Genomic DNA, 72,089 nt, shown 5'->3' with positions numbered 1-72,089 from the left:
AGCTTTCAGATTGTAATTTATGAACGGCGAAATCAGCGTCCTTGTTTCTCATTCTCTTGATTTACAAAGCTATGATTTCTAATTAGAGAACTAAGGGAACCTTTTAAACGTTAAAGTAATTCCCGTAAAATGAAATAAAAAAGAATAAAATATTAACGAAACATATTCAGAACTATAGGTTCTTGATCACAACCAAAATATTACTGCAGGCGTACACAAATTTGGAAGCTTCATTGCAAAAAAAAAAAAAAAAACCCTTTTCAGTCTGAGGTTATTTACTTCTGAACTGCATATATAGGCGAATTTCAATTCCGTGTGCACCTTTACGTCTAGATTTTGACTTTCGATTACAACATTAAGGACCTTATCATCACTAACGAGTCATAATAGAACAGCTGTATGATGCAGTTTGATTTATTTTGTTTGGCTCTTGTGTATCTAAATTTGTATTAAAAGTTGCTGTTCACTTGTGTGACTTTTATTCAATCTTTGATATGCAGGTAGAAGACCGTGCAGGTGGACTGTAAGTCCTCGAGGTTTGCCGTTAGCTGCATGCCACCTGTTAACTCATTCGAATAGTGGCATGATTCAAAATATATATATGTACTTCACGTTGATCTGAAATTATTTGATATATGAAAATTACAAAATTTATTGAATTATGTGATAAGTGCACCTCCTGTTTTGATTTAGACTTTTCTTTCAATCATTTTGAATTTTCCTCTGTCTCCTCCTATGCTTCAAAATTTAGGCCTTTAGCATCACTGACGTCATAAAAGAACGAAACAGTTGTACGATAAAGTTTACTTCATTGTTTGGCTCTAATATATCAAACTAAATTTGCATTAAAAGATACTTTTCACTTTACAAATGAATTGATAGATATACATTTAAAGTGTAAATATACATTAAAAGTATTAATTCAAAGTCGTTGTAGCTTCCGGTGGGCACTTTACTGCATCACTTACGAGGCAAAGGTTTTCCAGAATGGCGTCGTCTCAATATGAAACGAGAACTGCAAGAGAAGTTTCGTTGGACGATTAACGTTAAAGTCAAAAGCCATGTTTTGAAAAGAGGTGCAGGATGTGTAGATAGAACGTAGAAAGCATCTGGATTCCAAACTGTCCTGTCATAGTGCTAAATGTGAATTTTGAATAATTACCATAATTCAAAAACAGTTATCCGAATAAACAACAAAAAACGAAAACAAATGCAAATGTTTGTCTAACATGGATGGTTTTGTGGTCTGTGTTTGTTTTTTATATCACTACTCCTACCAAGAATGATGTTGTTCTTTATCTTTGACTCAACCGTATTATGTTCAAATCTCAAAAATGTTGGGATAAAGAGTCTAAGGATGGAAAAGAATTAATTTAAGTTTTGTTTTCACATCCCTGAAGTATTAGATATTTGTGTTTAATTGTTTGATATTGAATGAAAAATATTACTGATGGGAAAGCGTTACGGTTGTCATAGTAACCCTCGTTGAGAAATATTCTATTCCTTTATGTGATATGAAGTTCGAAGTGTTGGATGCTTGTTAGAATGCTCAATCCGTTGTTGTTTACTGTGTTCTCATGCGGGAACGTGGTATTAATTACTTGGACTGGCCAAGATTTAGAAGTCGTGTATCGTTGATGAAGCAGAAGATACTTACTCTTCCGGAACACTTGTTTTTTTTTTTTTTTTTTCATAATTTGTTACAGTATTAATGATATTGAATTGGGATTTTGTTTCTGTTGACATGTGGGTATTTGTTTTGTTGTTATCTGATACCAGGTGAACCAAAACGCCCTCTATAGTTACTCAATACCTAATGTATATACACTACTGACAATCGTATATTGGCCGCCATTTACTGAAGTATCGGAGTTTGTTTTGAAACTAAAACACGGCTGATCTCCGTGTGAAGGTACGTAAATGCCTATCATCGCATGTGTTGCTAAGAAAAGGATAAATTATCCTATAATAAGCGACTTTACGTCACATATCGTTCTGACTTGAGGAGGACCCGTGTGTACCGTTAACACGTCTACTTTAAAGTGACCTTAAAATACCTGGCCAGGTAATGTCGCGCTTCCGTACGCCACAACAACGCTCGTTCGCGGCTGGCTTTCACGTCCAAACATTTCAATCGGTGTAATATTCCGGCGCCTTTTCTACAAACACTCTGACATACAGGATCAGACATTGGGGCGACCAAAGCTAGTGAAGGAATTGCTATTTGGTGTAGAAAACTTTCACTTGAGGTTCAATGTATCGGTTGTAGCTGTTATCTACAGCAGTCAAGCGTTTTATTATTACGAGATAGAGAGTTTTAGACACCTGTACAAGCCAGTGGACCCGCGTGTCCGGTCCTTACACCTAAGGACCGTCTCGGACACAGCACGCCCCAAGTATGGTCAAGTACCCTTCAGACAGTCCTTGGCATACCATAGACGGCACTTTGTAATAAAGTGTCTCCAGCCCTCTACCGTAGTACTATCGTAACAAAACATCGCCAAAACTGGCGCAGACAAAACACGCGAGAATCGAAATATTCACCATCAAATTATTAGACATTCTGATTATCTTATGAAAAACTACATTGAAATTTGATTTTTCATGTAAAAACAAAAGGCAATAAGAATATATCAACATGGCAACATAATCAATATCCAAACTCAAATTCAATAAAACTAGGGCAAAATATAAACAAACAAAAAAATTTACATGGAGAATCCTGAAAAATACGGGCAATGAATCAAGTCCGAAGAATAACCGGCACAACAGCCAAAAACAAATTTAAGAGTAAATTTGACCACAAATACTTGTCCTAGGTGACGATCTATGGACCATACCATCCCTTACAGTTCCTATACTTGCCTGTTTCTTTCTCTAAGTTATTTGTTCTGTGTATTCTCTTTCTGGCATTCCTCCACAGTGTTTGTCCTGGAGGAGCTTGATTTTTGTCACTCCTCCACAGTGTTTGTCCTGGAGGAGCTTGATTTTTGTCACTCCACCAAAGTGTTTGTCCTGGAGGAACTTGATTTTTGTCACTCCACCAAAGTGTTTGTCCTGGAGGAGCTTGATTTTTGTCACTCCACCACAGTGTTTGTCATTGAGGAGCTTGATTTCAGAAACTCTACCACAGTGCTTGTCCTTGAGGAGCTTGATTTCAGTCACTCCATCGCAGTGTTTGTCCCGGAAGAACTTGATTTCTGTCACTCCACCACAGTGCTTGTCCTGGAGGAACTTGTTTCCTGAAACTCTACCACAGTTTTTGTCCTGGAGGAACTTGATTTCTGTCACTCCATCGCAGTGTTTGTCCTGGAGAAACTTGATTTCTGAAACTCTACCACAGTGCTTGTCCCGGAAGAACTTGATTTCTGTCACTCCATCACAATGTTTGTCCTGGAGGAACTTGATTTTTGAAACTTTACCAGGGATCTACCACAAGTCTCTTTATTTTTTTGTCCGTTAATTATCATTAATTACGGATCTAATATAAGAATGTGTTCTAAATATCAAACCGTTTATATAGTATTTTCAATATTACTGAGAAAAGTCTTTTTCGAAATTGAAACCCTGTGAGTGAAAAGGAAAAAAAAACTTTTTTTAAAAATATGGCTTCGTAATAAGATGTCAATTAAGTATAGAAACAATAGGCTGCGACATCAGGTGTTGATTCACACTAGTGTAATTAATGGCTGGTATTTGTATCATATTCATCATTTATAGCATTCCTATAATTTAGAATTTATTCTGATATTTTGATTCAGATATAAAAAAAAGAATAAGATTAAAGGCAAGAGACCATTATTGTTTTTTTTTACATGCATGTAAAAGGTATTTTGGTGAACGTAACTACAGCGCTTTTTATCAAGGACAAAAATAAAGGAAGTTAATATGAAGAAATCAAGAAAGCTGTCTCTTCAAAACAGCCATCACATCAGGAAAGTGTGATTATCAGTTGACATATAACGATTTTATACCAGTCTGAAATAAGACACTAGAAAGTGATACGTAGCAACACAAAATGTTAATTACATATGTTGATCGGTATATTAAAAGTGTCATCACAATATTAAATGTAATATACGCGTATATGATTTGCTTATATGTAATGTACTTACGCAGTTAATACCATGCTAGACTTTCCTTTTCATTGAAAGCGTGTTATTTGTATATTGGGCGATTTATTTAATATCAATCAAACTGGAACCGTAAATTATTGATTTATTAGTGATGAGGCTGTGAAGTTGTACTTACAATTCAGGGTTTATAAATAGTATCTAGTGATATTTCAATATTTGCAATAACAAACCTTTGAATTAAACTTCAATGGCGAGTAGACAAAAAAAATCAGATGGTAGTTTATTGTCGTACATTTGAAAAAATACAGAGATGGCGTTTATTTTTCTCTCTTTAGTATTGATTAGAATAGAATATTTTGTACTCAGTGCAGATGAATTCTTTTCGATATTGATGAATATTCTGATAGCAATTTGAAATAAACAATGATCAAAGCTGTCTTTCATCACTGATCGCGAATTTAAGATCTACGAACTGTTTTCAGTCATCGCTACCTACAAAAGTGCAGCATTGAGAGCTTCATTCACTGTGTCCGACGGGTGTGATGAAGTAATTTTAACGTTGGGTAAGTGACCTATACTGTTTTCTTGTCGTGTTGTTTCAAAGTTAACGTTATTTCTGATTGCTCGTAGAAGTTCGAAACATGTTCTCTGAATAGTCGGAAAAGAAATTCTAATTAATTGCCGAAGTTCTAAACAATTTTCTGATAATCATAGGAGTTTGTGTGCATAATACACTATTTTTAACATTTTCTGATAGTAAAGGGAGCTTTAAGCATTTGTTCTGATATTCATAGATTTTTAAAAGTGTTTGTTATTTTTTTACGCAGAAGTTTTAGTAATTTGATTTTAATATGTGTGATACTCAGAGAAGTTTTAATCCATCATACTCCTTTTTCTTATACTCTTTGAAGTTTTAGATATTCGCTTTATACTTAAAGAAGTTTTCATCATTATTCTAATACTTAAAGAAGTTTTCATCATTATTCTAATACTTAAAGAAGTTTTCATCATTATTCTAATACTTAAAGTTTTAAACATGTTACGTACACCCGAATAAGTTTTAAACATGTTACGTACACCCGAATAAGTTTTAAACATGTTACGTACACCCGAATAAGTTTTAAACATGTTACGTACACCCGAATAAGTTTTAAACATGTTACGTACACCCGAATAAGTTTTAAACATGTTACGTACACCCGAATAAGTTTTAAACATGTTACGTACACCCGAATAAGTTTTAAACATGTTACGTACACCCGAATAAGTTTTAAACATGTTACGTACACCCGAATAAGTTTTAAACATGTTACGTACACCCGAATAAGTTTTAAACATGTTACGTACACCCGAATAAGTTTTAAACATGTTACGTACACCCGAATAAGTTTTAAAATGTTCTCTGATACTCATAGTAGTTTTAAACCTTTGTCTAATATTCAATGAAGATTTGATAATTTTTTGTGATACAAATACTTGATGAAGTTTGAAATATTTTTATAATACTAATAAATTTAGACATTTTGTTTTGATACTTACAAGTCTTTCATATATTTCTGACACTGGAGAAAGACGTCAACATTTTTCTGATATTCAAAAAAAGTTTTAACCATTTTTTCTTAAACCAATAAAAAGTTTTAAACAATTTTCTGATACCGATATGAAGTTTGAGATATTTTTCTGATACCCAAAGAAATTTAGATATTTTTTCTGGTGTCCATAGACCTTTTGATAATTTCTTCTGGTCCTCAGATCTTTGAACTATTTTCTTTATTACTGAAAGAAGTTTTAAATATATCTTTGCTACATGTACTCATAGATTTTTTTCTCTTATACTCCGAGGAGACCTGATACCCAAAATGATTTTAAACATTTTTTTCTGATTCTCAAAAAAGCTTTTAATGTTGATAATTATTTCCAAAGTTATAGAAAACAAAGACATTCCCCCGGAGTGAACAGCAATCTACACCTAGCTCACTTCCTTACATAAATTGGAGACTGTCTGCTTTACAAAATGGCACATGTGTTTATAACGTTTGTTACATGCCTCTGACCACTACGAGCTACGAGAAATTTAGAGAAAAAGAAAACATGTATTATCAACAGACTACCAGAAATACCTACAACTACAGATTGGACCTATAACAATCAAACCGTTGACAACAATAACGTCATGTTGAATTTTGAAATTCCAGATGTTGTTAAATCACAAGCTGTAAGGATTTTGTTAATGAGGTGATTTTATTAGAATCGTTTTGGGTAAAGCGGAAGATGAAACAGCATTAAAGCAATGATTATTTCTCAACAGTCTGCAATTAGATAACATGTAACACAAAAATTATTTCTAAATCTAACAATAAAATACAAACTTGTGTTGACTATATATCTGTTAAAATCTATCAGCATTTCTATCAGTAATAGATCTCGTGTTATTTTCTGAACACGATTGTACTTTACCGGGCATTTTCCAACATGTTATATTTCTATTCACAGGTATAGTTCCTTCGTTAAAGAATTCCAAGTGTGCGTGCAATGTCTACCACAACAGAATCCATGTTGTCCTTGTAAACCCACCAAAAATTGAAATCTCACGAGAGTTGAAATACCTAGTTTATAACAGTTATTTGCTTTGACACATACACAAGTTTGTAGAAATGTTTTATCTTCCAAGCAATGTATAATTTGTAACTTTCGCTCTGTGATAATTTTTGTGAAACATTGCTTGAATGTCTACCTTTATACGTATATAGGGAGGAATTATGCGACAATAAAAATAGATAGTTAAAACTCTTGAGAGTAGCTGAGGCCGAGCTTTAGTGACGACTGGAAACCACAACTACAAAATGAGTGCCGCATTGCTCTATAACTACTGACTATGCCTTTATTTGTTATAAATGACAATTTAAACATCAGTATAACAAGTCTGTAAAGTTTTACAGATGCACAGTCAGTGATTCTACATCATACAGCTGTTTCCTTCTTCTAGGACTCGTCAGTGATGCTACATCATACAGCTGTTTCGTCCTTCTTGAAGTCGTCAGTGATGCTACATCATACAGCTGTTTCGTCCTTCTTGATCACGTCAGTGATGCTACATCATACAGGTGTTTCGTCCTTCTTGATCACGTCAGTGATGCTACATCATACAGGTGTTTCGTCCTTCTAGGACTCGTCAGTGATGCTACATCATACAGGTGTTTCGTCCTTCTAGGACTCGTCAGTGATACTACATCATACAGGTGTTTCGTCCTTCTTGAACTCGTCAGTGATGCTACATCATACAGCTGTTCCGTCCTTCTTAAACTGGTCAGTGATGCTAAGGGCCTGTTTTTAAAACTTGGTTGTGACTTAAGGAAACCAAAACGAAACCAAAAAAAGAATGTCCAATTCCAAATTGGGAGTTGCACAAGCCCTATAATTTGATAAATGTCGTAATATTCATATATCTGACATATCCAGAACATCATGTACATACATGTGTACAATCTGAACCGTGCCAATATTCCAACTGTTCAACATTTAACATGAATTATTACTATAATCACAGATTAAAAGAACGTAAATGCTGATTTAGTGGATCATTTTAGGACACAAAAACAGATATTTCTGGGTTTTGTGTTGATTTTTGTAGAAACTGATATTGAGGTAAATGTTGCAAAAGATTAAGCAGAGCGACCACTTATTTGTTATTATGAAAACAATACCCAAGCATTATTATATCAAAGCATGAATTCTTGAAAAAAAAAATTTCAAAATATTGTTAAATATTCATGTAGGATTTATTCATTTTTTTTTTGCTATGGAGATTTGTGGATGTCAGATCAAATTGTAAATTAGCTTTTTGAATTTTTTCTTTCTATCCCAGTATCATTCTATTGCAGTTTACTAATTTTACTGGGAAAAGAAAGTTGCTGGGAGCAAAGAACCAAGACTATTTATCATTAACGAAAAGAAAAAGAAAATGAAATAAAAAGCATATTTTCCTTGTCATGTAGATGTATTCTGATGCAAAGTCGGTAAAGGAGTGCGGTATTATTTCCCCCTGTTCTTATAATACTTTCCATCACTAAACATTTCCAAAAAAATTGCCAGAAAAAATATATTTTAGAAATTTTGAATGTCTGAGTTTAGTCTTTTTGTGCAGGAACCATGAACTCTTATTAATTTGATTGAACTCGTATGAAATCAGTCCTTAAACAATCTCAATGCTCTGTTATTGTCGGGTGTTAACTTTACACTTTAGTCTCCCAGATTTGCTGTAACCCATATCGTGCCTCGTTTATGTTGATAACTGGCATAAATAACAATGTACTCATTTACTTTTTTAATCATTCCTTTTGTAGAAATCACAAAATTTCAACACTTTAATCTCCTAACATAACTGGTCAATTCGTTCTAGAAGAACGAAACTGCAGTATTATGAAGTTTAAACAGTTACGTCTTCTTGTAAATTATATTCTCCAATATCCTCCAATATCCTCCGTTCTGTCCCGAATTAATCCTATTTTCCCTTCGACGACATCATTATTATGACACCAAATTTGCACAGCAATATACAGACGGCTTCATAGACAGAATCTGTTCCATTCACCTATCCGCTTAACTACATTTAAGACTAAGCATACAATTAATTAATCTTTTAAAACAGTTGTACTTCTTATTTTCTTTCAAGCACTAGAACTTATTAGTGCTGTAATACAGATTGTCAGTACAGCTGTACAGTTGTTCCGAGTATATGTGGTACATTCCGTTCATCTAGCGCACAGGTTGCCAGTGCTGCAATGAATTTGTAAGTTCAGACTTATGATCTAAAATACCAAGAAAGACAACTCTTGTAATTTGCCAAAGCAGTACTTATCCTACTATATTGAATTTCACAATCAAGTTAAATTCATTTTTACATATCCAATTGCAAACGATACGTAGACTATTTGTGTGAACTAATTTATCATATACGAAACTTGCTGTTAAAGCAGAAGTTTGATTTCACTACATATTAGCGTTTTTCGAAGAAATCTATTTCATTACATATACAATTTGTATTTATCTTTATATTGTGTAGATAACAAATATTCTGTTTCTAACGCCAAAAATAATATCATATAAATATCTAGTTTTATTATATGGTAAATATAAATACATATACATATATTTTACATATATGTGACACCAGTAAAAATCAACATAAAATCGCTAAATATCATCAGCTTTATTTGAAAAACCTATTTTTATATGATAATTGACAAATACAAAAGATGATTATCATTCATGTAAATAAAAAATGATTTGGTCCAGTTGATAGTCTGAACGATAGAATCCTACCTAGATCTATATGATAGAGCATTTAACAAAAAATTGGTACCCATTTTTCATCCATACCTGTAGTTTGAGCTCTCTAAATGTGGATGATACTTACGCATAATCATGTTGATATTGTGGATAGGTAATTTGATCAACACAAGGTCAATGATACTAACTGTGATGATGCTGTCAGAGGTTTATAAAGCTGACTTAGGTTGACAGAAATGCTCATAGCGTTATTGTAATTTCAACTCGAAAATTATTTCAAAGGTTAGTACTTGTGTACCAAGAAAGATAACTCGTATCTCCAATCGCGATAGCAGTATCAAGAAAGATAACTCGTTTTTCGATAGGCATCAAATCGATATATAAAGAAAGATAACTCGTATTCCCGATATGGAATACATCTCGATAGAAGTTTCAAGAAAGATAACTCGCTTTTCATTCTGCTTTACACCGATATATCAAAAAAGATAACTCGTCTAAATGTAATTTACAAATTACATTCTACAAACTTAATTGGATCTTTAAAAATCCCAAAGTCTGCACCATGTTCATTTTTATTTAATACTTATGTAGTAAGCGCTTGTGCAACTGTTGAATTTCAGCATTTTATTTCCATGAACAATTTGAATGTGACGACAAATCAACCTTGGGGGTTGGCCATGAAAGGCCAAAACCTTCAAGAGACGCTTACAAATCTTAAGATATCAATACATAACAAACTACGGTAATTCACTTCCTCTTTGTTTTAAATGTATTTGATTTTTTGCAAACTGTTATAACTTTACAACCATACTCCCTAGGTGTGGTTACATCGGTGGGGTGAGAAAAATGGACACCGTGAATAGTGATTTCTTCATTTCAACAATTTTATTGCACAGATTCTTTTTCTATGGATCCAGTGTTATATATGATTCAACATGAAGAAATATGACAATACATTCATTGAAAACATTAAACAACACACGATCAACCTCATATAGGATACAAACAGAAACACACCATATCATCATTCAATCATAGGATACGATACATACCGCTCACACTCATACAGCTCAGCACTCACTGTAAGTCAGTCTAGCTAGTATCCACGTATACACAGCAGAAATAATGACCCAGCAAAGAATCGTGTGGCTTTACAAACGATGGCAGTCTTTATATGATGTCATCAAAACAGCTGATGTTCCATCGGTCCAGTTCATTCTAGGCATACCATGGGGTTTGGATCAAGACAGTTTTATGAATACCAACATCTACGTTTCCATACGATTCGTTGAGGAGGCGGCGATATCTTGATCAAATAGTTTTATAGTAGAGTTTTGACAAAGGAGGTCCAGACACATTGGCCGTAAAAGGGTGTGGAAAACAAAGTCTTGCTGCTTCTGCTGCTGCGATCCAGAAATGTTTGTCGTAAAGGGTCACGCGAAAAGCGGAACCCCTGCTGCTGCTTTTGTTGTTGCTGTCGCTGTGATCCAGAAATGTTTGCCGTAAAGGGGTGTTGAAAAAAGAATCCCTGCTGCTGCTGCTGCTGCCTGCTGCTGCTGCTGCTGTAAAACACCTTTTCCTAAGTAAGATGGCTGTCCTTTTGGATGTTTTTTTTTTATATGAAGTTTCAAATCTTAGACCTGTACATATTTTCACGAGACAATTCATACACGTCATTAAAAAATGGAACAATGTGTTAAGGAGAAGTGAACCGATAGAAATGGCGATAAAATGTCCCCTTCATTTAAACCGATCTTGCAAATGAGGAAATCTGACTAGCCATTATTGCCGTTCATCACGCACGATTTGGTGTTGTGATATAATTATAAATGACCGTGATTTTTTTTTTCTATTTTGTAATTTTCTCCACAGTCCGGCAGTCCACACAATATCGAAAGCTTTTTTAAAGTTAATGAAAGAGCAAAATAGTATCTTCAACTTTTGAAACATATAAAGACATGAAAGAGTGTAGTATGAAGACGTTTTTAATAGTAGTAAAAAATCATGTACAAAGTTCCGCCTGAGCAGATGATACAAGATTTATAATATCGGATAACCTAGTTAATGTATTATTGATTACAGAGGTAAATACTTCGCAAACATGACACAAGTGTTATAGTCCTGTAATTATCTGGGTCCATAGCTTCTCCTTCATTTTTATATATCGGTTTTATTATGCAAACTGTCCACTCCGTGGGCTTTTTTCTATATTTAGAATTTATATCATCCAGGGGCTACAATCACTTTCACACTTTCGCTCTCTGCACTCATAGAACATGTCATGGCAAAATTGGATATTCCATGTGCGAGACACAGGACAAAAAGACTGGTTTGATCCTTTGATATACATCAAACGAATCTCGAGGTCGCTTAATAATATAATGTAATGACTTTGGAATTTGGTGTCGCTCCTTTGTAATCTTCAGAAGAAACGTATTAGTCTGTGATTAGTCTTTTTTTCTCTCAGTGGAACCAATCAAATTACTTCGCTGTGCCTTCAATTTTTCCATGAAATATTTCAGGGGTGCAGAGAGCGCAAGTGACCGTATTCCCTGGGGTTATATAAACCTATATATATATATGGACGAGAAATTATGGATCATACTTTTTATGTCAGAACTTAAGTTTCGACTGCTTTAATTATTTCAGTCGCAGAAATTGAGATAACCTGAGAAATCCTTCTCATTATCAGTATCTAGTAAAATCATGACATCTTTGTCTTCATCGTGGTTACCAAGGTTTTAAAACAGTCGTAAAATTCATCTATTGTATTTTACTTCGATGCGATTTTGATTTACCTGGTAATTTATACAGCATATCCCATAGAAATTTCGGGCTGTCTTTCACAGAATTTCTGTTTTCTTTTCCATGTTAAATTTGCTATGACCGGCCTGACCAGGGCAATTTCGTCGGCCTGTGAAACGTGAAGATAATTTTCGTAACAAAAATATTACTAATAAACAAAAGCAACATATCACAAAAGTTAAATGAGTCAATCTACTCAGCTTTTTAATGTCATCCATTTGATTTGTTCCATATTTCGGGTAGAAAATGGTATACAGTAGAGGGTGGTATTTTTTGTTGACAATAGCACAAACATGCACTGTGTTTTACAAATATAAAAAGTAACAAACATTATTTGTCACAAAAGTTAGCACAATCACGGACTTGTATATCTATATTTAAGTCCGTGGCACAACCAATTTGAAAATTATTACGATTTTTAATACTGTTTATTTGAAACTGATTAGTTGTGTATATTTTTGTTTAGAAAAACAGCAAGGGGAGTTAACTTGAATTTCTTCTCTATCGCGTTACAAAAGGATATCGGCAGTTCCTTAAAATTCCTCTGTATTACACGTTACTGGTTGTTCCACCTCTCAGACCAGTTATGATTTTCATTGCCACTAATTGTATAGACTCTGGTAAAGTCCCTTCTGCAGTTTTACAAGTATCTCTAACGGATCCATAGTCTGATATCGGCCTAATATGCTCTAACGTTTGTAAAATTAGCTGAATTTCCTTCGTGTACACGTGTTTATTCTAAGTTTAAGCTGCATCACCTTAATGAGTCTTTTATTTTACGTTTATAAAAGATAAATTTAAAATCTCTCCTAACCAGTGTACGCAAATATCTCAAAACCTCCAAATAAAAGTTAAGAAAAGATTTTTGAAAAGATTTTTTCGGAAGATATCGTCGACAATGATGACGTATGTACATTGGCTGTCAGTCAATTGTGAATAATATAGTCAACTAGTAGACATATAAGTTTGCAATATATTCTGCTGTAGTGCCCCGGAAAACAGTTTAATCATTATCCCTAAAATCTGTGCCCTCTCTGATCAAATTTAGTCACAAATTGACTTTGACCTAATGAAACAGACTGTTACGCTCTGTTTGTTGTATAGTCTATTACGAAACGGCCCTTAATTTTACGACTGGTGAATAACCTGATTCTCGGATATTTGATACAGGCTTTCTGTAATATTAAGTGTATACATTGTCTCCTTTTCATAAGGCGCGCGCTCGAACAATGCTGAAGACTTTTTTTTTTTTAGGAAACAATGAAAAGTCTTTCTGAATTATTTCTTTAATAACTAATTTCTGTAATTACATCAGTGTGACGGGGTTACCCAAGGGTTACTGACAGCGGTGTGAATGTTATTTTAGAATCCGAATTCCGTGTTTTGTAATCTATTCCTCATGGTCAAGGTCAACCGTGATCACATGACTACGCTTTCCGTGCTGAAATCTTCGTCATTTTCAGCTTCGCGTGGGCTCAGACAGACGTATTTTAGTGCTTTTGAAAGGTGTCAGGCAGGTTTTGAAATATGGCTACCATGAGAGGATCGGCTAGACTCTTCCAAACCCTCCGCCCAGCCTGCTCACAAGGTACGTAGGCCTACCTAGGCGACGCTGCTTCCAGTCCGTGTCCTACATGTTGTATACACGACAGCCATTTCGTACACATGTGTACGGAATGAAACCGGCTGTCGAGTTTATGTGTCAACTTATTTATTTGGGTGATTACATTCGTTCTTACAACCAAGACATTCAGTATATTTATATTTCAAACGTTTCAGTTGGCGATGTGGCTAAACACGGCATACTTTATTGGAACTTCGGATGAACTCTGACCCCGCGAGCAAGTGTCTGTACTGGGACTATCACTTTCCACCTAGTTGTATAACTGTCTTGTTTATTTATTAAAGTTAGATATGTTGCGAGCGTAAGATATTTTGTGTGGTAATATTTATCTTACACAACTTAAATTTGTATCCTTTATGGCATATTATCTGACGGGCACATGCATGTCTCGAAGATATTTTTAATTAAATATAGGATCATTGGCCTGTTACGTATCCGTAGTCTTAAATGGATATGTAAGAAGGTCTGTTCAAACACTGGGAATTGTCTGGCGCGTACTTATATAAATATTTTATCATACCGGATCCAGGATAGACACGTGTGTATGAGCTACATCTACACATTTATAGGCGAGGCTATCAACCCGACGAGACCAGAAAACGTACCTTATCTGTCTATGTTTGCAAGCCACGGTTAACCGTCATAATATGAACTTTAAGATGAAAAAAAGCAGGAAATAAAAAGAACACATTATTTAAACCCTTAGCTCCTAACTATAGGGTCTAATGACATTGGGGGCTTGTGCGCCAATTGTCTACATGTACAATGTAGGTATTGTATTTGATGTTTGTAAAGCAAATATTTTAAAAAGGATTTAAAATGAATTACAGGAAAAAACCCTAGAACAAACATACAAAATTCATAATGATCACAATTTATTACATAACTGGCCTGTTGTGTCATGTCATATATACTCGAGAACATATGTGTAATAACACTAATTTGACCTCAAAAGACAAATCACGTTTTCATGAAATCATACGATTGTCTTCGTGAAAAAAATACTGTCTGTGTCAAATAAACCCAGTTTTGAATAAAGGGTAATTAGTTTTGATTTTTTATTTATTTTCAGAAATATATGTCATATGATGAATAGAATATTAAACTCTTATTGCCAACGTAATATGAAATTAATAAACTTGTTTAATAGTTTGATATGTCCATCACCTTAAGGCATGTGACACAAGAATTATTGAATTTATTTCATAAATTCCATATCACAAAGACATTAATGCAACTTTATGTATGTACAGACGAAATGACAAAATACAGGCGAGATAACAGGTACAGGTGAGATGACAGGTACAGGTTAGACTGATACAGTTTGGAAAAACTGATACAGATGAGCTGATAGATACAGGTTAGACTGATAGATACAGGTGAAACTGACTGATACAGATGAGACTGACTGATACAGGTGAGGTGACAGATACAGGTGAGTTGACAGGTACAGGTGGGATGACAAGTACAGGTCTGGTACAGGGGAGACTGACTGATACAAGGGAGATGACAGATACAGGTGAGACTGGCAGATACAAGTGAGAGTGACAGATCCAGGTGGGGCAACAGGTAAAAGTGAGACTGATAGAAGCAGATGAGACTGACAGATACAGGTGAGAAAGACTGATATATGTGAGATGAGTGAGATGAGATACAGGTGAGACAGCAAGCAGGGATGAGATGGTGGGTACAGATGAAGTAATGGATACCTGTATGATGATTGATCATGATGAGATTGCAAGCATTAGTGAGATGAGATACAAGTGATATTGGGAGAGGTTGGTGAGGAGAAGGAAGGTGTAGGAGGAACAGTTTGGTGAGAAGAACATGGTTGGTGTGAGAGGGAGAGGTTGGTGAGAAGGACATGGTTGGTTTGGGAGGGAGAGGTTGATGAGAAGGGAAGGTAGGTGTGGGAGGGAGAGGTTGATGAGAAGGAAGGCAGGTGTGGGAGGCAGAGGTTGGTGAGAAGGGAAGGTAGGTGTGGGAGGCAGAGGTTGGTGAGAATGGAAGGTGAGTGTGTGAGGGAGAGGTTGATGAGAATTAGGTGTAGAGAGGGAGAGTGTGAGAAGGTAGGTGTGGGAGAGGTTGGTGAGAATGGAAGGTGAGTGTGTGAGGGAGAGGTTGATGAGAAGGTAGGTGTAGAGAGGAAGAGGTTGGTGAGAATGGAAGGTGAGTGTGTGAGGGAGAGGTTGATGAGAATTAGGTGTAGAGAGGGAGAGGTTGATGAGAAGGTAGGTGTGGGAGGGAGGGGTTAGTGAGAAGGAGAAGGGAGGGGGAGAGGTTGATGAGAAGGTAGGTGTAGAGAGGGAGAGGTTGGTGAGAAGGTAGGTGTAGAGAGGCAGAGGTTGGTGAGAAGGTAGGTGTAGAGAGGGAGAGGTTGATGAGAATTAGGTGTAGAGAGGGAGAGGTTGATGAGAATTAGGTGTAGAGAGGGAGAGGTTGATGAGAAGGTAGGTGTAGAGAGGTAGAGGTTAATGAGAATTAGGTGTAGAGAGGGAGAGGTTGGTGAGAAGGGAAGGAAGGTGTGGAAGAGAAGTTTCCGATAAGGAGAAGATAGGTGGGGGAATGAGAGATTTATGAGATTGGAAGGAAGGTGTTGGGGAAGAGGTTGATGAGAAGGAGAAGATAGGTGTAGGAGGGACAGGTTGGTGAGAATGGAAGGTACATGTGGAAGGGAGGGGTTGCCGTGAAGGAGTGGGTACGCATGGGAAGGAGAGGTTGGTGTGATGGAAAGGTTGGAAGCATACGGATGGGAGTAGTTGATATGAAGGAGGTGGTAAGGTATAGCAGTAATTTATTTCTAGTTCCTGATATTTCAAAGTTTTTTAGCCCACCATCATCAGATGGTGGTGTATTCAACTCGCCGTCTGTCCGTCTGTAAACAATTCTTGTTACTGCTATTTCTGGGAAAGTACTGGATGGATCTGTCTCAAATTTCATACGCAGGTTCCCCTTGGTCTCTAGTTGTGCATTGTACTTTTTTTGGACTGATTCAAATTCAAGATGGCTCACGGTCTGAGTTAGAAAGTAAAAGTTTGTTACATTTCTGGCAGCCAAATCTGACAGGCAGCCATCTGTGAGTTAGAAAGTAAAAGTTTGTTACTGCTATTTCTGGGAAAGTACTGGATGGATCTTTCTCAAATTTCATATGCAGGTTCCCCTTGGTCCCTAGTTGTGCATTGTACCTTTTTTTGGACTGATTCAAATTCAAGATGGCCGACAGGCAGCCATCTTGGAGTTTAAAAATAAAATTTTGTTACCGCTATATCTGGGAAAGTACTACATGGATCTGTCTCAAATTTCATACGTAGGTTCCCCTTGGTCTCTAGTTGTGCATTGTACCTTTTTTGGACTGATTTGAATTCAAGACGGTTGACAGGCAGCCATCTTGGAGTTTGAAAGTAAAATTTTGTTACCGCTATATCTGGGAAAGTACTGGATGGATCTGTCTCAAATTTCATACGCAGGTTCCCCTTGGTCTCTAGTTGTGCATTGTACCTTTTTTGGACTGATTTGAATTCAAGACGGTTGACAGACGGCCATCTTCGATTTTGGAAGTAAAAGTTTGTTATCGCTATTTCTTGGAAAGTACTGGATGGATCTTTCTCAAATTTCATATGCAGGTTCCCCTTGGTCCCTAGTTGTGCATTGTACCTTTTTTTGGACTGATTCAAATTCAAGATGGCCGACAGGCAGCCATCTTGGAGTTTGAAAGTAAGTTAGTTTTCTGAAAGTAAAATATGTTTGTTACATTGTACCTTTTATGCTATTTCTGGGAAAGTAAAAGTTTGTTACTATTTCTGGATGGATCTTTCACAAATTTCATATGCAGTTTTCCCTTTGTCCCTAGTTGTGCATTGTACCTTTTATGGACTGATTTGAATTCAAGATGGCCGACAGGCAGCCATCTTAGATTTTGGAAGTAAAAGTTTGTTACCGCTATTTCTTGGAAAGTACTGGATGGATCTTTCTGAAATTTCATATGCAGTTTTCCCTTGGTCCCTAGTTGTGCATTGTACCTTTTATGGACTGATTCAAATTCAAGATGGCCGACAGGCAGCCATCTTGGAGTTAGAAAGTAAAAGTTTGTTACCGCTATTTCTTGGAAAGTACTGGATGGATCTTTCTGAAATTTCATATGCAGGTTCCTCTTGGTCCCTGGTTGTGCATTGCACCTCTTTGGACTGATCTGAAATCAAGATGACTGACAGGCAGCCATCTTGGATTTTGAGAGTAAAATCTTGTTACTGCTATTTCTGAGGAAGTACTGGATGGATACTTCTGATATTTCATAGGGATTGGTTCCCCTTGGTCCCTAGTTGTGCATTGTACTTTTTTTTGACGGATTCCAAATCAAGTTGGCCCACAGGCAGCCATCTTGGATGTCGACAGTAATACAGCACAAGCATATTGTCCATTATCCACCTGTAACTGACTGCTATCTAATAATACTTTGGGATTTTTTTCAAATGATATTTGCTAATAGGTGCTTAATAAAAATATCTTGTGCCATCATTGAGTACATTCAATGAACAGTTACAAAACCTGTAACAAAAAATAATAATAAACAAATCTTCAAAAAAAAGAACTGAAAACAGATCCTCAAATGGTGGGTGCCAAGATCCCTCTGGGATCTCTTGTTAATACTGTTTTTGTGGAAATGGTAGTATTTTTTTTTCAACAATTCCAGTAAGTATCATTGAATATTTGCACCATACTTTGGTGTTATGTCATGAATTTTCCTTTAATATAGATTAAAGAAGACCTTAACGAGGAATGTTCACTTACATCTACAAATTGCTCGATTTGTTTTTACTTTGATAGATTGCTATAGTAATCTCAGGAGTGAGTAAATGTGCACAGGAGCGAGTAAATGTGCACATGAGTGAGTAAATGTGCACAGGAGTGAGTAAAGGTGCACATGAGTGAGTAAAGATGCACAGGAGAGAGTAAAGGTGCACAGGAACAGTAAATGTGCACAGGAGTGAGTAAAGGTGCACAGGAGCGAGTAAATGTGCACAGGAGCGAGTAAAGGTGCACATGAGGGAGTAAAAATGCACAGGAGCGAGTAAAGGTGCACAGGAACGAGTAAATGTGCACAGGAGTGAGTTTAGATGCACAGGAGTGAGTAAAGATGCACATGAGTGAGAAAGATGCACGTGAGTGAGTGAAGGTGCACAGGAGCGAGTAAAGGTGCACAGGAGTGAGTAAATGTGCACAGGAGCGAGTAAAGGTGCACAGGAGTGAGTAAATGTGCACAGGAGCGAGTAAAGGTGCACATGAGTGAGTAAAGATGCACAGGAGCGAGTAAAGGTGCACAGGAACGAGTAAATGTGCACAGGAGTGAGTTTAGATGCACAGGAGTGAGTAAAGATGCACATGAGTGAGAAAAATGCACAGGAGTGAGTAAAGGTGCACAGGAGCAGTAAATGTGCACAGGAGTGAGTAAAGGTGCACAGGAGCGAATAAATGTGCACAGGAGCGAGTAAAGGTGCACAGGAGTGAGTAAAGATGCACAGGAGCGAATAAAGATGCACAGGAGCAAGTAAAGGTGCACAGGAGCAAGTAAATGTGCACAGGAGCGAGTAAAGATGCCCAGGAGTGAGTAAAGGTGCACATGAGCGAGTAAAGGTGCACATCATTGTGTAAATTAATGAATTTTCTATTGCGATCAATCTTACAATTTTGAGAAACATCCATAAGTCCTCTGTGCCTTACCTATGTATACATATGTGTGTAGCAGGCAGGGGTCAAATTATAGAACAATCACGTTTTTTTTATTCTAAAATTGGTGTTAAGATAGTTATTCCATATTATGATAAGGTCTTGTTTTCTCAGAATGTAGGTGAAGGAAATCTTCCCATGAATGAAATTTTTATTTAGGTATCACCAACATTGCCATCGAATGACTGGACAACCTGTTAATGTCTGTGATGCTTGATGGATTTCCATGTTTACATGTATTGTGGTCACTGACCGTAAAGTTCAAACAAGTAATACACATTCTTAATATGTATAAACCCTTTTGTTGTTGATCACTGATTTGTAGTGTTTCATGTTTTAAAGGGATATTCAGCACAAGGAAGGATTTCATGGGATGTTTTTGATCAAAAACTGTGTAAAATGATCCAGTGACTGATTTCCTGTTGTTCTATATTTAGATGGTTTTGCTGGAAGTATTGCCAACAATTTCGCCTGTCCAGTCTGACCACAGGAGAGATATCTTTTTGCTAACAGTCATTAGAATCAGTTCATTAACAACACCGAACAGCCAGTTTGCAACTTGGGCCAGAATACCCCTTTACAATCAATATTATTATAAGTGGGATTGTAGTGAATTTCTGTATTGGAGCATCACTGATAGCTTGCAGTAGTAAAACACAAGTATCATATTTCCAGATTATTGTTTTATCAGCGTGGTAGATTGAAAGTGAATCATTAAATTATTGAAATAGTTTCATTGAAGTGTATCAGGTCCACATTCAAAAAATCAAAATAACATGATACAAGCAAAAAATTAGATAACACTTCTGTGTATTGTTTTTATTGAAGTTTGACTGTCCTGAGTTTGTTTGAAGTTTGACTGTCCTGTTTTTATTGAAGTTTGACTGTCCTTGTTTTATCAAAGTTTGACTGTCCTGTTTTTATTGAAGTTTAGCTGTGCTGTTCTTATTAAAGTTTGACTGTCCTGTTTTTATTGAAGTTTGGCTGTCCTTGTTTTATTGAAGTTTGACTGTCCTGTTTTTATTGAAGTTTGACTGTCAAGTTTTTTATTGAAGTTTGACTGTCCTGTTTTTATCAAAGTTTGACTGTCCTGCGTCGTGCGCCGTTTGACTGCCGTGCGCCGTCCGTAAACTTTTCATTCAAACGACTTCCTGTTTCAAATTTAGAAGGTCTAGGGGGCTAATACTTGGCACAGAGGATTTTATTAAAGTTCTACCAAGTTTGTTATTAAATGAATGACCTTGTCCACTTTAAAGTTTGACTGTCAGGGGTCAAATATGTTAAAATCTTAAACAACTTCTTCTTTATTAACCAAAAGGCTCAGAGTTTGAGATATTGGGCCTGTGACATGCTGGGTTTTTATTAAAGTTTGACTGTCCTGTTTTTATTAAATTTGACTGTCCTGTTTTTATTGACTTTAAAGGTCACAGGGGTCCTGTATGTTTGAAATCTTTAAAGTTTGACTGTCTTCTCAAATTTTTATTAGAAGGCCTAGGTTTGGGTCTATTACTTGAATAGTTTGACTGTCCTGGAGCCCTATTAAAGTTTGACTGTCCTGTTTTTATTAAAGTTTGACTGTCCTGTTTTTATTCAAGTTTGACTGTCCTGTTTTTAAAATATAAGTTTGGACTGTCCTGTTTTTATTAAAGTCTATGAGTGCTGTATTGGGTTTTTAGCATGCTTGGATTAAAGTTTGACTGTCCTGTTTTTATTGAAGTTTGACTGTCCTGTTTTTATCAAAGTTTGACTGTCCTGTTTTTATTGAAGTTTGGCTGTCCTTGTTTTATTGAAGTTTGACTGTCCTGTTTTTATTAAAGTTTGGCTGTCCTGTTTTTATTAAAGTTTGGCTGTCCTGTTTTTATTAAAGTTTGGCTGTCCTGTTTTTATTAAAGTTTGACTGTCCTGTTTTTATTAAAGTTTGACTGTCCTGTTTTTATTAAAGTTTGGCTGTCCTGTTTTTATTAAAGTTTGACTGTCCTGTTTTTATTGAAGTTTGACTGTCCTGTTTTTATTAAAGTTTGACTGTCCTGTTTTTATTGAAGTTTGACTGTCCTGTTTTTATTGAAGTTTGACTGTCCTGTTTTTATTGAAGTTTGACTGTCCTGTTTTTATTAAAGTTTGACTGTCCTGTTTTTATTAAAGTTTGACTGTCCTGTTTTTATTAAAGTTTGGCTGTCCTGTTTTTATTAAAGTTTGACTGTCCTGTTTTTATTAAAGTTTGACTGTCCTGTTTTTATTAAAGTTTGACTGTCCTGTTTTTATTAAAGTTTGACTGTCCTGTTTTTATTAAAGTTTGACTGTCCTGTTTTTATTAAAGTTTGACTGTCCTGTTTTTATTAAAGTTTGACTGTCCTGTTTTTATTAAAGTTTGACTGTCCTGTTTTTATTGAAGTTTGACTGTCCTGTTTTTATTAAAGTTTGACTGTCCTGTTTTTATTGAAGTTTGACTGTCCTGTTTTTATTGAAGTTTGACTGTCCTGTTTTTATTAAAGTTTGACTGTCCTGTTTTTATTAAAGTTTGACTGTCCTGTTTTTATTAAAGTTTGACTGTCCTGTTTTTATTAAAGTTTGACTGTCCTGTTTTTATTAAAGTTTGACTGTCCTGTTTTTATTAAAGTTTGGCTGTCCTGTTTTTATTAAAGTTTGGCTGTCCTGTTTTTATTAAAGTTTGGCTGTCCTGTTTTTATTAAAGTTTGGCTGTCCTGTTTTTATTAAAGTTTGGCTGTCCTGTTTTTATTGAAGTTTGACTGTCCTGTTTTTATTAAAGTTTGACTGTCCTGTTTTTATTAAAGTTTGACTGTCCTGTTTTTATTAAAGTTTGACTGTCCTGTTTTTATTAAAGTTTGGCTGTCCTGTTTTTATTAAAGTTTGACTGTCCTGTTTTTATTAAAGTTTGACTGTCCTGTTTTTATTAAAGTTTGGCTGTCCTGTTTTTATTAAAGTTTGGCTGTCCTGTTTTTATTAAAGTTTGGCTGTCTGGTTCAGATCGTATTGAGATTGTTGGTTGGTTAATGCTTCCAACAGATGCTGATCTTGTAAGGGCCTGGCCACATGAACGACCAATAATTATTACATTTGCAGTACATTCTTTTGTTTACATTTGCAATATAGTATGAATTGTAATGTCCATTTGCTTCCAGGTCAACGACGTTTATTGAGTACTGGAACTGGAGCAGGCGCGAAGTCATGGCGGCCACTGGTGCTCGGTGCAATGACGGCTGGCGCAGGCGCTTTCGGAGTATATAAGTACACTTGGGAGAGTAAAAGGAACGTAATTGAGGACCTGCAATCTCTAGCACCAAAACCAGTCCATGCTGTAAACCTCCCTGAGGCTCAGCCCTCGGTAAGGACACTTCCATTATTTGATTTTGGGAAATTGTCTGTTCTGTCTGTCTGAGATTTTATATGAGTGAATTAAGTTCTGTTGATTTGTAGACAATTGTCATATTGCCAGTGAAATTTAAGGATGAAATGAATCTATCCCATTGTACATAACTATGTTGGTATCATTTGTCTTCTTTGTGATGTTATTTGAATTTAAGACTTATTTTGCTGAAGCAATGTGTGCATATTTGAAAGTATCTAATCATGTTGGTGTGAAACAGGTATGGTCAGGTGGTAAGAACAATGCCCTCTACCTGTGGATTCACTTGAAGCCTAATGCCAATGTGAAGGATGTAGCAAAGGTAGCATGCAAGTTGCAGAAGTTTGTAGACCAAGTGGTTGATCCCAAGACCAAGGACGAAGATGACGAGGTTCTGGCTGGTGTTGGGTTCGGACCAAACTTTTACAAACAAGTAATTATCACTGCCACTTATTGGGAATGTTGTGCATTTAAGCATTAGCATTTCTATTGATAAAAAAATTACTCCAATCAAAATTTTAAAAAAATGACATCAGTGTCTGAAATGATAATGATGACAAAATTTAATGTACAACACTAGAACATTACCTCTCCTGTTACCAAACCAAATAGTCAGCAGTATGGTTGAATAAATGATTCATACTGGTAGGAAAGCAGTGTGATTTAATAAACGATCCATACGGGTAGAACAGCAGTATGGTTTAATAAAGAAAATCATACTGGTAGGAAAGCAGTATGGTTTAATAAATGATTCATACTGGTAGGAAATTAATGATATTAGTGATTGAGTAATTTAGCATCTTACTGTGCTTTCTGCCATATTTGGGCACTGTGCAGCAAAACACAAGTTGCAGAGAATGAATATTGATTTTGTAGACAGTTATTTGTGATTAATGAGGGCAATTTGAGCTGGGAGATAGGTGAGTTAATGGTGTGGTTTTTGAGTGTGATAATCATATTACTGATTGAACTCCCTTGTAACTAATATCACAGCCCTGATATCAAGCCAACGTGCTCCTCTCCCACATGCCCTCCGTCTGAGTCCCATGAAATGATTTTCTTTGAGAATTTCTATTTACACCAAATCAAACTAATATTGGATGTTACATATTTACAATCAACCCATATCTGTGAGAGAAATTAATATTGTTGCCTTCAGAATATATAGGATAGGATGAAAGCAAGTAGATGGGGTATAGGTATATACTCTTCTTGAAAAAAAAGTTCTGGTGTTGTCGATAACACTAGAAAGTGTTTATTTTATAATGATTTCAATTGTACAAACTTTTGGTTGATTCACCACAGGCTCTGAGAGAACAGTTTATAGACTCAGAATAATTCAATATAAAATTTTGCAAATGGTTGTTTTTTCTATGGAAACATACTTGTGACTTTAGATGTAATGTTAGACGCAAATATCTGTGTTGTACTGTAATATGAAAGCTGACGCCTGACTAAGACTCTGTGTCGTTTGAAGGTCTTGTAACAGGCCATTAAATAATCTAGATCCATTTGATGCTTGTGTCTCAATCTTAGGGTTACACTCTACATGTACCTCTGTATTGTTGTAAAAGACAGCATACATGTAAAAACAACAGACGGTGGTATTTTCACATTAACGTAACGCATCGTACCATAAATACTCCATGATATTATTGTAAAGGAACTGATTTAACTACTTCAAGCCAAAGTGATAAACACAAGATCTCAATTTTTGTTCTGTACAGGTAAGCTTTGTTATCTTAAGTAAGTTGTATATTTGTACATGTGAAATGTATATTTGGTTTTAATCAAAGCTTACCTGTGCTGTTTTAGATTGGAGGAAACGTAAAGCAAGACTACAACTTTGCCCACAGGAAAGGAGCATTAGGAGATATGCCTAGCTCAGGTATGGTAATATAGGAAAACAATTCACAGTCACCTTAGTGATAGGTCAGTGAATCATTATGGATCATAGATTAGTATGTTAATTTCATTGATAAATGATTATGATGAAATTAGATCATTTCAGTCTAGTTGTACATATATTTTGTAGACTTTGACTGTGAACCCACACGTTCGGGACATCTGAAAAAATACATTGATGTTAAATATATTACACCTGATACATTGTGAAAAAAATGTTGTAAATAGTTTTTCTGTTGTTGATTACTTAACACTTGAAAAATCTCATTTATGTACACTTGTAGTTGATTTTGTATAATATATGTTTTGTCCTGATCTATTATTCTGGGTATGACTGTCTAGATACAATTTGATAGGTTTATTTAGGCAGAAGGATGAAAGTATGTAAACATTTTAAGCTCATTTCTAAATGAAATCATACACAACCCACCAAACCAAGAAAAAGGTATATATGATACAACAAAGTAATATACATGTACCCCAAATTTTTGATGAGCAAATATAAGATATGTGTGTAATATGACATTATAGTCGTTCATTGTCCTGGTACCAGTCCCAAATTTACTCATTGTAAACCAATGACAGAATACCAGTGTGTGAATGAAATTGTCATTCTGTCTCAGAATTCATAAACAGATCTTAAATTATTAAAGGACAAATTTACACAAAGACCCCAAACAGTTCAAAAAACAATAAAACCGTGTGTCGCAGAAGTGTAAGCATTTACCTCTTCAACAACGGCCCTCAACATTGATTCAGTCTGATCGAGTCTGTTGTTATTTTATTCTAACTTTTCATTAAGGTGGTGACGTGTTTTTCCATGCAAAGTGTAACACACAAAGCAAGCTGTTTGAGCTCGCTCAGCTTCTGATGAAGAATATGCCAGCTGGAAGTGTTGACAAGGCAGAGGACATCTACAGCTTTGTATTTAAGAATGGCCGTGATTTGTCTGGTTTTATTGACGGTAAGACAATGGCGTGAATGGTTTGGTAATCGCGTTGTTGTGTCCAAGGATAGAATAGGCTGTTGTAGAGGTTAAACTGGCTTTTAGATGAATTAATATGAATTAACCTGAGACAACAATGTTATGATTTTGGAAAAAAGACACACTGGCTATTAAAGAAATCCCATGTGTTTTACAGGAACAGAAAATCCGGCTGATGATGAATCTCGCCAGAACGTGGCGGTGGAACCAGGCACAGGAGGAAGTTATGTGGTGAGTTTATCATACATACATACTATATAAACAAGAGGAGTTTATATCCTAGGGACTAAAAAACAAATACTCTTGGCATTCTGAACATCATTTCTTTAAACGTTTTCTTGTCCATCAAACTGGATGTTTATTGGTTATTACTTGTTGTCAGTTTTCAATAGTCCAATATCTCCTGGGTCTACACAGTGTGTAAGCTCTCTTGCATCATGAACCAACTGAATTTCAGGACAAATATTGTTTTTATTTTTGGCATTTTGAACCATTTCATTTCCATGCAAGTTTGAGGATATTATGTGGGTAGGTTTATCTTGTATGTTCTTGACAGGCGCTAGTCTTGTAACAAATTTATCTCATCATTTGGGAGAATTACATGACTTTTTTGTACACGTGTACTGTCTGTCTAAAAACAATTTTGATATCAGAACTAACACTTAGATTTGATTTGATACAGTAAGTTCTTTTTATCTAAAACACTAAGGTTGACAGAACTATTACACATGGTAATGTGCTCTATGGGAACTTTGTGTTTATAGATAACCCAGAAATGGATCCATGATTTCAGTGTTATCAACAATGAAAAAGGTAAGTACATTGTCTTCAGAAGTTGGCTGATTCAAATATTTGAATTAACAATATATTACATAAACTTCCTGAATATCTTGACCAACAGACTGTAATATTATATAATGCTGTGTGGTCTGCTGCTGTGATCGTTATTCACATATATCTTACCGTCTCGCATTTAAGTGAGATTTTACATTGTTAACCAGTTATTCAGCAATTAATATATTGTTTATAAAAAAAGTGGATATACAGCTGTTCAAACAAAAGTTTTACATTGTTTATCAGGAAACGAAAACCCTCGTTCTGTATCAATAGGTTGCATGACTGTTACATGAAATTCAGTCACTGAAGTTAAATAAGTAGTGAATACACATACAGACGTATGTAACATGGTGACAAAATTTTAGAAATCAGAATATAGATATTGAGCAGGTTTTAGTTTATGTATTCATTTCAAATTTACTGCATGTTGATGACAAATAAAACATGACATTCTAACAGACCTACAAGGACACCGTACATCTTTTGTTTAATAAATGACAGAGATTGTGTTTATATTGACAGTAAATATAAACACACTTTTAGATGGATGGAGAGATATTTGCCGTGTCAACTGTTACAATAATTACATACATGATTTTCCTCAATAAATAAAAAGTGCTGTGTTCATTTCTACAACAATTAAAGATGTAATTGTATAATAGACAATATAGGGTGCTTGTTATACATGTCTAATGTGATAAAGTAAAGATTTCTGGATGTAAAGCTAGAAAACATGATATATTTACTTCTAATGTTATGAAATAGATACCAAATTTAACATTTGAACTTTGTTATTACAAAAGTGGTACCCAATTTTACATTTGAACTTTGTTATTACAAAAGTGGTATACACTATTTCTATGTGTAACTCTGTCAATAAGGTGTACACATTGTAGTATTACCAGTATGTAACAGTTCTCATTGATATATGATTATGGTGTAATTAAACATTGTACAAAATGTAAAATTGTTACTTCTACCATCATTAAAGATAATAGGCGATGCTAAGGTTTCCACTTAAAAGTCATTAACACCATGTAACATTTCTTTAAACATTTAAATGTGTACATAATGCTCTTATTCTCCTTTAACCACGATCTAAAACTATATCGCCATTAAAAAAAAGTCCACGTAATGTAAGATTTCGTCTTCCATCATTTAAAAAAAAAAGGGGGTTTAAGGTAATGCTTTTTGTTTTTTAATGGACAGACAAGACTATGGAGGGATGGGTTGGCAGGACCAGACCAGACAGTATGGAGCTTAGTAGGAAGTCAATCACCTCACACGTGGCCAGAATGACTGGAGGTAGGTCAACACAATGTCTACTAATTAACTGACCGTTATCATGTTAATTGATTGGCCATGAACTGTCCTTTCTTGTATGTACTAAGGTATACATGTTAGTTAAATATACTGTTCTTTATTCTGAGAATCAACTTGAGTTTTTACTTTAAAGGTATATATGTAATGATCTAGGAAAATAAGTAGCATGAATGTAGGGGGAAAAAGCAAACAAACAAACTGAGGTAAACAAATATTGTATACACCATATTACTAATTCTAACTTCACTCTGTCCGTGAATTCTGAATTGAAATTGTAACATCATAAAACAATTTGTTTGCGAATTACACCAGTGTAAACTTTAACATTTTTATATTAACCTGAAAATATTGATTGATTTAAGGAGACTTTGTTTATTGTTGGAGTACCAAACAATGTTTATGATATTTTGATAGAATTATTATTCCTACTATTTAGGAAATGCTAATAATCTAAAGAAGGTTATGCTTATAATCAAAAGAAGGTTTGAAATGGTTTGACAACTTTATTGTTTATTTAAAGAAATATTTGTAAAAGTGCCGGAAAAATGATATTAAAAAAATATTCCTACTTCAGGAAATGCATACCAGCAAAAGAAAAAGTTTGAGATGGTCCGACAGTCAATGCCATTTGGAACAGTAACAGGCGAGGCGGGTCTCTTTTTCATTGGCTATTGTGCATCTCCTGACAATTTGAACTTCATGATCGATCGTATGGTTGGAGCTGGAGGTGATGGTCAGTCTGATGACATCATGAAACTAACAAGGAATGTCAAAGGAACCTACTGGTACTTCCCAGGAACATCAGAACTCACCAAACTTGCATAAACTGGTGCTGTAACGCACTCAGCTGATTGTAATGTGATTAAGGACAAGGAAAAGTAGGAAAGATGTTGTAAAATTTCATTTTGTAAATAAGTTTGTCATGCAGTTAGTTAATGTATGACATTTATGACTCAAAAGTTCCTGAATTTCATTGATGCAAACATTTTCAATTTTCCTTGGAACAAGCTGATAAAGATGTCTTTAGTGTTACTGCTTCAAGTCCCCATAGTGTTGAACAAAAGGTCATTGTGTTGTTAGATATAGGGCAGTGTCTTTATTCTACATAATCAGTGATATATTAGCTCTAGTACTTTCATGTCAGATGATAATACATTGTACAAGTTGGTACAGATTTCTATCTCAAAAAGATTTATATATTAATATATATTTTGTATAGACATTAATAAGGGTCGGGATTTTTTTTTGTCTGAAATATTCATGACAAATATATTCTAGAATACAATAAAGTATTTTAGGTTGTAATTATGAAAGTTTTTTTTATCTTTTACAATCTTTACACGTTCACTTACTTGTACTTACATTCTTGTCGCAGAACCCGAATTCCTGTTCATGTTACTACAGATTTTATATATTAGTGACATTTACCACCAGTACGTATAGGACCATCCGAAATGAACTGAGTTGTCTTTCTTTAACTGCACGAGTTAACAAGCTTAGCAGCAGCATTTGAAGTAAAGCAAATTCTATGCAAACAAACAAGACTGTAGAGGAAAAAGCATCTTCTGTCTATGAACTGAAGAATTACACTGCTGTTGATGAATGTGTTGGCTAGACAACTGCAACAGAGAACTCAAGACAATACTGTTATCATCGTCTCAAGATGGCTTCCAACCATCTTTACACATTTTGACCCTTTCCTGGTTGGTGGGTGACTACACATTTTGACCCTTCCCTGGTTGGTGGGTGATTACACATTTTAACCCTTCCCTGGTTGGTGGGTGACTACACATTTTGACCTCTGGTTGGTGGGTGACAACACATTTTAACCCTTCCCTTGTTGGTGGGTGACTACACATTTTGACCCTTCCCTGGTTGGCGGGTGACTACACATTTTGACCCTTCCCTGGTTGGTGGGTGACTACACATTTTGACCTCAGGTTGGTGGTTGACAACACATTTTAACCCTTCCCTGGTTGGTGGGTGACTGCACATTTTGATCCTTCCCTGGTTGATGGGTGACTACACATTTTAACCCTTCCCTGGTTGGTGGGTGATTACACATTTTGACCCTTCCCTGGTTGGTGGGTGACTACACATTTTGACCCTTCCATGGTTGGTGGGTGACTACACATTTTGACCCTTCCCTGGTTGGTGGGTGACTACACATTTTGACCCTTCCCTGGTTGGCGGGTGACTACACATTTTGACCCTTCCCTGGTTGGCGGGTGTCTACACATTTTGACCCTTCCCTGGTTGGCGGGTGACTACACATTTTGACCCTTCCCTGGTTGGCGGGTGACTACACATTTTGACCCTTCCCTGGTTGGCGGGTGACTACACATTTTGACCCTTCCCTGGTTGGCGGGTGACTACACATTTTAACCCTTCTCTGGTTGGTGGGTGACCATGGTGATCAATGCTTGCTAATACTTGGTTTCGGCTCTGCTGATGTCTTCTGTACTATAGCCATCAGGGTGCCCTGCACGTATATTCCGGATAATTGCCGTTTTGTTAACAAACGTCATGACTGAAAGGAACTCTGTCGCCAACTTCTACCGGGAACAGCAATGTGTCTACACTTCGCTGTATGCTCATGGTATTTGGTAGCTTCTTGTTAATGTTCCTCATTGCACATTTCCCGTGTAACCATCGGTTACATTAACACAATGTACAAAGAAACACCGTCAGAATATGGAGCAGTAATTTATGTCCCGTATGGTAACTCCAGTTTAAATGAAATTCGTCTGGACAAAGTAAATGTGCTCGGCAATGTTTAAAACTCTTTCTGTTATTATTAACTATATTCTTACTTGTAAAATAGGTGTACATACAAAAAGTTGAAATGGACGCGTATTTCACACATGAAGTACTTTTTCATTTATCATACTGCGATGCAATATAAACGTAATTGTTCCTCTGTCGCCAGTGAACTTTGTCGCGGGTCGGAATGCAGTTAAATAGTAAAGCTAACCCGTAGATATAATTTAGCTTTAAATAATACAACACAAGCACATAACGATCACGTAGCAATGATATATTAATATCTATCCAATGATCACGTGACACGCTAGAGAGTGCTGTTATTTAGAACGTCTGTACTGGTCGACAAGATTACATGGTATAGTACATTACTTGTTCAGTCTAAAAACAACAATAAATAGATAAATCTTTTCTGGTACTGTTACCATTCTTAATTACAAAACTGGTGTAGATGTCAGAAGTTGAAACCGTTAAAATTCTTATACCAAGAGGTAACAAATGCATTACGGACGAAATGGATATTACGTATTGTCCTTGTCTAGCCCCGAATTATACGTTAACACTTTCAAATTATGGAGATGATTATAATTGTCTTCATTGGATTTCAGACAGACAGAAAGTACGCCCAGTAGATCAGATTGAAGACAACAAATGATGTAGGATATAAGAATTTGACAATACGCTCAAGTCTTTTGTATCTTACACTGGTACACGCTTTCCTTTTAGGCTTTTTCCCCTCTTCCACCTAAAACATGTAATTAAAGAAAATTATCTTTAAAGGAAAATGTGAAACGCGCACTTTGTCGTAGGTAATGCCAGATTTAAATTTTGAATAATTCATTTATGTTATGACTGATAGAGTTTAGCGACAGACAATGAAAAACGGGGTGAAAATGTCTTGAAAAGTAAGGAGATTTACTGGAAATCGCAGTCTGACATGTCACCAAGGTTGTTAGAATTACGTTAAAAATATAGGTGTTATATGTCTTCACAGCAATAATAACTTACTATTAGTTTATCAGCCGCCTGAGCCTTTCTTTGACTGGCGCTGTCTTCATAATGAGCTATTATAAATGTCACTAGCGCCCACACAGTGAACAGCAGACAAACCATCAGCCAGGCATCCACCGCCAAAACGTCTCCATCATCATCAGAGATCACCATCAACCCGACGGTCTGCGTCATTAGTGACAGCACACAAACCACACTTAGCCCCGTACGTGCAGGCACCTGGCGCACATCTATCCACAGGCTAATCCAAGACAAAAATACAACAACGGCGCTCGGCAGGTAAATGCGAACTAGATATACATCGAAATTTCTCCTCAGCAACAAGCTCAGCTCAACGCAAGGTTGTTCATCTGAAATGTGATAAAATGTGTTTTTGTTACTTGTGTAGTTGTAGCAGATGAGCAAGGTTTTCAGCATGTTCCTTCAGTGAGAAGGGAGAGTTGGTATTTAGTATCTGGGTCCCCGTTGGGTTAAACTTCTCTGAGCAAGACTGAAGAACTTCAAAGATTTATTTCTTTTTTACCAAACAGATTTCACTTTTAAAATTTCAGTGCAAGTATTGAAAGACAGTAGATCATAACATTTTCATTTATTACTGACTACAATCGCGAGTTAATCTATGCTGTTCTGTAGTTATTGTTACACTTTAATTTGTTTTGAAAAAAATCAAATGCATACTTCTGCAGATAAAAAAATTGATATTAATTGTAGGTTACCGAAATAGATCTTGATGGTTAGTTTTTTGAAGAGTATTTGTAAAAAGCGACTGAAAGTAGTCCTAACATCAGTTTTGGCCAATTTCTTGCAGTTTAATGTCCTGACTAAAGAGATGTCAACGTGTGTAAATAATGACTATTTTAGCAAGTGTCTCCTACACAACAATACTGAGTTCATTTTGTTACATTTCCGATGTGAAAGTGACACTTCGATAAAAGTCAATTCTGACAACCTGGAAATCGGCGTTTTTGCTTTCTGTCAGTTGTCGGGCTGTTCGGTCAGTGCATTTCGAACGTTTAATGATTTTTTTTATTTTTATTTGAAAGAAGCGTAAAAATATATATATAAAAAACTGTCAAAAAGTAAACACAAGAAATAATATTTCCATTTTGCTGTTTCCTGGTGGGCAAACTGCGTTTTGTACAAATATTTCATTATTACATTTGTCATTTAGAATATCTGTAAATACAAGCACTTTACACAAGTACACAACCGAGAAAAGCTCGATCCAGACTGAAATTGCGTTATATGCCTATCAGATCCAAAGTGGCTATTTTAGCATCTTTAAACTATGTCTAACATGTTGTAATGCAGAAATGGAAAAGTCTTATCAATCATTTTAAACACTTTATTCCTCCTTTTTACGATTTCTATAAGAGTGTACCTAAAAATAAGACGTGTTTGCACGTGTCCACTATAATATCCTCTACGTCGACGTTTGATGAGAGATCTTCGAGCATTTCGAAACCTCCATTTAGCCAGCTCAGGGATATCTCGTCTTTTGTGAATGAATCTAGGGTAAAAACAGTGTGTTACAATTAATACATCGTCAAACAAATACCACAGTAATGTTGCAATGTAACATCTGTAAAATTAAAGGTAAAAATTAAAACAAACTTAAGCTTGTTTTATTTGTAATATCACAGTAATTTTGAAAAAGGATTGCCACAATTTCTCAATAATCCCAGTATCTCTACCGTCTAGCCGAGATACTATGTATATATAAATAGGTTTTATGGTCAATGAGGATGTTTGTTTCAATATGCAACCCAAGCAGTCAATACTGGTATATATTACATATTTACAGTGGTCTTTGCCATCTGCCTTGCATCAACAAATATATTCTGACACACCGCTGCTCTACCATTGTTCTGAATTTTATTTTTGCATTGATTGCCGATATAGACACAGTCGGTCTTTACTCTCAAGCTCGTGGTGTCTTTGATGCCGTGATGGATAGAGCGTATATAAAGGTTGTGGAATACGTGCTTTAAATACTGTAAATCACCTCGATTTCGCGAGCACTTCATTTCGCGGATTTGCCTCTTCAGGCATGTTCGTAAATACACGATTTCGCAAACGCTGACCTAGAAATGACTTTGAACTCGTGAATGATGAGATAGTAAATAGATGGACACTGTGAGACCCGATACCATTAATCCAGTCAAAATAGATGCCATTGTCTTCGCGTATTAACGCGAAAATAAATCTCACGCGAAATAGAAGTGAGAGTAAATACATCCTATTGTCAATATCTTACTTTACTTTTTGATGGGACCCTTTGAAAATGGATAGGTTTATGAGGAATGTTACATAATGAAATGGATAGGTTTATGATGAATGTTACATTTTCATACCGCAGCGTGGTTTTGTAGTTACGTAAGATATATATACTATAGACAATGTAAGAATGCACTGGAACGCACACTGCTGAAGGAACTTTAATCGTAACCTAGGGTGAACCACAGAGAAAAGAAAACCCAAATAAATAAATAAAAACGTGCTTCGCTCATGGTGAGAAAGGTACAGAAATTTCCTGTAATATTTTCTATCAAAATCGCTACAGTTACGCGTCATTTTTTTTACTGAAGTCACTTGAAACTCATTCTCATTTTTATGGTAAGGTCCCGAACTGGATCATGGTCGAGAAATAAAATTTCCATATATTTTTTTCAATATGGTGTAATCATAAAAATCGAATAATTTTCTCTGATCTTATCGTTATCTTGACGGACTGTCGTCATTGAAAGGATGAAACAGCTATAACACACATTTTTTATCATATTGTCTTAAACTGATTTAATTCTTAAATTATACTGTGTTATTCACTGTAAAGTACTTTTAATGGCTGGAGCTGTGTGACCACTGCTAATTAACATGGTAGTATCGACAAATGATAAAGTCGTCAGGTCCATGTTGTACTGCATTACAACGCAAAACAAATACAGATCTTACAGCTTTTGAACCGGACAGTGCAGCGCTGGTTGCCATGAGGAAACTTGGAGTCAGACGAAGGACATGTAATCTGGAGAGACAATCTGAAAATGGCAGAAGGTATATTAAATCAATATTTATCTTTACCAGTAAAAGTAATCTTGTGATTGGTATAGTTTCATTTGAAAAAGCCTACTAACAACATTTATCTAGGTCATAGTTTACAAACCTTTCCTCGTTGAGAATGTTCAACACTTAAGAGTACTTTTTGTGAGGCAGTCATTTACGAAATGCAATGAAATGTCGGGTAAGGGCGCCTCCAACTGGGATTTGACATTTGTTGCAGATAATTTTGATTTTCTACTTTGGCTGTAGAAAATCAATACTTCAAGTTCCGAGTATCACCGGCTAGTCTTGATGTACACAAGAAGCTGTATGATGCTTTTTAAGGCCGGTGTTATTCACTCTTGTTTTGGTACAATGCTTAAATAGGTGTGCAGCGAAAAACAACAAAACAATACCAACATGTCAACATAATCATAATTCAAACTCATATTATAGGGCAAAATATGAACAAAACAAAGATTTACATGTTGACTCATGGAAATGTACAAGGAATGTGTTTCGAAAGAGTAAGCGTCTTCTGCTTCATCGACGACACCCGCCACGCAAATCTTAGTCTAGTTATATCACATTCTCAAATGAGGACTAGGTATATAACGACGGAACCAACAAACACGCATCAAACACGTCTACATTCATATCGGAAAAAGAAACATTTCTCAATGAGATCACTATGACGACCGTAAAACTTCTTATATAATTTTCATCAACCTGCAATGAAATTTCAACTTCCGACTGAAATTTCGTGAAATCAGGGTGAAACTAGAAGACTTTCAGAGGTCGCTGTACTTTATCTGTTCGCAGGGTCCGTAAAATTTGAGTCGATCTTATATAAATCTTTGACTTCCACGGATTTTGCAGTTTGCAGTATCTGTGTATCATTTAACGTTAGCAATACCTTGTGTGCGTTAATCATATTACACAGACTTGCTAGCACTTATGTTAAGAAAACCACTTCCACACAAGAATTAAAACGAAAATACTCCAAGTGGTGGGTCGGATTTAGTATCACCAAGTCACGCGGATTTATTTCGCGGATTTACATCTTCAAACATATTCGCGAATACATGATTTCCCGAATGATGATTTATAAATGACTTACAATTCGCGAATGATGAGGTATTGGATATATGGACTCCGATATCGTAAACCGAACCAGCACGGTTGTCATCAAGAATTAGTTCTATACAAACAATCGCGAAGAATTTGAATTCGAGACTGACACTCCTCGCGTATTAACGCGAAAACAAATCCCACGCGAACTATGATTTACAGCATTCTTATAACTCAATCAAATTTCAAACAAGCGAAACGAAACCAACCTGTTACTCTTGAGAACCGTTCCATTTGGCTGAATCCTAATAAATATATTAGGAAGGATGATGTCGTGCTGTGTTGACATCACAGCGCCCTCTGGATATACATCCGGATTCCATAACAACCCATGATTTCGATATACCAGGGCTGCCGTTGTCTGTCCAGAGGGTAAAGAGGACACATTGAAACATACTCTCGGATCATTCCAGGTCTGTAGTACATGTAGAGTCAATGTTATATCCTGTATATAATAAAATATGATGATAATCAAAAATGTTTTGTGAATACCAGAACTAGAAAAAATCTTGCATGTGTATTTACGTTGTCTATACCAGAGACATATACATAGAATTAGGTCTCCGTCAACTGTGTCATGTGCAGAAATATTTTCGAATTACCAAAAACTCGAATTTTGAAACCTTTAGAGTACAACATGGTTAAACTTAGCGAAGTCCCTCCCACTTTATAATTCTAATTTGTGGACCTTGTCAATTTCATTCACTTATCACCAGGGACGCGGTTACATGTATATACGCGCTCAGCATCAATTATTCTCATCACCAATAACGTTGTCTCTACATATAATTGGGTCTCCTTCAAATCAAGTGCATTTTCAAATTACCAGACACCTGAATTTTGAAACATTTTGAAGAAAACATGGTAACGCACCAACCGTTGTGACGCGCTTCTTCATTTCTTTCTCTAAGCACTAGTTACAAGTTGATGTGTCTAGCTTTCTAGATATCCATCCGGAGGACAAGGTTATCATATGCTAATATTTATTATCAACATGTCAGGAAAATCGCAGGATAATAAAAAGGTTTACTTACGGACTCTTCTGTACTTTTGATTTGAGAAATGCCGACTTTAAGTCTCACATCTATACTCTCACCTCCTGTAAAAGGAATAGGGAGCCTTTTTATCATGTCTATTTGAACAGAGTATGGCTTTCTTACTTAATGAATGCATACATGATTCTGTGTTTAGATGCAGTTTGATGGGGTTATAACTCCTTCAAACCTGGTCGAAGTAATTTTCCCGGCACAGAGCAATAAAGCTCGTTGCAAAAGTAAAATGAACGGAATGATATCTCTTTATAGAAGATATGTTCATGAAACATCAGTAAATGTTGTCCACGTGGTTATACCAAAGAAAAATACAATTTTAGTGTAATATCATATTTTTATGTACATCTATCTTGACAGTGTCTTTAATACATCACTAAACCTTAAGCAGAGAAATAATAAAAAGACCAAATGATGTACAAACAAGGCAATAAATTATGATGGTCTGTATATGCGAGAAGCAAGCTACAAGCCATGTTCTCCGCGCCGATCTTGAGCTATCATAATTTGTTTATCTTTAAATTATCATTAAATTTTTATGCAAATGTGTCCGCTATTAAGGCCTTTCGGTAGACTGGGAAACGATTAGAAATTGAATACAGTGATTCAAGCAATGAGTCGGAGAAGAAGGAAAAAGGAAAGGTGGGGATTTGATTGTTATGTATTACTGCCTTGCAAAGGTCCACTTTAAACCACATTCAGGGTAATATCATGTTTTTTACAGTTTGACAGTGTCTTTAGAAACAAGAAAAAGGACAACAAAAATGATGAAATAGGGAGCATTCCAACTGAACATCAAGAAGACGAGAAAAAAAAAAAAAAAAAAAACCAGCGTGAACATAATCTAAACTAGAATGCAATAAACCTAGAGCAAAGAATAAACAAAAGAAAGATTCACGAGGAGAATATTGAAAAACAAAGGAAATATCAACGTGTGAACATTTCTATTCATATTCAATAAAACAAAGGAAATATCAACGTGTAAACATTTCTATTCATATTCAATAAAACAAAGGAAATATCAACGTGTGAACATTTCTATTCATATTCAATAAAACAATGGAAAAGTACGTACAAAATAAAGATTTACATGGAGAATTTTTAAAAAGTACAAAGATAGGTATATCGGGTGTTCCGGAAGAGTAAGCATGTTCTGCTTCATCAACGACATCCGACATGTATATCTTGGTCGATCCAAGTAAGTAATGTCACGTCCTCAAATGAGAAAAAGGTATACAACAACAGAACCAACAGGCAAGCAATAAATACTCGCAGCTTCGAATCGTAGAAAGAAATAGACTATATCTTAATGACATAACTCTCACGATCGTAAAACCTCAATACAGTTTTCAATAACCTGTATCTCTAGAAACCATGTATTGTAAGTTTGTACGTCAGTTATTGACATTTTGAACATTCAGTTTATAATAGGGTATGGTGGTGTTAAAATGATTGAAATATCATAAACTATTTGCAGATGTAACAAGTTGTACCAGCACTATGCTGTATTAAGTATAGTTGAGATACGTGTACATTAAAAAGATAAATATACCATTCGTAGACCATGGCGGGTTATAGAAATTGTAGGTCTCCTGGGAGAGCCGCTCGTTCAGTGTTTCCCAACTGAAAAAAAAAAGAAAATCAAAGATTCAACGGCAGAAATTATCCAGAAACTAAAATATGACTTATGGGTTAATTCAATCTCCACTTCACTGTATGGCTCGGCTGTGTCTCACTCTAAATTCTGAAAAGGTGTTATTCACTTGTGTCTCTTTTGTACGTTCTTCTATATTTAGATATCAATTCTGACGAATATTCTGACTTTCCCCAGACGCCTCATAAATATTCATGCCCTTATCATCTCCAAGGACTACTACACATTATAATGAATTCAGTTAATCCTTTATCTATGATAATTCTAGTATCTGTGTTGTAAAGTAATATTCAACAAAGTGTCTTTTGTTCAATCCTTTCCGAAAGCAAGGGGTAGACATAGCTGGTGTACGTAATTGCTTGCGATTGACGTTAACCCCGAATATCAAGGTAACATTAGAATAGTGGCATTTTTCATAACATGTGCATGCATTTGACTTCTTTGCTAGAGAGTATTTGAAATGATTATTTTTGTGAATTATGGAATCACTGCACCTCCACAACTGAATATTGAGGATTGTTTCGGGCAATTGGTATTTTCCTTATGTGGTAATTTTCATCTATCAAATAAGCGTCACGTGCGTGTGATCGAAAAAAAATCCACATATAAAAGGTGTTGATTACCTCATTATTTGAATATTTTACTGGGAGGTGTTATTCAGTGATGTGACTATCGTATTGTCCGTCTAGTGACGCCACTTTCACATTAATTAGAACTTCGGCGGTTTGATAGACTAATTTCCGCTTAAAATGAAAGTTTCCTGAAAATGTGAAGGCTGGCACTTTTACAGCTTCACCTTTTTTCTTGACAATTCTCATAGATAAATTGTTTATTTGCACAGCATGACACGCAGGCTAGATAGCATGTCTGTCGGTATCCATTTGTGCAATTATATGACATGTGGGACAATACATTTTATGGCTCTGATTGGTTAGATATTATCGCTACAATTGTACACGATAACAAATGAGTTATTGATTTGTCAGTCATACACAAGTTGTTGTAAAAGGATAATTAATTTGTTGACTTTGAAAAGCTTACAAAATTATTGACATACATAATTGAATGATTGGCACTAAAATTGGCTCTAAAATATGTTACCAATGAAACATTTCAGTGTCAGAAGTGACAGCAAAGGCATGATAGACAGTTATCAACGTCAAGGGCAACAATAAATACAAGTACAATGGTACTCTCTAGGTATCACCTCAAACATATGCATTATGACTGACAATTTGGCAGAAATATCACAAATGGCGAATTATGGTGACAACATCTATTTCCTGTCTACCAACTACATTGTATAATTATCAATCAGTCATATTATCTATGCGAAAATAAAGCAAATCTACATACCAGTCAACACCCTATAGTGTTAATAAAGATCGTTGGCTGACAAATCTACATCCCAGTCAACACCCTTTAGTGTTAATAAAGATCGTGGGCTGACAAATCTACATCCCAGTCAACATCCTATAGTGTTAATAAAGATTGTTGGCTGACAAATCTACATCCCAGACAACTCTCTATAGTGTTAACTCTCTACAGTGAGAACTCCACAAGGACAACATTAGTATATCAATAAAACGTACACACAAAGTAGCAGGCCTCAACATGCATCACACATGATTTTATTCTGTTCTGAAATTGTCCACCCTAAAATTGATGATCATTTTGGGTAATCGTATCGGTACAGTTATATCTACAGTATAATTGTAATGTGAGGGACAGATAGAGGTTATCAGTAAAAGACAATTATTTCTCTCTCTAAATGTATCCTGATGTAATAATGACAGCAATTTAACAGCAACATGGTATGCTGTGTGAAGCTGTTTGTATGTACATGGACTGATAATGATCAGACTATGTAAGGCGACCAATTGGTTCCCACTAGTTAAATTTCGTACCCAGATCATCCCGTCCGTTGATTCTATACCAGAGCCTTGAATGACATCTCAATATATCACTAATCATAATCGACGATATGAACATGATTAGCCATGTTTGATGTCTCTCACTGGTACTGTATATGCTTGAACAATTCATCACTCGGAAGCAGTCGACCTTTTCAGGAATAGTCGATAATAAAGATACGTTGACAAAGCTATCACGTCACACATAGTCGGTTCTGGTATACCGTCAATCGATATTTGTTAGTGAAATTATCATTTCTTTTTTACTTCTACCTTCTATATAAAGTGTCATTATATGATGATTTATTCAAACTATTTTGCTCACATTTGTATTTACTAACTAGTACGGAGTCTTATTGTTAGTAACCCCATATTCTATAGACGACATAGCTTATTATATATAATTATTGATACCTGACTCTCTAGGTAAATGTATATTTAGCACTTTTCATTGTTTCCCGGCAAAATTGCTAAAACATCGTATCCAACCGTTCAATAGTCGAAACCGGACACTTACAACCATTCAAACGATTGTAATAAAGCCTCTTTCTGATCGTGATTGCTTATGTACATACGTCCCATTCTCAGCACCCACTGGCTATCAAGCTTATCGCTATACCATCTAACAGAGTGAAACAAAGGGCGGTAACTCTGGGATATCAGAATGATACTTCCAAACAGGACAAAAGTATTATATACCTTTTCAGCACCTGATTACTTTGGATAAGGCTTCGTTCATCGCGTTGGACCCGGGGAACACCTCGGGGAAATAGGTTTGACTGCTGACTGATGATGTACATAAAGATGTTTGTTGTTGTACTATGTGTTTTTTGTTGCCATAATGGAAAACAGATATTAAACATATTTGTATAAATTATCTTAACTATTTCATTGTGTACACTGTTCATTGGTCAGTTATTCAGGTTTACACTCGAATTGTGTTCTCGCTGGATAGTTTGGATTCCCTTTTCCTACAGAGGCTACTGTATGTTAAATATTGTCATTACAATACAGTTTATAAACATATTATGGGTAATCACCAACAGATTTTGGTATTTATCACGCCAAGTAGTAATTTGTCTACACATATCCATACCGCAGTCGTATGCTAGGCGCCTAAATTGTTACACTTGTTTCTCTACAACAGCTGCAATATGTACATTATATTTACATCCTCTATATTCGTGGGCATTGTTTGCACTTTACCAAAAATTATCTCCGCATGCTCCTGTTTTGAAAAAAAAAAAAAACATACATAGCTATCATCTGTTAGTAATGATGACCAGGACGGGGAACGTTTTCCATATACGTAGCTTATATCAGTAAACAAGGATGACAAGGATGGGGACGTCTTCCATATACGTAGCTTACATCAGTAGGTAATGATGACAAGGATGGGGACGTCTTCCATATACGTAGCTTACATCAGTAGGTAATGATGACAAGGATGGGGACGTCTTCCATATACGTAGCTTACATCAGTAGGTAATGATGACAAGAAGGTATGGGGGGGGACGTCTTCCACGTCTTCTATAGGTAATGATGACAAGATGGGGGACGTCTTCCATATACGTAGCTTACATCAGTAGGTAATGATGACAAGATGGGGGACGTCTTCCATATTAGTAGCTTACGTCAGTAGGTAATGATGACAAGGATGGGGACGTCTTCCATATACGTAGCTTACATCAGTAGGTAATGATGACAAGATGGGGGACGTCTTCCATATTAGTAGCTTACATCAGTAGGTAATGATGACAAGGATGGGGGACGTCTTCCATATACGTAGCTTACATCAGTAGGTAATGATGACAAGGATGGGGACGTCTTCCATATACGTAGCTTACATCAGTAGGTAATGATGACAAGGATGGGGGACGTCTTCCATATTAGTAGCTTACGTCAGTAGGTAATGATGACAAGGATGGGGACGTCTTCCATATACGTAGCTTACATCAGTAGGTAATGATGACAAGGATGGGGGACGTCTTCCATATACGTAGCTTACATCAGAAGGTAATGATGACAATGGTCGGGACGCCTTTGATATCGCCTTACCTTGCGGTCTATTAGTGTCTCATGTAAAACTCTTCAACTGCTGTTCGTCACATATGAAAAATTTTCTGAAATGTTTTATCTATTTATCTATGCATCTATGCATCTTACATCTCTCATTTGGAAGGAGAGTACTCATATATCATTTTGGCTTTCATGAAAACACAATGCCTGCACCCATACTGAATTACTTCACTTAGTCGAAGGATACGGATGCTTTAGCACGGGTCACCAATTTTTCTGGTATTTCAGATATACAATATGTATAACAAACAAGTTTTCATCAGTGATATATATGCGTCAAATGATAATGTTATATATCATCATAGTTTAATTATCAATGAGGTAGTCAATGTCACCCCTTAGTCACAAATGGGTACCTATGTACATGACACGGTATATACACATAAATATGTCAAGGACATGACCTAGGTAGAACCGAGGTTAGCATGCCATGTATCTCATAGAACAAACGTGCCAAGTCATGCTGAAAGACATCATTTTACGAAAGAAATGTCTCCGTAATAACGAAAATTGAGAAGTTAAATTTTAAGTTCAGTTATATGTATCGTCATCATTTGTAGATTCAATGTGCGTGTAAGGCTTCATTTCTCGTATAGTCATCGTTTTATTTCAGCCATTAGTTACTTGAGATTGTAAGACATTTAAATCACTTAATAGCTTCGTTAATAATCAGATAGATATTGTATTGGGTTTTTCCCTGTCTTTCTTTAAAGCCTGTTTAAGTGTCTCGTATATGAAAACATTTTAATTTCGTGCACTTTCCACTTTTGACGACCATAACAATTAAGGTAGAAACACCTGTTTTAACGAACATCAAATGATAACCTCCGGAGAATTCATTCCAAATAAATCTACATGTATACTTTCCAAATACCGATCTAGCTGGTACGACAACATTCAGTTTGTAGTAGGTATCTGATACTGCAGCCTTTATATATATATACATATATATGCTTGTAGGCATTGCCTTGTTCCTCATCCTTCCTATTGTTTCTATTCAGTTTCTATTGACTTATAAGTGTTACACACTAATTGATCGAGGCCTTGATATCAGCTTCCCTGAAATCGAAGTCCGATCTGTCGGTATTTCGTCTCTGATCTGAGTAATGATATCTCATAGAATATCAAGTACACTACCTTCTCAATAATACAACCCTTGAATATTTGAAACACAAAATGTACATAGGAAATACCATCAATATAGAGTACATCCAATAGCATTACCCAAAACTAAGTGTATCATCGCCAAGTTATATATCCAGTTATACGTGATAATGTTCCATTTCTTCAACCTTCACTGTTTACCATAGTATTTTTCAGTATGAGTCACCTTCGGATTTAAAAAACTTGAACTGAACACGTGTCACAGTAGTATGGCCAAACATTTAACACAAATATATATCGTAGATAGAAGATATCAACCTGAGCTTGATGATATAATATCCATTTTGATGTATGTAGACTTACCTGATATTACAGGCAGCTTGAACTTGGTAGGAGACTAATAAAAGATTCAGAAAAGCCAGGTACCCTGCCATCACCGCTGTTATCCGTGACAATGACTGCCACACAATATTACCACTACTGTCGAACAGCCGGCAAAATCAGTGAACCTGACTCTCTGTAGCTTGGTGTCTGTATATAGACCATAATTTTGTCTTCCGTTGTGGTTCCACAGTGGTTGCTTTACAAACAGGGATTCGTGCGTAACAAAAATATATCAGCGAAAAGAAGTAGTTTTAAAGGCAGGTGAAAAACTTATTACTTATTGGCACGAGTGACAATGCATTTATGACTAGAAATAAGTAGAAATAGATAATGTTTGGGATACAGAGTTTGACAAACATTAAGAGACCCGAGCCTACAACAATCAAAAGTGTAAAGATGACATCAATAAATCGAATAATGAACAATCCTGTAGACACTGGAATACCAGTAATTACAACATCAATGAAAGTGTGATATCTGAGTATCTACATAAGTAAAATACGTAAAGCTTACAATGTCAAGTTAAAGACATAGTGATTGTATGAAAGCCTTCCTCTAAAGTGACTGAATATATGGCCCAACAGTTTATTCCACATAGGTTCTTCAGTCTTGAATACCGATTCAATCTCCTATCAATCTATTTTTTCATAAATTGTCACGTACAATAGCCAGCCCGTCCTATCGTGTTTGAACAATAGAACGTTAAAATACAGTTTCAAAATAGGATAAAGTGTCAATATGGCTGTGGATTTACGTGTGTTTTATCATATCTTAAAATTATATTCATAATTATGATATCTCAGTTTTGAATTTCAATATTTATCTTAATTTAATCAGATACTATTTTACATAACTCGGTAGTTTAAAACCACCTTACAATACTAAATCTAACTTCGTGGTCTAATTTTAGTTAAGTTGAATAATCGTTACAAATAACCTTTGACTCTGGTTGTTTTATTTCAGTACGGAACTGAATTTTATTCACTAATTAATTTTCCTGTATACTCATTCATGCTTTGCAATATTTTTATCATTTTTGCTGTGTTTTCATAGACAGCCTAACCTTGACATCAATTAGAGCACAGAAATTAAAATATGGTTATGTAAAAATTCTTATAAACAGCTACACCGGTACACGTGAATTTAATACTTTGATAAAATTATATAAAATATCAGATATCTATAGCTTATCAAAATACTGAATGAAGTGTCAGTTGTATGTAACTTTTTGTTTTGATCTTAAATGATGGAGTGATGTACCCCATGTTAATTGTGTGTAACAATTTGTTTTGATCTTAAATGATGGAGTGATGTACCCCGTGTTAATTGTGTGTAACACTTTGTTTTGATCTTAAATGATGGAGTGATGTACCCCATGTTAATTGTGTGTAACAATTTGTTTTGATCTTAAATGATGGAGTGATGTACCCCGTGTTAATTGTGTGTAACACTTTGTTTTGATCTTAAATGATGGAGTGATGTACCCCATGTTAACTGTGTGTAACTATTTGTTTTGATCTTAAATGATGGAGTGATGTACCAGGTGTTAATTGTGTGTACAAGAAAACCTAAATAGACAAAAACATATGTAACGACAAAGAGGCGTGGACTCACTTACTCGCGTATAATTAAATCAGTTTGGGTTATTTTTGGCAGCCAGCACGTACTAATATACTAAATGCCTGAAACGGCGCTACGATCCATCAGATGTTGGAGGAGTCGTGCAGATCTGATGAGGGTACGGCAAATATCACGGATGACGTAACATGTAGGGTAACACAAATATCACGGAAGATGAAACATGTAGGGTAAGACAAATATCACGGATGATGTAACATGTAGGGTAAGACAAATACCAAGGGCGACGTAACATGTAGGGTAAGACAAATACCAAGGGCGACGTAACATGTAGGGTAAGACAAATATCAAGGGCGACGTAACATGTAGGGTAAGACAAATATCACGGATGATGTAACATGTAGGGTAAGACAAATATCACGGATGATATAACATGTAGGGTAAGACAAATATCACGGATGATGTAACATGTAGGGTAAGACAAATACCAAGGGCGACGTAACATGTAGGGTAAGACAAATATCAAGGGCGACGTAACATGTAGGGTAAGACAAATATCAAGGGCGACGTAACATGTAGGGTAAGACAAATATCAAGGGCGACGTAACATGTAGGGTAAGACAAATATCAAGGGCGACGTAACATGTAGGGTAAGACAAATATCACGGATGATGTAACATGTAGGGTAAGACAAATACCAAGGGCGACGTAACATGTAGGGTAAGACAAATATCAAGGGCGACGTAACATGTAGGGTAAGACAAATATCACGGATGATGTAACATGTAAGGTAAGACAAATACCAAGGGCGACGTAACATGTAGGGTAAGACAAATACCAAGGGCGACGTAACATGTAGGATACGACAAATATCTAGGGTACAACAAATACATGTAAAATGTCAGGGACGGAGTGACCATCCATCATACTGTAGAAAGTTGAAGGAAAGATCAGGGAGTGAGTGACCATCCATCATACTCTAGAGGCTTACAGCAAAGGCCAGGGACGGATTAACATTCCATCAGAATTCAGAGGGCTACAACAAAGGTCAGGGACGGATTGTTCACCCATCATACATCAGAGGCTTACAGCAAATGCCATCCATCATACTCTAGAAAGTTGCAGGAAAGATCAGGGAGTGAGTGATCATCCATCAGACTTCAAAGGGTTACAGCAAAGATCAGGGATGAAATTGTCCTTCCAGAACTTAAGATAAAGCTTTTCAGTTTACAGGTACGGAGGTACTATCGATACGACTTTAAACGAAGCATGCCGGGTTACATCAAACAATCAATAATTAAAGCACACGGTGTGCTTGCAGACTTTGATCGAAATATGACTCGGGAACACGATATCATAGGCTGTAATGCACAACGACTGAAATCAATGCAAAGTTTACAAAATACTTGAAAAGGCATGTATTTATAGAGAGTATCACAGTTTCACCTGTGTCATCTATAAACCTCCCTTACCCCCCCCCCCCCCATCAGAATTCAGAGGGCTACCCCCCCCCTTCCCGGACCATTGCTACACTTTATCGAACATTTAAGCCGTAATGTACAGGTATGGGATCGATACTGTAGGTTTTCTTTTATTGTGTTTGCTACTTCGTGATCTGATGTGATCAACACCATTGAGCCATCTTTTTTGTATTTCACATATACTTTATGTTTGCATGTAAATATAGGTAGATATTTGGAGACTTACACCTTGCAACGGCTCAGACATTTAGGGGTATGTTGTTCTAAAAATTATTTATAATTTGTGAGAACACCATGGTGGCGTTTTTGATCCCCACCTAGGACCAAATGTCTTCTCATGTAAAATTTGTTGTTCATGCTTGAAACGTTTATGTTTCAAGTTCGTCGTTTATATATTAATAAACGGCCAAATCCCCACCTAGGACCAAATGTCTTCTCATGTAAAATTTGTTGTTCATGCTTGAAACGTTTATGTTTCAAGTTCGTCGTTTATATATTAATAAACGGCCAAATCCCCACCTAGGACCAAATGTCTTCTCATGTAAAATTTGTTGTTCATGCTTGAAACGTTTATGTTTCAAGTTCGTCGTTTATATATTAATAAACGGCCAAATCCCCACCTAGGACCAAATGTCTTCTCATGTAAAATTTGTTGTTCATGCTTGAAACGTTTATGTTTCAAGTTCGTCGTTTATATATTAATAAACGGCCAATTTCAATCAAATCTGATCTTTTATCTTAACTTTTATGCTTATACATTTGGTCCAACTAGCTTGCCCTCACCACGGTCATGTATAAATAGGTAGATATTTGGAGACTTACACCTTGCAACGGCTCCGACATTTATAACAGATTGAATTTCTAATGACAGTATAGCACACATCACTCTCACATATACACCTAAATTACCAACACTGACATATTATAGGGTACTTGGAAATATGATACAAGTATTCCAACTAACAAACTGATGATACGACATTTCTGCAGTGGAAGGATTTCTTAAATATAACACAACTTGTCATTTAAAAGGGACGGTAGAGTGGTTAGCTATTAAACAAGGTCGTCACATCACCAACGCTGAATACATTTGAAGCCCGGCTGTATAACCACTATAATCAGTCATATTGTTTCTAACAATGAACTTATTGATTGTTTGAGAATAGTTGATTTTTATGTAAAGAGTAATCACGTGCATCTAGTTATTACAAATGAGATCAATATTTGATGTATCATACCTAAACCTATCCGTATTGGAGCAATCATTACCGCCTTGCCGTCTCCTTCTATTTAAAGCATATCAACGCCAGTAGTTCTGTTACAGCTCGTTTTCAATGGCAATTTTCCTATTTTACGCCAAAATTAAAAGCAATTTTGTAAGCAACATAACCAAAAAGATACTTATTGAATGTACTTTGATTAGTCAAGATCACCTCAATTGCTGTATGATATGTATTTACTTGTATGTAAGACGTCCAATATTATGGCACAGACTGCCTTTTTTGTCATATAGTTAATTTTCTATGAATATTTTTCTACATGCACTTTTATCGTAAAAAAAGTAATGAATACAAAACATTAAATGGCTCCTTCCCATTGAATATTAAATATATAGTTCATATTTTCATTTTTCAAAAATATGACAGAAAAGAATTCCTCAACAATACTGATAATTAGCCATTCACGCGAAATGAGGATTCTTCGATTTTTAACAGGTAATACATGCTCTTATTCATACATTATTCAATACACTGCACCTGATGGTGCATAGTCCTGAAGATAGAGGAATATTTGATCAACCTTCCGATTAAGATCTTTAAGGATCAATAACTGATTACAGTCTAAACTGTGTTACCAGCCCACTTAGTTCACATTGACAGGAGTGTAGTAACAAGACATATAACACATCGTCCATCAGTTCGATTAACTCAGGTTTTAAATTTGAGACCACGTGGGTTTATAGATTAGTGGAAGCATTTGTCCTTCCCAGAATTCGTTTCAGATAAAGTATTTGTTACTGTTTTACTTTTTCCAACACTGAATATAATTTACAACCGAAAAGAAGATAACTTATGGCCTCGATACAAAGAAGTTAGTTATCAATCTGTACATTTTACACGTGGCTATCCATCAACACTATATTACGTACTTAGATAATCTCTACCTGGGATCGTAAATCTCTACCTGGGGACGTGAATCTCTACCTGGGGACGTAAATCTCTACCTGGGGGAGTGAATCTCTACCTGGGACCGTGAATCTCTACCTGGGGACGTGAATCTCTACCTGGGACCGTGAATCTCTACCTGGGGACGTAAATCTCTACCTGGGGTCGTGAATCTCTACCTAGGGTCGTAAATTTCTACCTGGGGACGTGAATCTCTACCTGGGACCGTGAATATCTACCTTGGGTCGTGAAACACTACGTGGTGTCGTGAATCTCTACCTGGGGCCGTGAATCTCTACCTGGGACCGTGAATCTATACCTGGGGACGTAAATCTCTACCTGGAGTCGTGAATATCTACCTTGGGTCGTGAAACACTATGTGAGGTCGTGAATCTCTACCTGGGGCCGTGAATCTCTACCTAGGGTCGTGAATCTATATCTGGGGACGTAAATCTCTACCTTGGGTCGTGAATCTCTACCTGGGGCCGTGAATCTCTACCTAGGGTCGTAAATTTCTACCTGGGGCCGTGAATCTCTACCTGGGACCGTGAATCTCTACCTGGGGACGTAAATCTCTACCTAGGGTCGTGAATCTCTACCTGGGGTCGTAAATCTCTACCTGGGGCCGTGAATCTCTACCTGGGGTCGTAAATTTCTACCTGGGGCCGTGAATCTCTACCTGGGGTCGTGATTCTCTACCTGGGACCGTGAATCATAAATCTATACCTATATATATATATATCTAATCGTAACAATGTTTTAGACATGGCAATGGTACAACGGGTAATCAGAGGAAAACATTTCTTAGTATATTAATGTACAGCAGCCTCGGCTACTTCTCGAGGTTGCTCGCAGAAGACAGAGTCTTCTGCAGAAACCGGATATGACATTGACTTATTCTGCTTTATGTAATTCATTCCAGTCATTCTACGGTCTGAGTGTCCGTGTAATTAACTTGTATACACATCATGATTTATCTAGACCAGGGATGCCACTGTGCTGTGTTGAAATTGTTCTTCTCTGATATCGAGATTTATATGTACTAGATGCACTATTGATTCCGACTGTTTGCGAGGTCAATCCGCATTGAACAAATCGAAATGTCGTGCATGTATGTAGAAAAAAAAGTTAAAAGTTATCGATTATCGACCTTACCCCTAAATTTCGAAGTAATCCGAAGCACATTCTCCGGAACAAGTGTTGTACATGAATGCAGGTAAACATATGAAGACATCGGGGACATTTCCTACCGATATATGAAGTGACATGGTTGGGACCACAAGAGTTGATCATGTATAACCGATCAATATAGCTAAATAATGAATATAAACTGTTTATCCCCAGTAACAACAACTACAGGGGTATCACGTTGCAGCGTCATTAATGAACACGTGTGTAGTCCATGTTGATAATGTTATCAACAACACTGTGAAAGAAAACGTCCAACATTACATATATGTTAAGGTGAATGATAATAGAAGCTGATACTTATACATAGCTGGAAACTATAGAAATATATACAGGATGTACCCTGTCCTAATCAGAATAATTCTGGTGGAGTTTTTTTTTTTTAAGATGGCAGCGAAAATACCCTAAAAACTTGAAGCTCAAAAGTAAGCCTGACCTGAAAATAAACGTGTAATTTCATACTGACAAAACTACTCCAAAATGTCACAAGTTCGAAAAACCACGGTTACATATAAGCATTTTTCAACATCTATACTTCCTGTACTTCAAATATTATAGGATTAAAACAAGCAATTAGATAAGATGGTAAAACTTTTATTTCACATGCACATAAACGGATATAAAACAAAGCTGAAAATCAAATTACAAATGATGTGATATTCTAAAATATGTTCAAATTATTAGAATTATTGTTATTTCATAATATGACCTGATTACAATTATGTTTAGTACTTGCGAATCTTATCCGCTGAAGCTCATCATGACTCTTTTAATGACATTTTGTAAAACATATCACCTGTCGGCATTCTCCACCACGTAAACATTACATTATGTCCCTATCAATACTTACTAGTAACAAAATATAAAGAAGACCATCCAACCTCACCCTAGAATCCCTATAATCCAACACCTCACCCTAGAACCCTTATAATACAACACCCTAGAATCCCTATAATCCAACACCTCACCCTAGAACCCTTATAATACAACACCCTAGAATCCCTATAATCCAACACCTCACCCTAGAACCCTTATAATACAACACCCTAGAATCCCTATAATCCAACACCTCACCCTAGAACCCTTATAATACAACACCCTGGAATCCCTATAATACAACACCCTAGAACCCTTATAATACAACACCCTAGAATCCCTATAATCCAACACCTCACCCTAGAACCCTTATAATACAACACCCTGGAATCCCTATGATACAACACCCTAGAACCCTTATAATACAACACCCTAGAATCCCTATAATCCAACACCTCACCCTAGAACCCTTATAATACAACACCCTAGAATCCCTATAATCCAACACCTCACCCTAGAACCCTTATAATACAACACCCTAGAATCCCTATAATCCAACACCTCACCCTAGAATCCCTATAATCCAACACCTCACCCTAGAACCCTTATAATACAACACCCTAGAACCCTTATAATACAACACCCTGGAATCCCTATAATATAACACCCTAGAATCCCTATGATACAACACCCTAGAACCCTTATAATACAACACCCAAGAATCCCTATAATCCAACACCTCACCCTAGAATCCCTATAATCCAACACCTCAACCTAGAACCCTTATAATACAACACCCTGGAATCCCTATGATACAACACCCTAGAACCCTTATAATACAACACCCTGGAATCCCTATAATACAACACCCTAGAAACACCCTATCTTATATACAACACCCTGGAATCCCTATAATATAACACCCTAGAACCCCTATAATATAACACCCTAGAATCCCTATAATACAATACCCTAGAATCCCTATAATACAACACCCTAGAATCCCTATAATACAACACCCTAGAACCCCTATAATACAACACCCTAGAATCCCTATAATACAACACCCTAGAAACCTTATAATACAACACCCTGGAATCCCTATAATCCAACACCCTAGAACCCCTATAATACAACACCCTAGAATCCCTATAATACAACACCCTAGAATCCCTATAATACAACACCCTAGAATCCCTATGATACAACACCCTAGAACCCTTATAATACAACACCCTGGAATCCCTATAATACAACACCCTAGAACCCCTATAATATAACACCCTAGAATCCCTATGATACAACACCCTAGAATCCCTATAATACAACACCCTAGAATCCCTATAATATAACACCCTAGAATCCCTATAATACAACACCCTAGAATCCCTATGATACAACACCCTAGAATCCCTATGATACAACACCCTAGAATCCCTATAATACAACACCCTGGAATCCCTAATCTATCGTCATCTGAAAATTCTGGCAACATTTTGTACGGTACCAGTTACAGAACGTTTCCCTTTCACAGTGATCAGGCAGAAGAAAGGCCACAGCAGTGTAAACAGTGAACAAATAGGCAGCTACAGATCCTCAGTGTGAAACGTGCAAACTGTTAAAAAATGTCCCAAAAATATCTGTTATCAATATCTGCATCATCAACACTGTCTCGGTGTAAAGCAGGATATATATTATAAATGAAAACGTGGTCGCGCCTGATCACACTTGAATGACGCCAAGGTCGTCTACAGACTGTCAACATGTTAACGATCGACAATGCATTCCTTCACCGGTTACTTCGCCTCTTAAGAAATGTCACATTTAAACATTAGAATAGTCTCACTGAAAACGCCCCGGTATGTTATTTACATTATTGATTGATCAGTTTCAACACCTATTGATCTCCATCATTATTTATACCTGCGGTCCCAGTTTGTCTCATCAGGGATGACGCAGATGATGTTTTCCCAAAAGCCAATATTATTTCTCCTCTTCTATGGTGACCATGAGAACAATGAGTACTTCAATTAGCACAGGGCATATCGTATATATCAGGAGCTGTCAACTGGTCAGAAACCTGCTGATTCGGGAATGCCGAGTAATGTTTTCAGAAGCTCAGTTTCGATGCCGTCTGTCTGGAGGGGTTTGTTTGGACAGAGACGTCTCTGGTTATCTCTTTTCCCCAAGTATTACGGGAAAAAGGTTTGATTTAGTCTTGAGATGTACTGTTTTAATCGCTACTTATATTGAGATATGAAAAAGGATTTAGTCATCAGTTTGAAATCGAGGTGTTGTTAGTAGGTGTATATCTACATGTGGAATGTCGTAATACAATATTGTACGTTATGTAACAATCAATCGTGATTTTTATGGCATTTGCTATCGCCCAATTTCACTCCTGAAAAAATTCCAGTTAAAAGAAACGATGAACTGTAGTCATTCTAGATATAGGATACGAATCACCTCGGACAAAGTCGTTAACGCAACTTACACACTGCCAGGTCCGGTTGTTATTTCTCTTTCAGAATAAAGGAAAGAAAAAAAAACACTTTCCCTTTCATTCATCACAAAGTAAACGGTAACTACATGCGAAGGTAGGTTATCTCTCTCACTATCGCCAAGTTAACATTTTGACGTCTCGTGTCACGTGACTCCGTTTCGCATTCAAAATATGAATATTCAAAGACTAAGAAGACTAAGCTAATGGACGGAGCCCAGCTTTCATGGTCGTCCGTGTGGCGAGAGAGACGGGATGGCGCTGATTATTCATTACTTCATCATTTTAGACTTAAACAAGACACTATGACAACTCGTGGCCAAAACCCTTAAACCGTAATTTTATTTCAAAATGAAAAACGAACAAAATAAGAATGATACAGGTATGCAATGATAACACAGCCATCGATCACATTTGGTTGGTTTTGTTTATCTATTACATTAGATATACATGAAGGGATATATTACACGGGACAGTGTCGCAGTGATCAGTTGATCTCACGCAAATAGGGAATTCACATTTTTTTTAATCTTCTTAATTTTCGTAAAATTGAAAAAAGTTCAACCTCAATATTTACTAAGAACATGATAATTAGTGGAATCAATCCAAATTAAGGAATTAATCAAGTAGTTTTTTAAAAGACTTACAAAAAGTGATACTTGTGATTTACTTTCCTTTTCACTGTAATTTTGTGTTATAAGATTTTAATTCTATGTATTACACTGTAGATTATTCCATGGAGATCTTTCTGGAAATCTATTGTCAGTATCCTATGTTTAATCCAGTAAGTGACACCAGAGAAGTACATGTATATAACACATTGTTATATATACGTCTCTGGTGACATTTACCGACTCCATCCAGGTCTGGTTTCTAATTCAATTGATATACTCTTTAAACTGTTACGTTTAGCAAGAGTCACGTGGAAAATTTATTTAAATTAGGGTTCAATTATTGTGACGTTAAGGCAGTAATGACTTGTGAAAGGAGTACTGGAGGGTCGGACCAAAAGATGTGGGGAAGGGTCTTAAGGGGCGAGGGACCAGTGTTTTTTATAAATGGATACAGGATAGACGTGGAAATATTGTCGATAATTTGATGTTGTAGATACAGATACAGCAGCGAAAATTCTGTTTTATGGGTCCAATGTTAGAGATGTGTAATATATATTCACTGAACGATTCAACTATAAAACTGCTGTAGTGATAAACTTACAATGTATAGGAATCAACACATACAAGTCTGTGGACTCTGGGATAAGAAATCGTGTAACTGAAGATGTTAGTACTGTTCAAAGTTAAACACGAAGGAAATAAACATATTTCTGAAGAAAAGTAAGATTTACTACTCTCGTAAACAGGAAAACTGCCGTGTCGCTAGCATTGTTACGTCATCGCTTTAAGCATTAGTTACAATGTATATTTTCCATGAGTACGTAATGAGTATTTTAAGGAAAACACAAAAATACATGCCCCGCTGTATGCTATATATTGTCCTTAGTTTGAACCCGTGTTTCCAATTTCTACATTAATGAATGGTTTTGCTTGATTTAAAAAAAAAAAAATTTTGATAGATTTTTAAATAACAGCTAATACATACAGATCGCATCTTACCAAAAGTGCACTTATCGAATCTGCATCACACACGGTGGCGCACGTGGTTTTAGATTTTGTGTAAACAATTAAACTGTTTCACTTGTATTGACACAGCGCAGTGAAGCTGGAAGGTCTTGTTTGAAATTATTGGATTTGAATGTTTATTCAGTGTTGATAGAGGTCCGTCCTAGCTGTTAAAGGCTTATTTAAACATGCCATGAATACATCACCTATCCTTTTACCTCAGTTTATCCAATTCTCAATCTCAATCCGACAAACTCGTAACACAGGGTTTCAAAAGATGTAGGTTGATAAAAATTATGGGAAAGTTTAACAGTTGTTACTGAGAAATATTACAGTTCCTTTTGCGATATGAAGCTGGATATGATTGAAGCTCGTTATTTTGCCTGTTGGTTCTGTTGTTGTATACCGTGGTCTCATTTGAGATCGTGACATTATTTACTTGGAAAGACCAAGGTTTACATGGCGGGTGTCGTCGAACATAAGACGTTTGATCTTCCGGAACACCTGGTCTTTTTCTCCTTGTACTTTTCCAGGATTCTCTATGTAAATCTTTCTTTTGTTCATATTTTGCTCTAGTTTTATGGAATTTGCGTTTGAGTTATGATTATGTTGACATGTTGGTATTTTCTTTATGTTTCTTGTTATTAGAGCGACATCTAACTTCTTGTTACTTTCACATTTCATTGATTTTCTATAATTTGTCATAAATTCCATATTTATTCTAGTTTTGGTAGATTGTTTTTAAGATATCATTCCAATAAATTTTCTATGTCGGTTTCGTCATGATCAAATGCTTCCCAAACCTATGTCAGCTGTTTCAGTGGGACTCCGACGTCGGATGAGGAGAAGTTTTATTGTAATAAACTGTTTATCTCAGCTATAGGGAACACTATATCGATTGTACAGTGACAGACATCATACTGTACTTGTCTTGGTTTATACAACATATAGAGCACTAAGTATATTATATCGAATTGTAAACTACAATCATTTCCTATTTTGGATCATGTTAGTTCTGTATACAAATTGTATGTGTTTTTGTTCGATCCAAGGCTGGTGCGGGGTCCCCGAAACAAAAGTGAGTGTAATGAGATATCTTTTGCATCTTTGTTGTGTCGGGTTCCACAAGAGTTTAGGGTCCCGAATCATTCCTGCATATTGCACTTGATTGTTTCACGTGCTTATCATTCAGATATAGATATGTTTTAAGTCTTACAGGGAAGGACGTTACGACTTTTATCATTATTATTAGTAGGGGAGATAACACTACCCCGAGAGACTCCAATACCTAGTCGTTTCTCCACTAACATAGCTGTGCGCGATTTTATATTCATCATGGCTGCGGTTGTTGGCAGAATTTGAGTGACCCGTTCGTGCATTCAGGCAATATTTTTTATACAATTTAAAACAGAGTAATAGTTATACATCGATGGAAAGATGAAATATTTTTGTAACTTACATGTGTCAATGCAATTAAATGGTGTTAGCCTGTCATTTCCGCAAATCTTGCGAGAGTTTACATTTTGGTAGGTTTACAAGGACAAGTCTAGAGAGAATCCTAAAGTGGCGGCCATTGTAAATATTTTCGAAAGTGAAGTTGTTGTGAAAATTGACTGATAATACCGAGTTCACAACATTAGACAATCACGGACAGATAGTCAGAACCTTTCGGACTGTTTACCCTTACTTGATTTTTGTCTATCCTTTTAAAATTGAGTTATGAATTTAATTACAATTGTTTAAAAAAAAAAACAAAAAAAAAAAAAAAAAAACGTTGTAATGATAGTAGAAGTCCTAACTCCCAGACTAGACTTGGAAAGGTCTAAGAATACACTTGTAGCTTGTTGCATGGTTTTCCTCTGTTGTATGACTACTATAGGGTCGCGATTGTACAAACGATCCACTAATGTATGACAAGTATGTGTAACATGCAGCTCAGATATGTATGTTGTCTCCATATATTGCTCTCTGAATAATGATATACATTTTCTGAAAGTCAATCTATTGATTAAAGCGACATCACGGTAAAACGATGTCTTTACTGATTTTTTTTATCATTATTGCATATAAATGTTTTGACAACTTCATTGTGAAATAAAAGCAATATTATGTATAAATCTCCCAATGTATGCCTCTTACTAACAAGTGTAGTAAATTTCCAACACATTAATATAACTTTGACAAACTTGAATTAAAAATTAGTTGTATCATTTTTTAGGTGAAAATGACACATAATTTCAGTTCACAGTCTCAACGCTGTACATGTAAACACGGCATCACTGTACGTGTATCGATGAGTCATTAAGACGGACTGCTGTTTATAGATTTCAGATTTTATTTCTCACTCAGACATACAAAGTATGTTGCTGGAGTAAAAAAATAACAGTATGTTAATTTGGAATAAATATATATCTAATTCTTTTGATCGATGTATGCTCACGTTTAAATAAATAATGAAATTCATTACCGATATTATTACTACAACATATATTACAAGTTCTGTTTTCCTTAGGTATTCCGATCCATCTACCAGTTTCCATTGGTAGATTTGTATTTGACGTTCTAAACTTAACAATAATCTGTCTCTCTCTTGGTTTTAGTATCGAAAAGTATTTTTCCATCTCGAAATTTGACTTCATTATAGAACATGTATTTCCACGAGAGGAATTCTCAATATCATTAAACCAGTTTTGAATGAACTGATCCTGTAATCTTTACAATAAGGTTTATATAATTTCGCTTAATTGTACATATTTTTTGAGAATCACAGAGAAAATTTAACACCAGTTTCTATCAATATTTTGCGTACGTCAACCATTTAAGTTCAATATTACTACTGTGTTTTGTAAATTGAACATCAAATTGTACATAATATTGGACAAATTATTACATGTTATTAACTTATGCCAATACACAATTATTCTACTTTTAACTTTGATAGACAAAGAAAATCTGCCAATCTCTCCATAGATCATAAAATTTGGCGTGCTTCTTCTAACACCTAAACTTCGTTTACAAAATTGCAAATGGAGTTTCTCTGCAGAACTCAAATTTTCAAATCCCCATACCTCTACTGCATAAAGAAGTATATGTACTACTAGTGAATCAAATATGTTTAACTTAAGATCAACAGGTAATTGAATATTTCTGATTTTCTTATAATCGTATTTAAGCTTTAAACTAATTTCCGTTATAACTTACTAAAACACCAAGATGATAAAATTTCCCAAGAATTTCTATCTCTTCATTTAAAATAGTAAAATGACATGACATTCGACATTTTCTTTCAGCAAAAATAACATTTTTTTGTTTTATTGATATTAACACCAAGTTTCCAGTTTTTGCAATGTTCTTCAAATGCATCAAGAGCAGAATGCGACCCTTCGGCTGTCTCGGACATAATAATACCGTCATCTGTTTATAGTAATACAAATAGTTTCAAGTATATTCCGACATCTTTACCAAAATCTTCTAATGTTTGAAGATAGTTTACATTGTTTTCTTCCAGGAAATCTTCTTGGTCACTAAGAAAAAAAGAAAATAAAAATGGTGATGAATTCCCCCGAGTTTTACCCCGACATTACAGCTGAATAATTCTGATACTCCATTTTTGATACAAGACTTAGTACTATCATACGAATTAAATATTGCTCTGAAAATCCTTTCCATTGTATTACTTTTTTGTACTTTTCTCCATAGACCGACTCTCCAAACGCCTTTCTAAAATCTAAAAATGAGTAAATCAATTTCTTTCCAAGTGAAAAATATAAGGTTAAGGCATGTAGAATGATTCCTACTAAACTTTGCCTGAGAACAAGTGATAATATTAACTTCATCAGACAAATTGTTTAATCTGTTATTAAGTATTGATGTATAAACTTTAACATGAAACGAGACTTATTGCTCTATAATTATCTAAATTATCTGGATCGCCCTTACATTTATAAATTGGCTGATAACTCCGATCTCCCACGAATCAGGGACACAACCAGCGTTGAATATCATATTAAACAATGTAAGATACAATGATGTGAATAACTCAACCGCTGATTTTAACTACTCATTCAAAATTCCATCCATACCAGAAAAATTGTTATTTCTTAAACAAAACAATAGACTTAATAATTTCTGACTCGGTAATTTCTCCGTTTAAAATATCAAATCTTCGAAGGTGGTCTCATCAGAGTTATCGTCCTTGTTTAAATATCTGAAATAACTATACAAGTCGTTGATATTTTTATCCAATTTCTATTCCTTACAAACGCCGTCAATTTCGTATAAGATGTACTAAAATGCTTTCGGGTTATATTTGAAGTTTTTTCCGAGTTCTGTTTCCATTTTATCTTGGTGTATTTTATGACTTATTCAAGATTTTTCTATTCTCCAAACCTGTATTCTTCAATGTAATTTTGTCAGTGAGACTTGAATCACTATGATACAGAAGCTTAGCTTAATGAAAATCTAGTCTCTTACTTTGATATTTCCGTGTAAACCAGGGCTTATTGGTGTTTTTTCTTTTATGTAAATAATCAAAATATCTTTTTTTTCCCCAAAATTGTCATTATTCACAGATTTTAAACAAATTACTCCTTGAATTTACAACATTAATTTCATGATTACTGATTAGTTCAAATGGTTTCTGAAAGAAAATGTCAATTTTTTCACATCTTTCTTTGAATATATCATTCTCATCTTCTTAAAAAAATGCAAAGTTTGCTTTTTTATTGTTGTTCCACTTCATAAAGTCATTTGTGTGTAAATTGTTGTTTCTACTAACTATTTGAATCCGTGCATATTTCTGTTCTAGTCATACAAAATTCAAGTCTACAATGACCAACTAAAAATAAAGGTTCAATTCAATAATTTCAAAGTTAATTACAATTTCAAACAAACTTGACGATAATAACAGATAGTCCATAACACTAGTATTACTACACACTGTTTTCCCGGTTGTTTGGTCTTTTTCTGTGCATCCATTCGCTATATATATATATTGTTTCCCTCACAAAAATCCAACAGCTTGTATCCAAAACTATTTGGTCTTGCCTTACACTGACTAACTCGCTTCAGTGGTATATGTAGATAATTATTTTTTTTGTAAATCATTAAAATACTTAGAAATATCATCAACTGTTTTAATATCTAAAGCTTCAATCAGGTTGTAAATAATCACCAAGAGTTTTTGTTTTCGCATGAAAATCACCAACGAGTGCAATTTCAGAAAATTTTTAGAAAATTCATTTATCTCTTTATCCATTTCGTCGAAAAACTCTAATTAAAACACAGAAAACCAAATATGTACAAAGTAGGATAATGCCTATAATACAATGTCATTATGGACCCCTTACATTAGGTTACAAAATTACATGTTCAGCAATAATCATAAAAAAACATTGCATATAGAACAATAAAAATACTAGAATTACCCCTCAAAATAGAACACGTGTACTCCGGTTTCCTCCCACAGTAAGACCGCTTCTGCGCTTCCATCCAATTAACATATGTTTGAAAAACTTGTCTCGCTATTGTTGTCGAATAATTCTTTTTTAATTTATTATATTATTTAAGTCTTAAATGTAACAGTAAAACTAAAATGTCAATTTAAGGCCGTCGCTGACACAAATATACCATGTTCACGGTGATTAGGCCGGTATATCTGTTAATAACAAATTGTTCTTGTCTCCCTTGTCGTATCGAACCTAGTACAAAGTATACATGTGACACAAGCCATGCCGGTGTTCAAAAATATTTGTCAAGGTCGTAACAACAAGCCTTCAGTCATTGCCCAATGAAATCGAATCGGTACTTGTTACGTGTTCAAGGTATTCGTGCGGATTAGAAATAGTAAGTAACAGAAACTTGAACCCCCAATGCCTGTTTGTGACAGAAAAAGGCCTAATAAACATTGCAAGATTATGCATTCCAAACAAAACCGTGAATTTTAGATCTCATGAACCCCCGTGGATGTCAAATGAAATTCGTAGGTTAATTATGAAACGCAAACGTGTACATAAACATGCCAAACGTAGCCCTACCATTGCTCACTGGTCCAAATTTCGTCAAATTCGTAACAAATGTATTAATAAAATTAAACAGGCTAAAGACAAATATATCCAAAATCTGTGTGAATCCCTGAATAAACCTTCTAATCTCTGTGTTAAGAAATGGTGGAAGACTGTGTATTCATTACTTCCAAACAATAGGAAATCTTATATACCACCTCTCTCTCACAATGATACTGTTATCTCTGATGATTCTGAAAAGGCGTCTTTATTCAATGATTTCTTCTGTGCTCAATCCACTATTGATGATTCTAACGCTAACCTTCCACCAATTGACAACAATTATAACTATTCTCTTTCTAGTATAACAATAAGCGCTTCTGATGTCAAAGATGCAATACTAATGCTTGACTGTTCTAAAGCAATCGGTCCCGATCTTATAAACCCTCGTCTGCTTAAGGAATCTGTTGATATTTTATGTAACCCTTTAAGTTTACTTTTTAACAAATCTCTTACCTCTTGTGTGTTTCCTTCCGATTGGAAGTCTGCCAATGTAACTCCGGTTTTCAAAAAAGGTGACAAGTCCACATTAACTAATTATAGACCTATCTCCCTATTATCTATTGTAGGAAAACTGATGGAAAGATGTGTTTTTAAATATGTTTACAATTTTCTGCATGCTAACTCCTTACTTTCTCCCCACCAATCTGGATTTAGACAAGGTGATTCACCTGTTAATCAACTTCTTTCTATCACTCATGATATTTACTCTGCCTTAGATACTGGTAAAGAAATACGAATGGTCTTTTGCGACATCAGTAAAGCGTTCGATCGTGTTTGGCATAGGGGACTCCTACTTAAACTTTCTAGCTTTGGAATTCAAGGTTCACTTCTAAATTGGTTCACTAATTATCTTCAAAATCGTAAACAAAGAGTTGTCATTAATGGGAAATTTTCTAACTGGTCAACTATTAATGCTGGAGTTCCACAAGGTTCGATATTAGGCCCTCTCTTGTTCCTTTTATTTATAAATGACATAGTAATTGGTATACAAGCTAATATTAAATTATTCGCTGATGACACTTCTTTGTATGTGATTGTTGATTCTCCTCTGGCTAGTGCAGATGTTTTAAACAATGACCTTGATAAAATTCATAGATGGTCTGAATTATGGTTGGTAAATTTTAACCCTTCTAAAACTGACACTTCGCTAATATCCAAAAAAACTAACATGCCAGTACATCCTAATTTAATTATGAATAACACCTTTCTTTCTGATGTGAATTCACATAAGCATCTGGGTCTTTTTTTATCTAACAACGGTGGTTGGACCGATCACATTAACTACATAATATCCAAGGTTTCTCCTAAATTAAATATCCTTCGTAAATTTAGATTCACTCTTGACCGCACCTCTCTTCAAACTCTTTATTTCACCCTTATCCGGCCTATTTTTGAATGTGGTGATATTGTCTGGGACAACATTTCAAAATCTCAATCTGATATGTTAGAAGATCTCCAATTAGAGGCAGCTCGTATTGTTACTGGTGGAACAAATCTCACTAGTAGAGTTAAACTGTATATTGAAACGGGTTGGTTTCCTCTCGAGCAAAGGCGTAAGCACCATAAAATTATCCACTTTCATAAAATGGTTCATGGCCTTCTTCCTCAATATCTGCAAGAAATTCTCCCCAGCCGTAACAACACTATTCATGATCACAATACTCGTGTTAGAAATAACTTTCGTACTCCTTCCTGTCGCACAAATCTTTTTATGAGATCTTTCCTTCCGTCTGTCATTCACCTCTGGAATTCTTTGCCAGAAATAATTAAAAATGATCCTTCAGTTACTAAATTAAAAAATCATCTGGATTTACCAGGTTTCGTTGTTCCACGTTATTTCTCTCACGGTAGCAGACTGGGTCAGATTCTCCATGCGAGATTGCGGATGGAATGTAGTTCACTAAATTTCTATTTATTTCGTCGAAATCTTGTTAACAGTCCTATGTGTTCTTGTAATGAAGGAGAAGAGACAAATGAACATTTTCTATTAAAGTGTCCCCTCTTCTCCGACCTCCGTTTACGCTGTCTCGGTCAATTAGACAACCATATCACTGTTGAAGTCTTGCTTTTCGGTGATAGTGAATTATCATACGACGAAAATTCTTTTGTTTTTTCATGTGTTCAAAATTTTGTTATTAGTTCAAAGAGATTTAAATAATTTGTTTGTTTATGTTATGTCTTTAATCGCAACAGTTTTTTTCCCCATGTTCTTCTTATCACAATACACAGTTGTTAATTGAGCTTATCACAGAGATGAATTTAATGTACTTATACTTTCTATTCTTGTTAATGGCATGGTAAACCTACCAGTCTTATTCTTTAAGCTCTTCTTTCCTTATCCTCTTTTCCTATTTCTTTTCTTTCATAAGAAATGCATTTATTTATTGTTTTGTTTGTGATCTGTTTCCCATTTGTCAACATCTTGCTTGTTACAGAAATGGAGACGGATTTATATAAGTTGTATAACTTGTTTCCGAATCCAATTTCAATTGTTATTTTTTTGTGATGTTTCATGTCTATGTATGTAAAGAAAAATGAAATAAAAAAAAAAAAAATAAAGTTTACAACTAAACATAACCAAAGCAACCATTCTGCAGGTTTCCTTTTTCTTTTGTCGTCATTTCCCCCCAAATTTAATTAAAACAGAGTGTTCAACAACAAGAAAATATTAAATTTCTATTAAAACAACACGTCATTTGAAATGGAAAGCTTTGATGGTAATGCTAACCGATACATTTAATAATGATGTATTTGGACACCACATGGTAAGATACTTATTCATGTAAACACAAGAGTTCGGTATCAGGAAATGACCGAACTCGGCAATCCCAGTGTGATAGAAGGGAAATAACTCGTACATTTACGATACAAAAAGTCATGAAGTAAAATTCAAACGAGTTTCTGTGTGACGCTGCCTAGGGTTACACAGATTGAAGGCAAGACAGTCAGCAATTTCTATTTTTTCGTGTTAATAAGATAAGATATAGAATGTTTTTATTAAGACTTTGTGACTTTTTTTTTATTCATAACAACGATAATAGTTCGAGGTTAAAGACGGCTTGATCACAACGACATAGCTGTCTGAAAGTGGTTGACATATTATCAATCCAAATTTTTTTGTTTTTGTTTTTCTTCCTCTTTTCTCCAGTTTTTATTGAAATCTGCATTCCACCTTTAAATTCGTTCGAATGGTAGCATAGTTCAGAATATCTACATGTAAACATAAATTGGCGTTCTTCTGAAATAATCAGAAATGTATTGAATTATTTTGAATTATTTCCATCTAGACTGACATGTTTTTCGATCATGCTTTATTTTTCTCAATTGCCTCCTAGATTTCAAACCTTAACCTCTTAGTATCACTGAGGAGCCCTAGAAGGACGAAACAGTTGTATGATGTAGCATCACTGGGGAGCCCTAGAAGGACGAAACAGTTGTATGATGTAGCATCACTGACAAGTCCTAGAAGGACGAAACAGTTGTATGATGTAGCATCACTGGGGAGCCCTAGAAGGACGAAACAGTTGTATGATGTAGCATCACTGGGGAGCCCTAGAAGGACGAAACAGTTGTATGATGTAGCATCACTGACAAGTCCTAGAAGGACGAAACAGTTGTATGATGTAGCATCACTGACGAGTCCTAGAAGGATAAAACAGCTGTATGATGTAGCATCACTGACGAGTCCTAGAAGGACAAAGCAGCTGTATGATGTAGCATCACTGACGAGTCTTAGAAGGATAAAACAGCTGTATGATGGAGCATGACTGACGAGTCCTAGAAGGACGAAACAGATGTATGATGTAGCATTACTGACGAGTCCTATAAGGACAAAACTGCTGTATGTTGTATATTTATTAGCTAGTTCGCTCTAATGTATCTAACTGGAATTTGGTATCAAAAATGTTAATTAACTTGTCTAATGAACAATCTCCTACGCCTCTCCAAACTACCTTGAGTCTTGCTAATACACGGAGACCCACGGAAGAACACACACACACACACACACGCACACACACACACACACACACACACACACACACACACACACACACCACCACCACCACACAGACACAGACACCACCACCACTATCGCCCCCCAACACACAGACCACACACACACACCACCACCACCACCACACACCTCCCCCCCACACCTAACCCAACCCCCCCCCCCCCCCCACACACACAAATATATATCTATCAATAACTAATCAACGGTAGCTTATTTTTGTTGATAAACCTTTTCCAAGTTAGTGTACATTTTCCTCATTTCTAATTGTTTTCGTGGTACACTACAACCAGAGTTTCTCAATTCAAGTCCTAATTTCATACAGATGACATTTGTTCAGAACAGTTCTCGGATATATAAGAATATTGTTCAAACATTTGTTATGTATAATGTTATTTCGCTATACTCATCCAACTAATTGTAAATAGTAATAGTATCAGTTCTCTAGCTTTTGGTCTATTTTCAAATTCCTTGCATTTGTTTCTTTTCACAAATTCCCAAAATTTGACCCGTAAAAATAAACTCGAAGATTTTTTTCCTGTTTATTCCTGATTTCAAGGAAAAAAATAATGAATTTGAGTTGTACAGAAATTTAGCTGTGATAAGTTATGTAATACACTTTTATTTACAAGCAATATACGCTAAGCTTTTCCTCTACATCTATTCACATTTATTATAAAAAACATTACGTGATGTGGTTTATGATAATTTTAACAAAATAAACTTAAATGATTCAGTCTATAGCTTCGTAATAACACAAGAAAGCTTCGTAATAACACAAGAAGGAAAACATCGAGATTTCTTATAAGTTCATTCAGTACAAAAAACCGTAGATATATTTATCGTTGTTATGTAAACGATTGCATTAGAAAGTACGCTGCATGCTTTGCACGTGTCGCTATCGGCGCACGTGAGACAGGTAGGCATTCGACGGCGATGGCACGTGTTTGTTCGCCTAGCCCTCTATCAGACACGCTTTCCCACCTACTCACCCATGATTTATATAATCAACTTCCTTTGCCTGTTACCAAGCAATCCAGATATTGTTCTGAATATCAGACATGGCTAATGATAAATGTGGGAGAGAAAGGTTCTTTACTATCTCGTCACACCATATCCGACATTAGTGTACACAAGATTATAGTACAGATGGTCGATTCCTACCATCTCGTCACACCATATCCGACATTAGTGTACATAAGATTATAGTACAGATGGTCGATTCCGTACCATCTCGTCACACCATATCCGATATTAGTGTACATAAGATTATAGTACACATGGTCGATTTCCTACCATCTCCAACACTTCGTACGTCAGTGCTGGAACGCTTCACAATGGTCAGTTGTCTGATGGAGGTGACCGTGTAATCGTCGAAACGTCACACTTGTCTTCTTTTGGTTGTTGTATATGAACTTTTATTCTACAAAGCATTCGGCAGACGATTATTTCAAAAGGAATGGCGATCGGGGGAGGGTGGGGGGCATCATCCCGTTTAATACCACTGTAAATGTTCGGTTTCATGGATTCAATTATTGTGTTGTCATTGAAAACATTTCTTGAAAAAAGGATAAACCGAATGTCAAGATCACTTCTTAATTTTCAACTACATATACCTATGTACGGTTTTGGCGAAAAAGGTCTGATAGATTTTAAAGTTTTACTTTTCAAATAATACACTAATAAAACATATTCGACAGAATTGTCACAGCGGTCTATATGAAAATAGTAGTAGAAATGACCTTTGGCGCTGCATTCTGATGATATATTCTATAAAAGAAGAATCAATAAAACAAAATGTGTTGTAATGACACCAAGCTGACACACCACGCTTCATAAAATATATTGACACTACCAACAACTAATGTACATATTGTAGACATGTAAACGGTCTATAATTAAAGGCGTGTTATGTTGAACGGTGAAATGGAACCGAGTTTGATAAATACAATGTAGTAACTATGACCACATATTGTCTTAATGTCGACGTAGCGAAAGTTCGGCTTCTTTTTCTTTTGGAGATTTTACTTTTTCAATGTTGATATCGTTTTTGTCAGAAAATTTATGACACTGAATATTTATGTTGTAATGTTTTGGAACATTTTAGAAATCAACAAAATGATATTGACATGGCAACAAATTTCCAGTTCAAATTTAAATCGAGAAGAAAAACAAGGATACACTATAAAGAATGGACACATTTATAAAAGTTTCCTAAAATAATCAAGAAAAATAAAACCATTGCGTGTTCCGGAAGGGTAAGCGTTTTCTGTTTCATCGAATATACATGCAATAGAATATTTTTGCTCGGTGTAGATATAGTAATTTACCTGATAAATGTCTAACCTGTCTATAACATATATGTAAATATGAAAATTAAATTGATCTAAACTCATTAAATAGTATGAATTTAAAAAATAGAAAAAAATATTCAAGATATTGTTTTATCCTATTGAATTAGATGTCTTTACTGATGACGCACTTCTAACGTCTACAGTGATTAGGCGAAGCGATATTGCTGTCAGATTCTTGTATTTTCTCTTTATTTCCTAAGTCGATGAAATCGATTTTCCAAACGTCGTACATAAATAATCCGCGACGATGCTGATAACGGTTTTTTAAATAAACAGTTACCATTTCTGTCCATTTTATAAGGTATTGAAGTAGATACAGCTCATGATCACAATCAGCGGTAACAATCAATATTCCAATCCATTAAATACTGTATAGATACCTAGTTAATTACCGGCGCAACTGTAAGCTTAAAAAGTGTTATATTGAACGCATATTGATTAAAGATGCACAAGCGTACATTTTTATATAGAAAATAGTCCTCCTGTCGATTGAAACGCTGTTTGGCCAACACAATATAATGCCCTATTAATGCGCACCTATAGTCACATCCTTGATGGAATTAGTTTCGGTTCCGTAAAACGAACATAAACTTCATTTACCTTCTTCCTCGTGTCAAACAGTCAGTATCGGTTATCTCGATTGTGACTTGTTGATGATGCAATTTCCAAGCTGGTATCGAAGTACATGCTATTTCGCCAGAATACAAACCATAGCATTCTGTCAGGGCAGTTGATCACGATTGAAATAGACATGTGCAGTATTTTTTTAGTAAAGAACCCGGACTTGATTGTATCACAGTAACAGATTAGTTTTTCAGCAATTTGAGTGAGTAAGAAACAGGAAATCCCTTACATGGTTTTATGTCGTACTACACGTTTTGTACACAGATCTAACAGGTTGACATGACATGATACAAGCATATCGGTCATCATCCACAAATATCTAACTGCATTCTGTTGATATTTGATAAAACTGATCTATTTGAAACAACCCATACAAAGAGGGTTTTTTGGTTAGAGAGCTGTCCCTTAAGCAAACATCGAATTCAATCCAATTAAAAGAATAGATTGATAGCATGAAACAAAAACGGAAACATATGGAAAACAAACACAGAGTTGTATAAAACACAACATTTAAATGGCATGATGATATTACTTGGTAAGATACCATCAGGTAATTTCCAGGATTGTCCTATACAAGGGAAGGTGCCCGACGTTGAAAGCAAGTCGTGAAAGATCCTCCACTATAACAGTCATCATGGTGATCTCATCGAGAAAGATTCTATTCCTTTGTGAAGCTGGGCGTGTTTGATTCTAGTTATTTTGCCTCTTGGTTCCGTTGTTGTTCTCATTTTAGAACGTGACGTTTCTTACGTCGATTGACAAATATTTAAACGGAGGATATCGTCGATGAAACAAAAAACGCTTGTTCTTCAGGAACACATGTGGAGTCTGTGTATTTTTTCCATAATGTTTTGCTCTAGTTTAACTGAAATTGAGCTTGGATTATGCTTATGTTGACATGTTGTTATATTCTTGTTGATATATAAAATATAGGTAGCTTTACAGCCCTCTTATCCATGAATTAGATTGGAAATCTCTCTTTGCAAATTCTAAATCTATTGACTTCGCTTAGGAAGCAACAAGAGACCATGACTCGTTCTGCCAGTATATAGAATAACGTAGTCTCCAGGCAGGTTTACAACAAGTGACCATGACTCGTTCTGCCAGTATATAGAATAAGGTAGTCTCCACACAGCTTACAACAAGTGACCATGACTCGTTCCACCAGTAAACAGAATAAGGTAGTCTTCAGACAGGCTTACAACAAGAGACCATGACTCGTTCCACCAGTATACAGAATAAGATAGTCTTCAGACAGGCTTACAAGAGACCATGACTCGTTCTACCAGTATATAGAATAAGGTAGTCATTAGACAGGCATACGAGAAGAGACCACGAATCGTTATACCAGTATATAGAATAAGGTATTCTCCTCACAGCTTATGACAAGAGACCATGACACGTTATACCAGTATACAGAATAAGGTAGTCTCCACACAGCTTATGACAAGAGACCATGACTCGTTCAACCAGTATACCAGTATACAGAATAAGGTAGTCAACACACAGCTTACAACAAGAGACCATGACACGTTATACCAGTATATAGAATAAGGTAGTCTCCACACAGCTTATGACAAGAGACCATGACTCGTTCTACCAGTATATAGAATAAGGTAGTCTCCACACAGCTTACAACAAGAGACCATGACACGTTATACCATTATATATAATAAGGTAGTCTCCACACAGCTTATGACAAGAGACCATGACACGTTATACCAGTATACAGAATAAGGTAGTCTCCACACAGCTTATGACAAGAGACCATGACTCGTTCTGCCAGTATATAGAATAACGTAGTCTCCAGGCAGGTTTACAACAAGTGACCATGACACATTCTGCCAGTATATAGAATAACGTAGTCTCCAGGCAGGTTTACAACAAGTGACCATGACTCGTTCTGCCAGTATATAGAATAAGGTAGTCTCCACACAGCTTACAACAAGAGACCATGACACGTTCTACCAGTATACAGAATAAGGTAGTCTTCAGACAGGCTTACAACAAGAGACCATGACTCGTTCCACCAGTATACAGAATAAGATAGTCTTCAGACAGGCTTACAAGAGACCATGACTCGTTCTACCAGTATATAGAATAAGGTAGTCATTAGACAGGCAAACGAAAAGAGACCACGAATCGTTATACCAGTATATAGAATAAGGTATTCTCCTCACAGCTTATGACAAGAGACCATGACACGTTATACCAGTATACAGAATAAGGTAGTCTCCACACAGCTTATGACAAGAGACCATGACTCGTTCAACCAGTATACAGAATAAGGTAGTCAACACACAGCTTACAACAAGAGACCATGACACGTTATACCAGTATATAGAATAAGGTAGTCTCCACACAGCTTATGACAAGAGACCATGACTCGTTCAACCAGTATACAGAATAAGGTAGTCAACACACAGCTTACAACAAGAGACCATGACACGTTATACCAGTATATAGAATAAGGTAGTCTCCACACAGCTTATGACAAGAGACCATGACTCGTTCTACCAGTATATAGAATAAGGTAGTCTCCACACAGCTTACAACAAGAGACCATGACACGTTATACCATTATATATAATAAGGTAGTCTCCACACAGCTTATGACAAGAGACCATGACACGTTATACCAGTATACAGAATAAGGTAGTCTCCACACAGCTTATGACAAGAGACAATGACTCGTTCTACCAGTATACAGAATAAGGTAGTCAACACACAGCTTACAACAAGAGACCATGACACGTTCTACCAGTATATAGAATAAGGTAGTCTCCACACAGCTTACAACAAGAGACCATGACACGTTCTACCAGTATACAGAATAAGGTAGTCTTCAGACAGGCTTACAACAAGAGACCATGACTCGTTCCACCAGTAAACAGAATAAGGTAGTCTTCAGACAGGCTTACAAGAGACCATGACTCGTTCTACCAGTATATAGAATAAGGTAGTCATTAGACAGGCATACAAGAAGAGACCACGAATCGTTATACCAGTATATAGAATAAGGTATTCTCCTCACAGCTTATGACAAGAGACCATGACTCGTTCTACCAGTATACAGAATAAGGTAGTCAACACACAGCTTACAACAAGAGACCATGACACGTTATACCAGTATATAGAATAAGGTAGTCTCCACACAGCTTATGAGAGACCATGACAAGATATAGACCATGACACAAGAGACCATTCTACCAGTATATAGAATAAGGTAGTCTCCACACAGCTTACAACAAGAGACCATGACACGTTATACCATTATATATAATAAGGTAGTCTCCACACAGCTTACAACAAGAGACCATGACACGTTCTACCAGTATATAGAATAAGGTAGTCTTCAGACAGGCTTACAACAAGAGACCATGACTCGTTCTGCCAGTATATAGAATAAGGTAGTCTCCACACAGAATAAGGTAGTCTTCAGTACAGAATAAGGTAGTCTTACAACAAGAGACCAGACACGTTAATAATAAGGTAGAATAAGGTATTCTCCACACAGCTTATGACAAGAGACCATGACAGTTTACCAGTATACAGAATAAGGTAGTCTTACAAGAGACCATGACACGTTCTACCAGTATATAGAATAAGGTAGTCTTCAGACAGGCTTACA

The 72,089-nt window shown here is 35.8% G+C and overlaps 2 protein-coding genes across 2 annotated transcripts; one reads left to right on the top strand and one right to left on the bottom strand.

Annotated features, from left to right (window-relative positions):
* The first annotated feature begins 13,606 nt into the window (after positions 1-13,606).
* LOC132545294 (dye-decolorizing peroxidase YfeX-like) lies at positions 13,607-29,237 on the top strand. Its single transcript, XM_060208966.1, has 9 exons — positions 13,607-13,758; positions 22,659-22,861; positions 23,124-23,315; positions 24,698-24,770; positions 25,590-25,751; positions 25,930-26,003; positions 26,537-26,585; positions 27,819-27,914; positions 28,507-29,237. Exons 1-9 carry the CDS (start codon positions 13,698-13,700, stop codon positions 28,755-28,757), a joined length of 1,161 nt encoding a protein of 386 aa, XP_060064949.1. The 5' UTR covers positions 13,607-13,697; the 3' UTR covers positions 28,758-29,237.
* A 1,644-nt stretch (positions 29,238-30,881) lies between these two features.
* LOC132545340 (glutamate-gated chloride channel-like) lies at positions 30,882-44,106 on the bottom strand. The gene is made up of 8 exons (XM_060209017.1): positions 44,036-44,106; positions 38,475-38,545; positions 36,908-36,972; positions 36,083-36,318; positions 34,659-34,741; positions 33,088-33,216; positions 31,704-32,056; positions 30,882-31,440 (listed from the first exon to the last, which is right to left on the bottom strand). The coding sequence occupies exons 1-8, from the start codon at positions 44,104-44,106 to the stop codon at positions 31,300-31,302; spliced, it is 1,149 nt and encodes a 382-aa protein (XP_060065000.1). The 3' UTR covers positions 30,882-31,299.
* Positions 44,107-72,089: the final 27,983 nt, after the last annotated feature.

The sequence above is a fragment of the Ylistrum balloti genome, unplaced genomic scaffold (genome assembly GCF_031769215.1).
Source record: "Ylistrum balloti isolate Yb309-2 unplaced genomic scaffold, AGI_CSIRO_Ybal_v1 Utg369840, whole genome shotgun sequence".
In the NCBI taxonomy this organism is placed as follows: Eukaryota; Metazoa; Mollusca; class Bivalvia; order Pectinida; family Pectinidae; genus Ylistrum; species Ylistrum balloti.
The sequence above is the reverse complement of the archived record's forward strand: the minus strand, read 5'-3'. Positions and strand labels throughout refer to the sequence as shown.

Bases quoted from the DNA above. Each gene is read 5' to 3' on its own strand.
- LOC132545294 (XM_060208966.1), top strand. From the start codon at position 13,698: ATGGCTACCATGAGAGGATCGGCTAGACTCTTCCAAACCCTCCGCCCA. The intron at 22,862-23,123 runs GTAAGGACACTT...GGTGTGAAACAG, and splicing joins TCCCTGAGGCTCAGCCCTCG to GTATGGTCAGGTGGTAAGAA. The intron at 25,752-25,929 runs GTAAGACAATGG...TGTGTTTTACAG, and splicing joins TTTGTCTGGTTTTATTGACG to GAACAGAAAATCCGGCTGAT.
- LOC132545340 (XM_060209017.1), bottom strand. From the start codon at position 44,106: ATGGCAGGGTACCTGGCTTTTCTGAATCTTTTATTAGTCTCCTACCAA. The intron at 34,742-36,082 runs GTTGGTTTCGTT...TGCCATTTTCAG, and splicing joins ACGGTTCTCAAGAGTAACAG to ATTGTCTCTCCAGATTACAT. The intron at 33,217-34,658 runs GTAAGATCTGTA...TTTTTACCCTAG, and splicing joins CACTGTCCGGTTCAAAAGCT to ATTCATTCACAAAAGACGAG.